The sequence below is a fragment of the Ursus maritimus genome, unplaced genomic scaffold (assembly GCF_017311325.1).
Source record: "Ursus maritimus isolate PB19 unplaced genomic scaffold, ASM1731132v1 scaffold_19, whole genome shotgun sequence".
NCBI classification, from domain to species: domain Eukaryota; kingdom Metazoa; phylum Chordata; class Mammalia; order Carnivora; family Ursidae; genus Ursus; species Ursus maritimus.
The window spans coordinates 48,039,825-48,111,913 of NW_024424341.1; the positions used below are offsets into that span (position 1 = coordinate 48,039,825).

The window sequence follows — 72,089 nt, forward strand, 5'->3', positions numbered from 1 at the left end:
TTGGAAAATATTTGATTGTATTAAAATACAATACAAACATGCAAAATGGAATTTGAAGACTTGGAACCTTAAGCATTTAATAACTGAAAAGCAGAAGTGGTGAATAGTGAGCTGGTAATAACATTGAAATGATTTTTTAAAAGGTTTATTTACTTATTTGAGAGAGAGAGGGAGAGACAGTGCGAGCAGGGGGGAGGAGCAGAGGGAGAAGGAGACAAGCAGATTCCCCTCTGAGTAGGGAGCCTGTCATGGGGCTGGATCCCAGGACCCTGAGACCACAACCTGAGCTGAAATCAAGAGTCGGTTGCTCAACTGACTGAGCCACCCAGGTGCCCCTGAAATGATTTTATTTTTTTTAAAGATTTTATTTATTTATTTGACAGAGAGAGACAGCCAGTGAGAGAGGGAACACAAGCAGGGGGAGTGGGAGAGGAAGAAGCAGGCTCCCAGCGGAGAAGCCTGATGTGGGGCTCGATCCCAGAACGCCGGGATCACACCCTGAGCCGAAGGCAGACGCTTAACGACTGCGCCACCCAGGCGTCCCCCCTGAAATGATTTTAAACCAGAGAAAATACAGCAAGAAACATTTGAACCTTAAAATTGTTTTTCTGATGAGATTATATTTTTAAATTAATTTCTTATTTTAAAATTAAATTAAAATATAAAGTCCTTGGGGCGCCTGGGTGGCACAACAGTTAAGCGTCTGCCTTTGGCTCAGGGCGTGATCCCGGCGTTATGGGATCGAGCCCCACATCAGGCTCCTCCGCTATGAGCCTGCTTCTTCCTCTCCCACTCCCCCTGCTGTGTTCCCTCTCTCGCTGGCTGTCTCTGTTGAATAAATAAATAAAATCTTTAAAAAATAAATAAATAAATAAATAAAATATAAAGTCCTTAATTTTTTGCTCTATGAAACGCTCTATTATGATGTTAACTTTTTCTTAAAGGACCTTTCCTAATTTCAGGAAAGAAAACTGTCTCACAGATCAATAGACCACAGATACTTTCAGTAGAGACACATTTACTGTCTCCATTAAGCTCGTCACACTCAAGTTACAGAAGGATAAATTTCAGCAATTCCCATTCAGTCACACTTTTTCTGCTGTGAATCGGGTAATTTAATTTGTTCCATCATATTCGTTATCACATGCACACGCCTTTACAGAAATCACAATATTGCTCCTGAAAATGTCCCCGTGACTCTCGCACACTGTATTGAATAGCAGACTAATTCTGAAATTACATCTTAAAATTCAGACTCCGAAAGCACTTGGATCAAACACCAAGAACCCCTTTAAATGAGGATTTTGTTAAATTACATTAGCAGTGGTCATGCATTGATTTAGTGCTCTCTCTCCACAAGCTCAGCCCTGCCTCAGGACTGTGTTCCCACACCTGCTCACCTACCCAGATTCCTGCTGCATCTCCTAACCTTAGAGACTCTGCTCTCGGACTAAACTAGGAGATACTCACAGACTCCTTCCTGCTGCCAGGACTATGAGTCGGGTGTAAAGTAGCAGCCAAATCATGTGTGGACGGGAGGAAGCCAGATCCTGAGATATGCGATTCTGTGACATCACCTCCCCAAAGAAACGTAATCATCATGTCACCTATAGTGACAGTGACAGTTCACACTTGGGGAGCTGAGAACAGTTCTGAAAAACTTTTTAATTACCAGGATCTCTTAGAAGTTTCTAATGAGCATATCCAAAGGGACCTTTGGAGTGTTTGAGAGACACTCTTCCTTTTCCATTATTCTCACATGGGAGGAAATGCTGAGGTTTGAAAGCCCAGTAGAGAAGGACATGTGCCTCATTGGATTCTGTGCTTCCCTGAGAATTTCTTTTACCCTAACCTAATTCTTTGTTAAACCTCAGACCCCTGAGTACCACCATCATTTAACTTATGGGCAGAGAGAAAGAATCATACAAATGACCCAAGAAGGATTTTCTATTTTTAAGATTTTTAGTAAATGCAATAAATTTTTTAAATTTTCAATAAATGCAAAAGAAAGAACATGATGTCAATAACTGAGATTTAAAAAATATTTGCCCTGTTTCCCCAACTTGAAACAAATTAACCAGAAAGCCTACATAAAATGAACACTTCCTAGGAAAATATATCTTACCAAAATTGCCTTCAGTAACATAGGGAGTCTAAACAGGCCAATATCCATAGAGAAAAGGAAGACATTTATAAGGAGTCCCTCACAAATAAAAGCACCAGAATCAGAGTAGCAAGCAGAGTCTTCCTTTTTTTTTTTTTTTAAGTAGGCTCCATGCCCAGTGTGGAGCCCAAATAGGGCTTGAACTCACAACCCTAAGATCAAGATGAAGAGCTGAGATCAAGTGTCAAATGCTTAACTGACTGAGGCACCCAGGTGTCCCCAAATTCTTCCATTCTTTTAAATAGCAGATAAGCCAACGCTACTTACTCGATTCAAGAGCATTACAGAAGAAGTAAAATGTCCAAATTATCTCTATATGTCAAATAAAATTCTGATACTAAAACATCCTAAAGTTTATACCGGAAAGAATACCACAGAAAGATCTCACATCTGCCTACAGATGATACCATCTAAAATAAATATTGCCAAAACCCCTGAAAAATAATATACAAATAACACCATGATGACCAAGATTTATGTCTGGAATTCAAGAATGATTCACTATTAGAAAATTCATTAATATTGTTCACCACAGTTATTAAGAGAAATCAAGAAATCTTTTTTTTTTAATTTTATTCATTTATTTAACAGACAGAGAGACAGCCAGCGAGCGAGGGAACACAAGCAGGGGGAGTGGGAGGGGAAGAAGCAGGCTCCCAGCGGAGCATGGAGCCCGATGTGGGGCTCGATCCCAGGAGCCTGGGACTACGCCTGGGACTACGCTTAACGACTAAGCCACCCAGGCGCCCCGAGAAATCAAGAAAACTTACTTGTAGTTACAAAAACGTTATTGGGGAGAATTCAACATGTATGGATAGTAAATTAAAGCACTCGAAATTGGGAATTGATGGATCTTTCCCGACTTGACAAAACAAAGTCTTCGTCTTGCTCACAGGGAAACACTGGAGATACTTTGCTAAGGCCAGAACCACACTAAACGAGCACAGGATCGCCTGTTCTAGTCATTTATCATTGTGTTGGAGGGCTAGCCAGAGCAATTTAAAATGGCACAGGAATGAGAAACAAAGATGTAAAACTATGTTTGCAGCTGATACAAGTAGACATCTGGAAACACAAAGGAATGGATAGAAAATCTATTACGGGGGCGCCTGGGTGGCACAGCGGTTGGGCGTCTGCCTTCGGCTCAGGGCGTGATCCCGGCATTATGGGATCGAGCCCCACATCAGGCTCCTCCGCTATGAGCCTGCTTCTTCCTCTCCCACTCCCCCTGCTTGTGTTCCCTCTCTCGCTGGCTGTCTCTATCTCTGTCGAATAAATAAAAATAAAATCTTAAAAAAAAATCTATTATGAAAAATAATTCAGTAAGCTAATAGGACATAATATTGTTATACAAAAACAACACCCTTTTTGTACATAGGCTATTATATTTTCAAGGAATCTCTATACCTAACATGGGGCTCCAGCTCACAACCCCAAGATCAAGAGTCGTACCATCTAGCGACTGAGCCTCCCAGGCACCCCTGTACATAGGCTATTGTACAAAAATAATCTACATACAACAAACAGTCATTTACAAGTTACAGTGGGAGGGCCTGCAATTCCAAAGGCTTAACATAAAATGAAATATGCTAGCCAGGAATAAATCTAACAAAAATGTATAAAGCCTAGACGAGGAAAACTATAAAACATTCCTGAAATATATGAAGGTAGAAATAAATGAATGTAAATTTACATCATGTTCTGGGGTAGAAAAGCTCAATATTGTAAAAAGGTCAATTTTCCTTAAGCTAATTTGTCAATTTAGTTTGATCCTGATATAGATACTATCAGTTTTTCAAACTAGCGATGTTACTGCAAAAACCTTATAGAAAGGGGGCGCCTGGGTGGCGCAGTCGTTAAGTGTCTGCCTTCGGCTCAGGGTGTGATCCCGGCGTTCTGGGATCAAGCCCCACATCAGGCTCCTCCGCCAGGAGCCTGCTTCTTCCTCTCCCACTCCCCCTGCTGTGCTCCCTCTCTAACTGGCTGTCTCTCTGTCAAATAAATAAATAAAATCTTTAAAAAAAAACAAAACAAACCTTATAGAACAATGAACAAATAAGAATAGCCACAAAAACTCTAGAAAAGAAACAAAATGAATATCGCTATCCTTATGAGATATGTTTATTTATGAACAGACTATTAGATCAGTGAAGTTAAAAATTCAGAAGTATGCAGGGGCACGCGGGTGGCTTAGTTGGTTGAGCCGTTTGCCTTAGAGTTCAGGTCATGATCCCAGGGTCCTGGGATCGAGCCCCACATGGGGCTCCCTGCTCAGCAAGGAGCCTGCTTCTCCCTCTCCTTCTGCAGCTCCCCCTGCTTGTGCTTTTCTGTTCTCCGTCAAAAAAACAAAATCTTAAAAAAAAAAAAAAGAAGTATGGCAAAGTACATAAAAAAAGTTAATAACCAGCAAAAAGTACAGTGGGGATATCATTAATGCTTGGCATTTGGGAAATGGGAATTCCTATCAAAATGACAATAAATGAGGGATGTCTGGCTGGCTCAATCAGAAGAGCATGTAACTCTTGATCTCCCGGTCATTAGTTTGAGACCCATGCTGGGTGTAGAGATTACTTAAAAAAATAAAATCTTTTTTAAAAATGACAATAAATAGGGGCACCTCGGTGGCTCAGTCGGGTAAGTGTCTGCCTTCAGCTCAGGTCATGATTCCAGGGTCCTGGGATCGAGCCCCGCATTGGGCTCCCTGGTCAGTGGAGAGCCTGCTTCTCCCTCTCCCTCTGCCCCTACTCCCGCATGTAGGCACTCGCGCGTGCGCTCTCTCTCTCTATCAAATAAATAGATAAATCTTTAAAGAAATGACAATAAACAGTCTTATTCTTCACATCCTATAGCAAGGTGAAGGTCAAACAAACAAAAGAGAAGTCAATACGGTAAAAAATAATTAAAACATGGTTGAATTTCTTCCTAAGACCTGCTTCTCAAGCAGCTGACTGTAGCCAATGTCTGGCTCGTTGCCCTTAAAGGAATCACTCACTGCCAGCTTTGGGGTTGAAAAATGTCCTCGTTGAGTTTTGATGCAAACTTGTTTTGTATTTCAGAATGGCCAGTGGTGTATCCATCGGCACCACCTGCTTCCTGAGTGTCTTCCAGAGCATCGCAATTGGCCCCAGGAACTCCAAGATAATAGAGCTTAAAATAAAAGCTTCCTGGTGCCTCTCTAACAAACAGCTGCTTGATCCTGAACATGCTGGTAAATGCCACTTTTCCTCGTCCTGTGACTGACAAATGAACAGAGAAAATGTCACAAAGAAATGTGACTGGGGATTCTGAATCAGATCACACAGTCACTACTTGCTGCACTTTTAATCTTCCCTCCTGTCGTTGGTTTGGGATTCGTGATTCGGGCCAGCATCTCCGTAGTTTTTAACCTCTTAAGATATAAGCAGTGGGTCCAGCACATTCACAGAAACATCTCCAGAATTTCCCTTGACATGAGGGCTACCCAAAGCATCCTTATCTTGGTAAGCACCTTTGTAACTTTTTTGCTCTCTCTTCTACCTTTTCATTTGATTTGGCTCTTTCTGAAAATACCTGTTGGTGGCTGCTGAACCCCTCTGCCCTGATCACTCCATGTTTTCCAACAATCAGCCCTTTTGTTCTCTGGAGCCATGATCTTATTGTGTCCAGGGTCTTCTCTGCATGCTGCAGAAGGAATACACAACTCCCTAAAATGATACAACAGCCAAAAACTATTATAAATTGTTTAAACGATGTGTAGTCATTTGTTCATTCACTCCTTGCAGAGATTTAAGCACTGAGTAAGCAGTCACCTAACGGTGAAAAGCAGATCCAGCCCACACCACCTTCAGAATTCCACAGGAAACAAGAGGAGCTAGTAACTTGCACATTTCATATGCAATTATTAAGTTTATATGATGGTACTGAAAATGTGAAAAACCAGTTTTACTCTTTGCTTGTATTGTTCACATAAAGAACACACATCCTTATCACATGTCTCTGGAAATACTTCCAAACTAATATTTCGTCAGTACTAGGAAAAGTTAAATATCTCTGAAAGAATACAGCTTTTACAAGCCTCCTTATCTGCACTTGATAGAAAGCATTCAAAAGCAGAAAAAAGATGTTAAAATACGTAGTCTTCAAGTTAAAAATACTCTTCCAAAATGACGGAGAATAAAGATTTTAGAAAACTGAAATTGCAACGATATTTAGTAATTAATGCCTTAAGCAAAATACAGGATGGCATCCCATAGGTCTCAAAGGCGTTTGGATTTGTAATTCATCTTGAGAGGTGTGGATTCTAATATCAAATGTAAAGAGAGAAATTAATTTACATCCACACAGGCAGAAATTTTGGTTCTTTTAAAGGAATGTGCCGGCCCTCCGCCCTCGCAGCCCAAGGCCTGGCCGGAAGCCCCAGGAGCGCAGCCCAGCGAATAGGGAGCAGAAGTGGTAATTACTTAAAAAAAGAGCTCTGGTGGGAAGTTAGTACAAAACAGCATGTTTCCCACAGAGGAGTTCTACATTTCTCATTCTAGCTTCCACCACCCACACCGACCACTCCGGCTTTTGCTCAATTAAATTAGGAGCTGTTCCTGTCAGCTCGGTCTCCCCACGAGGACCCCTGCCCCGCCCCAGGTCCCCGCGCTGCTCGGCCTCCCTAGGAGGCGCGTCTCCACCACTCGCCAGAGTTTGCACGGGCACCGTGCTCAACTCGTCAAATACCGCCGTTTCCAATAAAAGCGGCCACCTTCCCTAATGGTGTACCTAGCCTGGCTCCAAAAGACACCAGCGGAATTCGAAAGAATCCAAAAGCAGAACCCGAAACCGCCGGGAGGAAGAGACAAACAGACGGGAAAGGGGCGGGTCCCCGCGCAGCCCAGGCCCCGCCCCCCGCCCCGCAAGCGCACGCGCGCTTTCCTGCAGACCCGGAAGCGGATCACGCGGAGCAACGGGCGCGCTCGGGTGAGTGAGTCTCCTTTTTTCTGGTTCATGCCGCCGGCGCGCTCCTCAAGCCCCGCCTACACACCCAGTTTAGGGGGTCGCCTGGTAAGGTAAAAGTCTTGGACCCCCTCGTCCCTCTTGCTAGGAGGTCGTCCCTATCGCCTCTCGTGGCGTCGCCATAAGACGTTCCGAGTCCTGTCGCTCGGTGCGGGACCCGGGAGTCTGCGTTCGTTTCTGGTTAAAATCGCTCTGAGGCGGTACGGGCCCCAACCTTGCTGCCTTCGGTCCTTGTAGACACCGATCGCTCTGCCGATCGCTTTTCTGCTCAGAACCTTTCTCGGATTCCCGACTCTGCCCCCACCCTCACCAGCGCCGGTACAGTGGTCCCTCCGGAAGTGGATGCAGGCCCTTCGCTCCGCTCCAGGGAGGGCAGAGGGGCAACAGAGATGGCGGGGAAGAGGCAGGAATCTGCGGAGTTAGGGGGCCATCAGAAAGTTTGGGGAGAAAGAACGGCAGGGATTGAAACAGGTTGCAGTAGAGTGGGGTCCAAGTGTTGGAGGAGGAATAGCGAGGGAGGGAAACAGAAGGATGCGGAAACAGAGAGGGAAACACAGATGGACAAAAGGAGAGAAGAGAAACAAGGACATGGAGAGACATATACAGAGAACAAAACACGTAGTGGTCTCGGAGAAAGCACAGGACCCAAACCCAGGTGAGTATTGAATTGACTGGATGCAGAATATTGAGTTGTGAAGTACTGATTTGTGGCTCTGTAATTAAAATTTGTTGAATTGTTTCATCTATGCAGAAGAGAATGAGAGTTGTGAAACCAGATGTTTGAGGCATCTGCACTTTCTAATTATTGCGTCAGAAGATGATTCCATTTGCAAGCCCTATTCATCTAGAGCGCAGAGGCTTAGCTTAGTCAGTTCGGGTCATCCTTTTCCCTTCCAAGAAATGGAGGAAGACTTTGTCACCAGATGGTGTTTTTCAAAGTGGCCATTATTAACAGTACTGTTTCTCTTTCCCCCTTTTTTCTGTGATTGATGTCATTCTTTTCTGAATTTGATGTGTCTTCACACCTGTTTTAACTTTAATCTCAGAACCCATTGGATATCTTTAATTTCCATTTTCCTTTTTTTTTTTTTCAGATTATGAGTTTTATATGCTTTCCGCTTTACCGTGTAGTGCAATTATTGTTTGATGTCTGGTAAATAACTTTATAGTATTTCATTATGCATACGTTAAGGATGTTGATAATCTTTTAACATTCAAAATCTAGTTTAGCCGGTTAGTTTAATATTCAGCAGTTCCCTCCCTTGAAGTGATCTGATAAATTACTGAGCTCTGAGCAGAAGTCTCCAACTGAGTAGATGTTCCCCTCCAGTCCCCTTTGTCTTTTCTGTGCAGATGTTGGAAGGATGGGCTGGACTGATGTGGAACTTTATTCCAACAGAGCCCTTCTGTTTATGATGCAGAGATTGCTCAGAGCTCATCTCCACAGGTGACCCTTTTTCATGTTTTTCAGGACTAGTAACTATTTTCAATTTCATGTATTTTTATTATATTTTTTCTGGAAAAGAAGAATTAAATTAACTTGGGTTTGATTAAGCCCATTAAAGAGAAGCTTCTCTTGTTCGGGAACATGAAAGGTGATCTGGAATTAGGACAAGTCCTTTCTACTTAAACCTGTCTGGGCTACCATTTCAGAATTTACTTACACCCAGGTCTGCTCACTCAGTTCAGACATCTTAAGGGTTAACTTGGTAAAAATACTCCCCCTCTGAGACTCAGTGCACCCGCCTGTGAAATGGAGATGATAGACCAGGAATTCTGAATCTGAGCTAATAAGATCCCTGAAATGATTTTCAAAATTGGGTATGTGTTTGTCCTTAGAGGTTTCTGGTAGAGTGTGCCCAGTTAGAATTAGAGTTTAAAATGTGACCTAGTTCTCCAAAAATAATGAACAACACTAAGAGAGGCAGGAGCGTAGTCTCAGAGACAGAGGCATGGCCCTCTCAGGTCCTACCCTTCTTTCTATATCATAACTAAATTTTAAATTGGATTGTGTCATCTCTTGATATTAAACCCTTTTATGGCTTCCCATCAGCATCAGGACAGAAATATAAACACTCAGTATGGCTGCCAGGGAGGAGCTCTGGAGCTGAGGTGGCCCTTGAGAGTTGGTCCAAATTGATGGAACGGACAGGTTTCTGTATCCTGCATCAACCACTCATTGGATGCTGGCTGCCTAGGGAGGAACCAAGAAGTTGAATGTGGCAGTTCCTTTGGCCAAGTGCCAGGTGGACAAGGACAATGTAGTTGCAGTAGAATATGGGTTTCAGGGGCGCCTGGGTGGCACAGCGGTTAAGCGTCTGCCTTCGGCTCAGGGCGTGATCCCGGCGTTATGGGATCGAGTCCCACATCGGGCTCCTCTGCTATGAGCCTGCTTCTTCCTCTCCCACTCCCCCTGCTTGTGTTCCCTCTCTCACTGGCTGTCTCTATCTCTGTCGAATAAATAAATAAAATCTTAAAAAAAAAAAAAAAAAAAAAAGAATGTGGGTTTCAGCAGGAGGGGAGGGCTTTCTGAAGAAATGGGTGAAAAATGCACTTGTTGCCCTCCGTGTAGGAGTTATTGTCCCTGCCTCCCTCCTGTTGCAGTGAGCAGCAAAGGACTGTCTTTCCCCCATACTGAGGTTCTCCCAGTATGTATACTGTGGCAGAGGAAGGGGTTATGTTCATTCTGAGCATTAAACAACATACTTTTTGTCACACAGAATAACCTTATCTGAGAAAGAAGCCCAGAAGAAGAGGGAAAAAAGGAGGAATGGCTCTTTCCCAGGTAAAAGTCATATTTTTAGTTGACTGTTCTTCCTAAAATGTCACATTTTGGACTTGTTAATCTCTGTCTCTGAAGTGTCCTGCCTAAAATGTTTACTCACACTTTTTCCCAATCTCCTCTCATCTCCATATAGATTCCATCTCACTGTGACCCAGTGACGTGGAACTTGGGAAGAGGCTCCTTCTAGGTCGTCATCCTGTGAAGGATTTTCTTTGCAGGCATTGACTGGAGGTAGGGAGTAGGGTCTGTGGTGTCAGTGAGGTTGGACATTAAGGATTCTTCAGAGACCCCTTCTGGATGCCCTTTCAGCTCATACAGATCAAGGTTAAGGAGATTACATATGTAGGGAATGTATTAATATGCACAAATGCCTGAGACACTCTGGAGAAGGCGGCCGACGGGGTATTTGCTTCGTCTAATTTTATAAATGTCTTTTGACGTTAAACAAGGAAATCAGTATATTTCTGACACCAAAATATTAATACTTTGAAAGAGAATGGGAAGTTCAAAGTAGGAATAAGGAATAGAGAGGGTGTTTTGTTTTATTAACATAATTTTAAAATGTAGAATCAGCCCACTTGTCTAACAGTAAGTGTTCTTTAAATTATTCATTGCACACCCATCTCACAAGGACCCTGAGGTCCTTATGGAACTCTTGAGGTCTCAGGAACTGTTACACAGCAGATCTTTTAGATAAAAATGTTTATAAGTTAGCCAAGACATAGGAGCAGAACTTTCTGTCATTAAAGAGGCTGGGAGTAAATTTTGATTTTACTCATTATTGTTATATGTTGTTTGTTTGTATTAAATGTCTGTGGTAGATATTTCTGTGGTTCAGTTCCACACGGTGATGGAGTTTAGAAACTAAGAAGTAAAATATCCCCTTCCCATCACATCTTCCACCATCATGGATTGTCTTCATCAGGAACCAATATTCTCTTTAGTAACTATTATAAAAATCTTACAAAAGTGCATTTATATATTGTAATGTGATTTGAGGAAATATTCTAAAGTAAATGTTTAATCATATTTTATTCTGCAAATTTAAATATTTACATACCGTATGTCTTGGAGTTGTTTTCATGTTAGTAAACAGAGAGATAACTGCTTTTTTAGACCCTCACTGGAGCATTCTCTGAGTGAAGATACATAGGTCCTTTACAATTTCTTACTGTTACCAAGAATGCCTGCTTCTGAAGGGGCTGACTTCACTCCAGATATCTAAGGGTATCTCCAGATTGTATATCTTAAGCATGATTACCAAGTTAACCTGGTAATGATGGTGTTCCTGAGGAGGCCAGACATTCCACTTACTAAGTAAAGATTTTAAATCAACTGTCTTAAACATACTCAGCTAAAGGAAGCCATGGAAGAGAACTAACAAGTAGGAGAACAATGTTTCAACAAACAAAATAAAGAGATAGAAATTATGGTAATGGGATGGAATAGAAATTCTGGAGCTAAAAAGTACAATAACCAAAACTGAAAATTCACTAGAGGGGTCAGTAGCAGACTGACAAGAAGAATAAAGAATCAGTGAACTTAAAGTAGGTTAATTGAAATTATCCAGTGTGGGCAGAAGAAAGGGGAAAAAAGAAAATGAACGGAGACTAAGAAACCTTTGGGACACTATAGACACTATCAAGAATACTGGCATAGGGGCACGTGGGTGGCTCAGTTGGTTGAGCGGCTGACTCTTGATTGTGGCTCAGGTCATGATCTTGGGTTCCTGGGACTGAATCCTTCATTGGGCTCCACACTCAATGGGGAGTCTGCTTGACAATTCTCTCCCTCCCTCCTCTGCCCCACCCACACACCCTCTCTCTAAAATAAATAAATAAAACTTAAAAAAAAAAAAAGAATACTGATATACATATAATAGGAGTCTTAGAAGGAAAGGACAAAGAAAGGGCAGAAAGAATATGTGGGGAAAGAAGAGCTAAAAACCTCCCAAATTTATTGAAAACATTAACCTATACATCCAAGAAACTCGATGAACTTCAACTACAATAAACGCGTGGAGATCCCTGGCAAGCACATAATCAACTTTTATAAGACGGAAGGAATGTGGAAAGTAGCAAGACAGAAACAACTTCTCATGGATTCTCAATAAGTTTAACAGCCTATTCGTCATCAGAAACTGGAGGCCAGGAAGCAATCTCATGAGATATTTAAAGTCTGAAAGATTAAAAAAAAATTTACTGGAATTCATTATCAGGAAAACTATGCTTCAAAATAGATAGTGAAGTTAAGAGACTCCTAGATAAACGAAAGCTGAGGAAGTTCACACCAATAGCCTTAGCCTACATAAAATACCAGATGGAGTTCTTCAGACTGAAATGAATGGAAACCAGCAGTACCTCAGAGCCATGGGAACAAATAAAGAACACTAATAAAGGTAACTATATAGAGAAATATAAAAGCCAGTATGATTATATTTTTGTTTTCTAACTCAATTTTTTTCTATGTGACCTAAAAGACAAATGTAGAAAACAATAATAAAAATCTGCTTTTGAGTGTATTAAACACCTGTTCATACATGTTATGAAGAAGTAGTTTTTGACAATAAGAACATAAAGGGAGACTGTACAGGAGCAGTTGCATGCTATTAAAGCTAATATCACCTGAAATTCAAATATTTAGTTCAATATGCAAACTGTAATCCTCAGGGTAACTGTTCAAAAAATAAAAATATACAGAAAAATAACAAAGGCAGTCAAAATGGTATGCACACACAGACACACAAAGAAGGGAGGAATTACGAAACAAAATATAAGACCTACAGACAGCAAATAGCTAAATGGCAGAAGTAATTATTAGCAGTAATAACTTGAAATGTAAATTGGTTAAACTCTTCATTACGTAACAAAGGAGTTAATTTTTAAAATGATTTCACTCTATCTATAAAAGGCTCTCTTTAGATACACAAATAGGTCGAAAGTGAAAAGATACCATGCAAATGGTAATGAAACGTAGGTGGGTAGCTATACAAATAATAGATCAAACAGACTAAGTCGTTAAATTGTTAACCAAAGACGGTGAAGGACATTATATTTTGAAAAAAGTGTCAATCCATCAAGATAAAACAACTATGAACAATATGTACAAAACAGCAAAGCCCCCCATTTTTTTTTAATAAAGATTTTATTTATTTATTTGACAGAGAGAGAGGCAGCCAGCGAGAGAGGGAACACAGCAGGGGGAGTGGGAGAGGAAGAAGCAGGCTCCCAGCAGAGGAGCCTGATGTGGGGCTCGATCCCATAAGGCCGGGATCACGCCCTGAGCCGAAGGCAGACGCTTAACTGCTGCGCCACCCAGGCACCCCCCCAATTTTTTGAAGCAAAAATTGAGACAGTTCTTCTATAATAGCTGGAGACCTCAATACTCCCCTTTTAATACTGGCTAGAACAACCAGCCATAAAGCAGTAAGGAAATAAAGGATTGAGCAACACTAAATCAACTAGACTTAGACATATACAGAACACTGCAACAAAAACAATGCACTAAAAAATGAGGAATAGAAGGGAACTTCCTCAGTGTGAAAAAAAGGTTATTATTAAAATTCCACAGCTAACAGTATACTCATTGGTGAAAGACTGAAAACTTACACCCTAATACCTAGAACAAAATAAGGGTGCCCCGTTTTGTCACCACACTTTAACACTGTACTGGAAGTTCTCACCAGAAAAAATAGGAAAAATGTGTCAAAATTGGAAAAGAAATCAAACTAGGTCTCTTCACAGACTACATGATCTTATATTTAGAAATAAAGAATCCTCAAAAGAACTATTAGAGATAATAAGTTCATTGACGTTACAGAATACAATATCAACATTCAAAATTCAGTTGTATTTCTGTACACTAGCGATCAACAACTTGAAAGTAAGTAAACAGTTCCATTTACAAGAGCATCAAAGTGAATGGGAATAAGTTACCAAGAAATGGAAGATTTATACATAGAAAACTACGAAGTCGCAGCCTAAATAAATGTCAAGAGAGCCTGTGTTTGTGGAGCGGAAGACGTTAAGATGGCAGTACTCCCCAAAGTCATACAAAGAGTAATGCAATCCCCAGCAAAGTCTCAACAGCCTTTTTTTTGCACAAATGGGAAACCTGACTCTAAAATTCATTGATTTGGTAAGGACCCCAAATAACCAAAACAAATGTGAGGAAGAGCGAAGTTGGAGGACCTAGAATTCCCGACATCAAACCTTACTACAAATCTTGAGTAATCAAAACTATAATTCCAGCAGAGGCTAGAAATATAGACCAAAGCGACAGAACTGAGCATCCACAACTAGAGCCATACATCTGTAGTCAATTCCTTTTTTTTTTACAAGGGTGCCAAAAACAGTCCATGGGAAAAGAATGGTCTATTAAACAGTGCTGGCACAACTAGATACCCATGTGAGAGCGAATAAAATTGAAACTACCTTGTGCCATTTAAATACTTCAGAATTAATCAAAGACTGAACATAAGAGCTAAAACTATAAAACTCGTAGATGAAAACATAGAGGTAAATCTTCATGACCTTGGCGTTGGCAGTGGATTTAATATATGATACTGAAAGCAGAAGAGAGAAAGAAAATAAATTGGTCATCATCAAAATTAATAATGTTTGTGCACTGAAGGACATCATCACATAAGCAAAACATAATCTACCAAATGGGAGGAAATAATTTGCAAAACACGTATCTAGTAAGGGTCTAGAACCTAGAATATATGAAGAACTTCTACAACTCAACAGCCGAAGTAAAAAGAACCTAATTTAAAAAATGGTCAAAGGATTTTAATAGACATTTCTTCATAGAAGATAATGAAACAGGCACATGACGAGATTTTCAATGGGATTAGTCATTGGTAAAATGCAAAGTCAAAACCACAATGAGATACCATTTCACACCCACTAGGATGAGTATAGTAAAAAAAATGCTGGTAAAGATGTGGAGAAATTAGAACCATGACGCTATGTTAAAATGTTGTTGCTGCTGTGGAAAGCAGTGTGGCAAATTCTTGAAAAATTAAACCATGTGGCCCAGTAATTCCGCTCCTAGGTGTATAACCAAAAGAACTGAAAACAGGTATCCAAACACCTACTTGTACTTGAAAGTTCATAGCATTATTAATATTAGCCAAAGGTGATAACCAAATGCCCATCAATAGATGAGTGAATACAGTCTAGTCCTACGATGGAATACTATTCAGCCATAAAAAAGAGATGTACTGATACATACTACATCATGGTTGAACCCCAAACATTATTCCAGGTGAAAGAAGCCAGATGCAAAAAGTCACGTTTTGTACCATTCCATTTACATGAAAAATCCAAAATACGTAAATCCATAGAGACAAAGCATTAGTGTTGCCAGGGACTGGGGAAGAAGGGGGGAATAAGAAGCACCTACTTAACGGGGAAAGGATTTCCATTGGAAATGATAAAAATATTTTTGATCGAGACTGAGGTGATGTTTGTTCAACACTAAATGTACTAAATGCCACCGAATGGTGCTTTAAAATGGCTAATTTTATGTTACGTTGAGTTTCACTTAAGAAAATTAGAACTATAATTTGCTCAGAATTATCTTACACAGGTCAGTCAGAACACTCACTCCAGCCAAGTCAGCCTTTACGCATCTTTGCTGCTTTTATTTTGTGTCAAAATCAGAACACTGCACCTGTCTGCCTGGTGAATTGTGTTTTCATTTCAGGGACGGTTGACCTTCAGGGATGTGGCCATAGAATTCTCTCCGGAGGAGTGGGAGTGCCTGGACCCTGCCCAGAGGGCCTTGTACCAGGACGTGATGGTGGAGAACTACCGGAACCTGGTGTCCCTGGGTGAGGACAGTTTCCCTCCAGAAGTTGGTAATTACTTTTGTATGCCTTTGCGTTTTGTCTTGAGAGCCCCTGACTTGATTTGTATGAATTTCAGATCCCTGTTCTTAAGGGAGTGATTGAAGCTGTTTTGATTGAGAATGGAAAGGCTTCATAATGTGGCAAGTGGACTCTAGCTTCCCTTTTCTTTAGAAGTTCTACATTCATGCTTTGTTAGGTGGTTGCAGAACATTAGTAGTCAGAAAACCTTACGGTGAATTTTTAAAAACTACCTGATTCTGTGGGCTTACCCTTGTGGTTTTGATTCAGTAGTTCTTGGAAGAGAACTAGATATCTGCACATGTAAATAACCACTAAGCATTCAGAAGGAGGCAGTCAGTTGACTAATTTTTGAAATACTTTTCTACACCCACATATAATGAATGTCCTCTCTTCTTCACTGAACAAAGAGCTGGGAATGTGTTCTGGAAGAGCAAAGCATATCACGTTCTTTTTTTTCTTTATAATTTGAAGTCTCTTGAGCTGAATAGCATCTCCGTTTCGGAACAAGGGGAAGAGCCCTGGACTGTGGAAAGTGAAGGGGAAATAGGGGGAAATGCAGACAGGTGGGAATGTACTGGGATGTGAACACAAGAGCTCAGATGGGCAGAGTAAGCTGCTCCATTAAATATTGTTTGGGAAAGAGCTATGGGAAAATAAGTTTATTTCTTACGAGCTCTCAAAGGAAATCCTCCCCCCACCCCACACACATTTCTCAGTCTGTAATTCAGATGTGTAAATCAAATACGTAAAAGTTTTGACTCCCATTGTCATGACCTATAACACTCTTATCTGGCCCCTCTGACCATATTGGTGCCATGGTTTGAGCGGGACCAAGATGTCTGTCTCTAAGCAGTCTATCCCCTTGATTCCTCTTGGTTCCCATTCCATACAGATCAGAGCTGAGGCCTCTGTAGTGCTGACCCCAGAACCTATTCAATTTCCATTTCCATTTTATACCCTTGGGAGAACTTCTCAGGAGACAAACAAAACGGCTGCCATTCTGTTGTATCTGGGGCTCCATGAGACTTCATGGAGCTGTGTCAAGCCCTCTCTGCCTACTCAGGCCCCTCAACCGTTTCTTCAGTTCTCATTTTGCCATTCGTGTATAAAAAGAAATGGGGTGGGTCTTTCTGAGATTGTGGCCCAGCAGTAATATAAAGCCTAGATAGTGAGATTCTCTCTGATCACCACTGCCATGTGGGGGTTTACCCCAGTCATTCAGGCATTCACCCTGCAGTCTGGGTAGAGCACACAGCCCCTTTCAAGAACCCCAGAAAACTTGACCCTCTTACTTTACTCCCATATCTTATATTTTTCTCCCTCTTCTTCTTTCTACTTAGTCCTGAACATAGAAGACCCTGGTCTTCCTGGTTTCTTCTCCTCTAAGATTTTGCCTCTGAAACTTGCTTTTGAAATACAATTCCAAGGGTCTAAAGTTTCATTCTCTGTCCTGCTGTGATAACCCACCTTTAGGTGACAAACAGCTTCAAAGTGGACTCTCCCATGGAGGAGGTTTACCGGGTAACAAATTCTTGAAGAACATTGTTTGGTATGTTACAGTATCTTCCTGCTGCATAAAGAAGTGCTTCTTGAAGACACCAGGTAGAGTGGTCAGCATGTCGCAGGATGCCGAGATGGAAGGTATCAGGAGATCCTAAGTGGTACTTGCCTCTTGTTGTCCTAGTTTTTGTGCAGTTTAACAGGGCTTCCCTAGGGCAGTGACAGTGTTGATCAGACATAATATGATTGTCTCCTTTGAGCCAGCAATAAAATCGTTATTTCACCCTCCCTCCTAGCCCCTGCAAACATGGATCTCTTTACTGTCTCCATAGGTTTGCTTTTCCCGGAATGTCATAAAGTTGGAATCAGACAGGATACATAGCCTTTTCAGATTGTCATGCATTTAAGTTTCCTCCATGTCTTTTCCTGGCTTGACAGCTCATTTCTTTTTAGTGCTGAATGAATATTTCCATTGTCTGAATGGACCACAGTTTATTTCTCCATTCATCTACTGAAAGACACCTTGGTGGCTTTCAAGTTTGGGCAATTATAGATAAAGCTGCTAGAAACATTCATATGCAGGGTTTTTTTGTGTGTGTTATTTGGTTTTTGTAGCACTTTGTGGTTTGTTTTTTTAAGATTTTTATTTATTTGACAGAGAGAGTGACAATGAGACAGGGAACACAAGCAGGGGGAGTGGGAGAGGGAGAAGCACTCACGGGGAGCCCGATACAGGGCTCGATCCCAGGACCCTGGGACCATGACCTGAGTCGAAGGCAGATGCTTAACGACTGAGCCACCCACGCGCCCCATCACTTCGTGGTTTTTGTAGTAGTTCATTCCTTTTGATTGCCACATAATATTCCATGTATGAATACCACATTTTGTTTATCCGTTCATGCATCGATAGACATTTGGGTTGTTTCTACCTTACGGCTGTTATGAATAATGCTGCTATAAACATCTTTGTACAAGTTTTTGTGGGGACATACACTTTTCATTTCTCTTTAGCATATAGCTAGGAACGGAACTGCTGGGTCATATGGTAATTCTCTTTAATCTTTTGAGGAACTGCCAGACTGTTTTCCAAAACAACTGTACCATTTTACATTCCCACCAAGAATGTATGAGCATTCCAGTTTCTCTAAATCCTTATCAACACTTGTAATCTGTTTCCTTGCTTATAGCCAGCCTAGGGGTATGGATTTGTATCTCATTCTGGTTTTGACTTGCATTTCCCTAATGACTATTGCTGTTAGACATCTTTTTGTGTGCTTACCGGCCATTTTTCTGTGTTTTTTTTGAAATGTCTATTCAGATTCTTTGTCCATTTTAAAATTGGGTTGTCTTTTTGTTGTTGAGTTTATCTTTATATATTCTAGATCCAAGTCCCTTATTATATGTGATTAAATATTTTCTCCCATCCTGGGGGTTCTCTTTTGACTTTCTTGAAGGCTGTTTTAAAGGCTGCAGGAAATAATCTTTATTGAGATTTTGTTTGTAAACTATGTTTGTCAACTAGGATCCTATGAATAATCTTTATTGAGATTTTGTTTGTAAACTATGTTTGTCAACTAGAATCCTATATAGTATCTACAATAACAATCTGATAAATCGGGGCGCCTGGGTGGCACAGCGGTTGAGCGTCTGCCTTCAGCTCAGGGCGTGATCCCGGCGTTCCGGGATCGAGTCCCACATCAGGCTCTTCCGCTATGAGCCTGCTTCTTCCTTTCCCACTCCCCCTGCTTGTGTTCCCTCTCTCGCTGGCTGTCTCTATCTCTGTCAAATAAATAAATAAAATCTTTAAAAACAAAAAAACAAAAAAAAAAACAATCTGATACATGGATTTTCATGATTGGGAGGACTTGAGGTTAAATGCTAAAAAACTTCTCAGTCTTAATTTTCCAGGATGAAAGGCACTTAGGCACAGTGGTGAGCACTTTTGTTTCAACTCAGATCAATCCTACCTGCAGCCTCTGAGAACTGTGTTCACACAAATAGTCATGTGGGTTAAAATACTCAGGATGCTCCCTTTGGTGCCCCCCCCCACCCCCGCCAGCCACTGCTGCTCTTTACTGGCCATATTCTTCCTGTTGCAACATTTCTCTTCCTGTACAAAAGTCAATTTCAATATGTAAGATCATATTACCTGTTTTGACCAAGACAGAAATGTTTCACTACTGACGGCGTTGGTCTAGAGGACACAGAGTCACTTCATTGTACAAGGAAGCCACCTTCCATTAACCCTCTGAGAAGATGATAGTGTCTTAGTTGATCCTTTTCCTGGTACTAATAAAGCTAAAATCTCTCTTTCCTGGGCCATCCTGGCTTCTTAGGGTCGGGCCCCTGTGCATTAATTAGGAGGAAGTCATGATGTGGATAATTCCAAAAAGTTTCTAAAATTAGATGTAGTTTAAATACAGCACAGCTTACGGAGATCTCTAGTTAGCTTTTCTGTAGGAAAAACCTGTATCATTCCGCAGACGTTTACTGCATTCCTAGTATATGGAAAGCACCATATTGATATCTTTGTGGTTTTTTTAAGGACTCAAAAGGCAGCATCAAGTTTTTTGTTTTTTGTGGTTTTTTTTGAGAGAGAAAGCGAGCATGTGTGTGCAAGTGGGGGTGGGGGGTGGGAGGGATGAATCTTAAACAGGCTCTGCACCCAGCACAGGGCCTGCCATGGGGCTCAATCGATTGACCCTGAGGTCATGACCTGAGCCAAAACCAAGAGTCAGACACAACATACTGAGCCACCCAGGCACCCAGCAGCAAGTCATTTTTAATTTTTGTTTTTAAGTAATTGCTACACCTAACATGGGGCTTACACTCAGAACCCTAAGATAAAGAGTCACGTGCTCTGCCAACTGAGCCAGCCAAGCACCCATTTTTTTTTTTTTTTTTTAACTTTTTGATCCACTTCACCCATTTCTGCCACCATCCTGTCAGCCTCCTGCCTCTGGCAACCACCAGTATATTCTCTGTGTCTAAGAGGGTTTTTTTTTTATTTTGTTTTTTTAAGATTCCACATATAAGAGAGGTCATACTGTATTGGTCTTTTGGGCTGACTTATTCCACTTAGCATAATGGCCTCAAGGTCCAGACATGTTGTCAAAAATGGCAAGATTCCATTTTTTTTTTTTTTAGGCTGGATCATATTGTATTGTATATACACATATTTACCCATTCACCCATCAGTGGACACTTGGACTGTTTCCGTATCACGGCTCTTGTAAATAGTGCTGCAGTGAACATCAGAGTGCATTTATCTTTTTGAGTTAATGTTTTTGTTTTCTTCAGATAAATACTCAGAAGAGGAATTGGTGGATCATACAGTAGTTCTGTTTTTTGTTTTTTTAGGAACAATCATACTGTTTTCCATACTGGCTATACCAATTTCGACTCCCACCAACAGTGCACAAATTCTCCATCCCCTCACCAACACTTATTTCTTGTCTTTTTGATAACTGCCATTCTGACAGGTGTGAAGTAGTATCTCCTTGCAGTTTTGATTTGCATTTCCCTGATGATTAGCGACGCTGAGCTTCTTTTCATGGTCCTGTTGGCCATCTGTATGTCTTTATTGGAAAATGTCTATTCAGATCTTTTTTTTTTTTAAAGATTTTTATTTATTTATTTATTTATTTATTTATTAAAGATTTTATTTATTTATTCGACAGAGACAGCCAGCGAGAGAGGGAACACAAGCAGGGGGAGTGGGAGAGGAAGAAGCAGGCTCACAGCAGAAGAGCCTGATGTGGGACTCGATCCCGCAACACCGGGATCACGCCCTGAGCCGAAGGCAGACGATCAACCGCTGTGCCACCCAGGCGCCCCCTTATTTATTTTTTTTTACAGAGATAGAGACAGCCAGCGAGAGAGGGAACACAAGCAGGGGGAGTGGGAGAGGAAGAAGCAGGCTCCTAGCGGAGGAGCCCAATGTGGGGCTCGATCCCATAACCCCGGGATCACGCCCTGAGCCGAAAGCAGACGCTTAACTGCTGTGTCACCCAGGCGCCCCAGATCTTCTCATTTTTTAAACTGGACTATTTGGGGGCTTTCTGCTGTTATTTTAGATTATTAGCCCCTTATCAGATACATGATTTGCTAATATTTTGTCCCATTCAGTAGGTTGCCTTTTCATTTTGTTGATGGTTTCCTTTGCTGTGCATACATTTTTGGGTTTGATGTAAGTCCCACTTACTTTTGCTTTTGTTGATTTTACTTTTGGTGTCAAGAGAGAAAAAAAATCATCACCCAGACCTGTGTCAAGGAGCTTATTACCCCCCGTCTCTTCTTCTAGGAGTTTTATGGTTTTAGGTCTTAAGTTAGAGTCTTTAATCTGTTTTGAGTTACTTTGTGTATGGTGTCAGACAGTGGTCCAGTGCTGTTCTTTTGCATGTGGCTGTTCAGTTTTCCCAGTACCATTTATTTTATTTTTATTTATTTATTTATTTTTAAAGATTTTATTTATTTATTTGACAGAGACAGAAACAGCCAGCGAGAGAGGGAACACAAGCAGGGGGAGTGGGAGAGGAAGAAGCAGGCTCATAGCGGAGGAGCCTGATGTGGGGCTCGATCCCACAATGCCGGGATCACGCCCTGAGCCGAAGGCAGACGCTTAACCGCTGTGCCACCCAGGCGCCCCTTCCAGTACCATTTATTGAAGAGACTGTCCTCTCCCCATTGTATATTCATGACTCTTTTGTCGTAAGTTAGTTGACCATGTGTGTGGGTTTAGTTCTGGGTTCTCTTCTGTTGATCTCTGTGTCTGTTTTTATGCCAATACCATACTGTTTTAATTACCGCAGCTTTGTAATGAAGGAGTTTGAAATCAGGGAACATGATGCCTCTAACTTTGTTCTTCTTTCTCAAGATGCTTTGACTTTTTTTTGCTACAAATAATCCTATTGTTTAGATTCATCATGTACATGTTGGTATACTAATATTTAAATGTCTCATTTTATTTAAGGAAACAAAGGAAGTCTTTTAATACTCCCTGATTCCCTTATTACTACTGCTCATAATACTTGGATTTGCCAGAAAATTTCTTAAGCTCTTGAAATTACATATTTCAGTTAACCTATGAAGCCTGCTTTGTTCCTGTCCTCCTTTTCAACTGAATTCCATTAAAAATGTCACCTGGTCCTTGTTGACATACATGTCATTGCTGTCCTGTTTTTCTGTTATTGGCTGCTTTTGCTGCTAACCACATCTATGCATGTAGACCACTGCCATGGACCACAGTGACACTGCCAAAAATTGTTTCTGTGTTTAAAAGCTGCTGTTAACACTGTCCTTCCATATAAACAGGTTCAGGTAAGCACACATTTTTATAAAGATTAAGAATTAGGCAAGACAGAAATCTCAATTATGATTTCATATACAGTTATATCATAGCCAATATATAGATCAGCTCCCTAATCATGAAATATCAATTATCCAGAAATATGTATAGTATATAATGTATGTTTAGAAAATTTATCTTAAGATCAGAGAAAATATTAATATGGAAAAATTTATAAAAAGAAAACTTAAAAACATTATATATTACAGTAGTCTTCGTATATTACAATAGTGTTTGAAGACTGTGCTTGAGAAACTTCCTATGTTCATTATAAGTATTTTTTTTGTATAATTATGTAATTCAGTATAAAATATTTACCTTCTAACTCTTATTTGATAGGAAGCCTTTCTGCTGGATTTGCAATCAAGGAATTACCACCAATAGAGGACAATAATAAAGGAAAATTATACCACTTAGTGATATTGGAGAGAAATGAAAACCATGGCATCAAGGATTTGGATCTCAAGGAAGTCTGGGAAAATATGCATGAGTTTGAGAGTCAGTGGAGATACGATGCAAGAAATTACAAAGAAGTGCCTTTGACACATAACAAAAATCTCACTCATAGAAAAGATCAGCAACTTAATAAATCCTCAATTACTTTTCCTCAAAAGCAGAGTATTTCTGCAAGAAATAATACAGACCAGTATTTCATGCATGATGAGCCATTTGTAAGGCATTTGTTAAAACTGGAAAATAACGTAAGTGGTGCTGGAAACTGGTACATAAACTGTTTGGAAAGTAGAACTGGATTGAGTTTGCAGGCACACCTGGCTGACCTGTGGAGATTTCATACTGAGGAAAAAATGTATGAATGTAATCAAGTTGAGAAATCTGTCAACAATGGTTCCTCTGTTTCACCACTTCAGAGAATTCCTCCTAGTATCAAAAACATTTGGAATAAATACAGGAAGATTTTAAAATATCCTTTGTTACCTGCACAATACAGAAGAGCATATACTAGAGGAAAATCTTACAAATGTAATGACTGTGGGAAGGCTTTTAGCAAAAGCTCAAACCTCATGAGTCATGAGAGAATTCATTCAGGACAGAGACCTTACAAATGTAATGAGTGTGGCAAAGCCTTTACGGAGCGTTCACATCTTACTCAACATAAGAAAATCCATACTGGAGAGAAACCTTACAAATGTAATGAGTGTGGCAAGGCCTTTAACCAGTGTTCGAACCTCACTAGACATCAGAGAGTCCATACAGGAGAGAAACCATATAAGTGTAACATATGTGGCAAGGTCTGTAGTCAAAATTCAAACCTTGCAAATCATCAGAGAATGCATACTGGAGAGAAACCTTACAAATGTAATGAATGTGGGAAGGCTTTTATCCAACGTTCACACCTTTGGAGTCACGAGAGAATTCATACTGGTGAGAAACCTTACAAATGTAATGAATGCAGCAAAGCCTTTGCTGAATGTTCAAGCCTTACTCAACATAAGAAAATCCATACCGGAGAGAAACCTTACAAATGTAATGAGTGTGGCAAAGCTTTTAAGCAGTGCTCACACCTCCTTAGACATCAGAATACACATCCTGGAGAGAAACCACACAAATGTGATGTATGTGGCAAGGCTTTTATCCAAAGCTCTAGCCTTATAGAACATCAGAGAATTCATACAGGAGAAAAACCTTATAAATGTAATAAATGTGATAAGGCTTTTATCAGACGGTCACACCTTTGGGGTCATGAGAGAACTCATACTGGAGAGAAACCTTACAAATGCAGTGAGTGTGGCAAAGCTTTTGCTGAGCGTTCAAATCTTACTCAACATAGAAAAATCCATACTGGGGAGAAACCTTACAAATGTAATGAGTGTGGCAAAGCTTTTACCCAATTTGCAAACCTTACTAGGCATCAGAAAATACACACTGGAGAGAAACCACACAAATGTGATGTGTGTGACAAGGCTTTTATCCAAAGTTCAAGCCTTATGGAACATCAGAGAATTCACACAGGAGAAAAACCTTATAAATGTAATACATGTGATAAGGCTTTTATTAAACGTTCTCACCTTTGGGGTCATGAGAGAACTCATACTGGAGAGAAACCTTATAAATGTAATGAGTGTGGCAAAGCCTTTACGGAGCGTTCACATCTTACTCAGCATAAGAAAATCCACACTGGAGAGAAACCTTATAAATGTAATGAGTGTGGCAAAGCTTTTACCCAGTTTGCAAAACTAACGAGGCATCAGAAAATACATAGTGAAAAGAAACATCATAAATCTAGTATGTGTGCCAGTGGTTTAATTCAAAGTTCAAGCTTTGGGGATCATCAAAGAACTCATGGTAGAAAGAAACCTTACAAATAAAATGATTAAGCAAGTGGTCAAGCCTTATTCAACATCAGAGATTCCCTCATGGAGAGGAACCATATGAAATTAATGTATGTGGCAAAGCTTGTAACCGGGGGCTTACACCTCACTTGATAGCAGAATATAAACCTCTAAAAGAAATCACACAAATGTAATGTATGGCAAGGCTTCTCCAAAGTTTATACCTTGTGGGACGTAACAGTTCTTACTAGATAGAAACCTTGCGGATGTAATGAGTGTGATCAGCTTTGTAAAAGAGGCAAATGGGATTAAGAGGTATAAATTTCCAGTGAGTAAAAAAAAATACAACTTTGTGGTCATGAAAGAATTCATATGAGATGGACACCATACAGATGTGTCAAGGTCTTTACCTGAGGAAACACCAAAGAATTCATTCTGGACAAAAACTTACAAATGTAATGAAGGTGGTAATTTGTTTAGCCAGTTCTCTAAATGGACTACAATAAGAAAATTCATACTAGGGGGACGTAGGTCTGTTTTGAGGATTAACCAATCGTAGATGTTAAATTCCACAGAAAAGTTAAGTTATTTAAAACTAATGAGATGATGTGTGTCAATAGAACAAGGATATCTGTGGAAAGACCTACTATCTTCAGCTTATAATTTTTAAAAAATATTTTAAGTAATCTCAGCACCCCATGTGGAATTCAGATCCACAACCCCAAGATCAAGAGTTGCATGCTCTTCTGACTGAGCCAGCCAAAAGCTCCTATACATTTTTTTAAAATTATTTGAGGTTTCTTGAGGCTGCATTATTATTGATGACTTACAACCTGAAGTTTGGAATCCACTGATATTATACTTTAATTACCTGAATTTCAGGAGACCATAATGGTCTCAGAAGGGGTCAGTAAGGTAAAAGCACCGAGTTCATTAGGTGGGGCTTATACCAAGTAACCTGGAAAAACTAGGTAGGATACTAATTTTAAGATACAGTGTGGTGTAAGTTTGAGAGCATAGGGAGAGGCAGGGAATAGTGTAAAACTGTTACCTAAATTGCCATGTTTTCTGTGATCACAGCATCTTCTCTAGATTTGTTGGTATGATTGAGGGCCTTTGTTGAGGATGATTATAGGAAAGGATGATCATGAAACAGAGTAGGCCAGGACATAGAATGAGATTTTCATGTGAGTAGAAGAACAGGTTACTAGGGATGGCATATGTAGAAAAAAATTGAGGGGGAATGATGAGCTCTCCCTCTTTTGAAAGGTAGTTGTTGTATATCATAGATTAGTAAAAATTAATCTTATTTTTGGAAACCGAAGAAGAAGTTCTAGAGGACATTTTAATCAAAAGAACGAGAGTAGTATGCTTGTGAAGGATTCAAATTTGGCCACTGAAATTGCATTTTGATACCATTTGATTTAGGATGTTATAAATTCTCATATCTTAAGTAAAATAGAAACTTTTTTTTTTTTTTTTTGGCAACACTGAATGAATCATACGCCTTTTATTAGCCCAAGTGCATCCCACCTCCTCAGGGCATTTCATAATGAACACTAATACATCCTTGGGCTCCCTAGGTTGAATGTCATCCATAACAACTTTCCGCCATGTTAGATTCATACAACTTACAGTCTTGGAAATACATATTCATAATTTGAATTTGAAAGTTATGCAATTTCAAACTCTCACCCTCTGAAACTTGCCTCCCTGTTCATGAACATACACTATGATTATATTTCTACATGCCTTTCTTTTTTGCTGAAATGAGGCCCATGGGTTGTACCTTTACACGAAATGAAAATAAAAAAGTAGTAAGCATATGAAAAGTATTAGGAAATAAAAGAAAATTTCAGAAATAAGGATAAAGATAATCTCTTGGGCTGGAGTGCCCAGGAAAATAAATTGAAAAGATCAGTGTTCATTGAGTTTACTCTCAAGAACGAACACTGACACAGTGGGAATCTTTTGATAACTAGCAATCTCATATAGTTACCCTCTAAAACATTTTTTGCTAGTTTGCACTTGTGCTTACTCCACTGGAACAGGATGTCTGGATGTCATGAGTGAGGACTCCAAACAATAAAGTGTTATGAGAATGTTTATTACATAATGATGCTTTCTCGAGAGAGCAGGACAGACCGCAGGTCGTTCTAAAAGTGGCTAGAGAACGCAGGGAATGGTGACTGGTTTGTTATGATGGATCTTATGTGGGGCTGGGGTGATGGCACTTACAGTGTGAACGTTCAACTAATGCCAAGGGAAGGGGCACTCGGGCTTTATTATTAGCTTGCCCTGCCCAGATGGACAGAATAGTAAGAGATTATAATGAGGCTTAACAGGTACCATTTGTCCGACATCAAAAATGGAGTCAGACTCTTCAATGTAAAACTGAATGTTTACTCCTGACTTGGTAGGGGAAGACCACAATGTTCCTCATGCTAACACACTACTTTCCTTTTCCTGGTGCACATACAGACCCCGCTGCACAATATGATTGTTGGAAATGGTGAGATACTGTTTAGATAAATCACCTAAGGTATCTTTACACTTCTGATGTCACAATCATATTTCTATTAAGTTATAGTCGAATATTAAAATACATGTGGAAGTCATAGAATATGTCCCAGCTACAAGCCTTTTGTAAATCCCTCTTTAAGGTAGAATGGAATGAATGGAATCTCAAAATCAGTCCTTTCATTTCTCTACCAAGGTACTAGAATCAGAATATCGGTATTGAAACTTGGCAAATTATTTTATTTTAGGTTCAGATAAATAAAATTACAATAAAATTTCAAAGGAAATAAATCTTTAAGTTAGGAAACCCTGGACTAATAATTTTTGAATCCATTTGGAACACCTGTCAAGCTGGTCATGGGTTGCAGGGAACATACTCTCAGGATAAAGAACAAAGTCTGCTGAAAACTTCCCACAGTTATCCTTGACTACCTTGTCATTTAATATTAATAAGAGGTATTATTAATTTGGTCTGCAAAATGTTTTCTCTAACATCTTTTTCTTTTACCTTCTGTTGTTTAGGCGTGAATATGAAATTTGAAAAGTCCCTAATAACCTTATTAAAGTTGCATTATTAAAATTTCTAGCTAGTTGGAAAAAATTCCTGGGATTATCATGTCCACATAAGACAAAAATGTAATAACGAAAAGGGCTTTGCCCCTCACCCTTGGTCACACAGTGGCCATCCTGCTCTAAGGAGAGAGGGCTGAGTGCTAATGGAGGTAGAGCCAGCGGAGAACCGCCCAGGGAACCTGTCACATCCCACATCACAACTCTGGGCTTCCTGTTACTTGGGAATGATAAACCACCTACTTGTTTCAGCCTTCCAGGAGGACACTCACAAAGACAGTCCTATGTGACCAAAAAGATGAATATTTTGTACTGAGAGTAGAATGGAGCATTTGAGAGGGGTTCTTGAATTTAAAATTTTGTAGCTTAGAAAAGCTTCATTAAAACATCCCTTCAGGGGCATCTGGGTGGCTCAGTCGTTAAGCATCTGACTTTTTTTTTTTTTAAAGATTTTATTTATTTATTCGATAGAGATAGAGACAGCCAGCGAGAGAGGGAACACAAGCAGGGGGAGTGGGAGAGGAAGAAGCAGGCTCATAGCGGAGGAGCCTGATGTGGGGCTCGATCCCATAACGCCGGGATCACGCCCTGAGCCGAAGGCAGACGCTTAACCGCTGTGCCACCCAGGCGCCCCAAGCGTCTGACTTTTGATTCAGGCTCAGGTCATGATCTCAGGGTCACGAGATGAAGTCCACATTGGTCTCCATGCTTAGCAGGGAGTCCGCTCAAGATTCTCCCTCTCCCTCTCCCCCTCCTCCCCGTCAAACAAATCTTTAAAAAGCAAATCCCTTCACTGATGAGTTAGAGCTGTTTGACACATGTTGCCTAAAATTCACAATGCGAACAAGATATAGCGTGAGAATTTATGACGAAATGTTCAGAACACGAAGTTACAGGAATAAGGAATTTGGTGCCACAGATATAATTACATGTTTACTTGACCATTTGAAGCATTTGCACTGCAGTAACTTTCTACATTCACTCACTCTATCAGGAACTCTTCTGATCACTGATACTCACAGGAAACAAAATCCCCTGCCTTCAAGTAGCTTATATTCCGTAAGGGTAAGTCTAAAAGGATAAAATATGATGATGCTAAGTATGGTAAGTGTGTTCACATACAGTGATAGACTTACAGGGTTTCCTAATTTAAACAATGTTTTCAGGCAGCGCCCATACGATGAGGTGACATTTGAGCAGAATCACTGAAAGTGTATCATGTAAATACAAATGAGGAAGGGCAGGTGGGTAGAGGAAACAGAAGGAGAAAGTTGTCAGGATGGGAAAATATTTACTGCGACTGGTATGTGGCTTGGTGAAATGTCATATTAAGTTTCTACTGGAGACATTTAAAATTTGGGACTCCTTATAGTTACAATTTTTTAAATTTTAACAAAATTCCCCAGAGTACTTAAGATGATATGTAATAGATCCAAAATCATGATGACCTGTTTAGAGACTGCACAGACGTATTTCTTCATGGCAGCCTTACCACTGCCAAGAGAACACAGGGGTGGGGTGGGGTAATGAACTAATGGAAAGATAGTAAATACCATTTGTCAAAACTATCTGAGAGGTTTGATCCCAGGACTTGTTAAGATACACGCTCTTCCTGTTGTGTACACCCCTGTAGCCAGCCAGGGGTATATTGCTACTTCCACTTATGAACGTGTATCAAGTAAAACTGGTGGGTCTTTGTGCCCCAGTTATATCTTCAATGTCCATATCATAAATTTCTTTTACCATATAATAAAGTACTGTACTTTCAAATGAATAGTAACAAAACGCATATTTCGTATATTTTCCTCATGAGTACAAGACCTACTGACTCCCATTTATTCCTAGTTGTACTCTTCCAATTGAGACCAGTCTTTTGTCACCAGTGCCTAATATTTGACTACAGAATTGACTTTTCAGTTATGTTTCATATCCCAAATTTTATACTAATTCAGATGTGGTGAGAATGTGACTCTATGAACAAGGTTGGCAAACTTTTTATGTAAGGAACAGACAGTAAATATTTTATTCTTTGTAGCCCATGCTGTTTCTGTTCAGCTATTCCAGTATGTCCTTATTGGATCAAAGTACCTCTTACACTTCATCTAAAAACAGATGGCATATTTGGCTCATGTTCTGTAGGTTGCAAACCCCTGATCTACACAAGGGAGTTAAGAGCACCAGGATAAGTAGCTCTATGGGTAAATTAGAAGCAACTTCCTATTTTTAAATCTCTTTAAAATACAGTGGACTGTTTAAGAAACTAACGGTCTAGTGCATATGTAAAAGTAAACCTGTAATAACGATAGCATAGGGCAGGAGTGGAGAAATGGAAGTACACGTGGAAAGGAAGGGTCTGATGCTCTCCAAGAAGAAGTATCAAGTCACAAGAAGGTAGACGAAGTTGTGTAGTACGACCACTACAGCAAGCACTTAAACAATAGCTGTAGCTGACACCAGTAAACCAAAAAAGATTTCAAACAAAACCATTTGTAAAAGCTATTTCAAAGAAGAGAGAAAGGGGGAACAGGAGAAAGGAGATATGATGAAACCAACAGCAAGATAATTTAAGTCTATATAATATCAGTAAAAGGAAATGGTCTAAAGACCCCAGTGAAAAGCAAAAATTGTAAATTGTAATTTTTAAAGACCAACGACAATGTTTCCTACAAGAAATTCACTTCAAAAAGTAACGGACACAGTAAAATCATGGAAAAACGATAAACACTATTAGAATAGCTGGGGCACCTGGGTGGCTCAGCCATTAGGCGTCTGCCTTCAGGTCAGGTCATGATCCCAGAGTCCTAGGATCAAGCCCCACATCGGGCTCCCTGCTCAGCAGGAAGCCTGCTTCTCCCTCTCCCACTCCCCCTGCTTGTGTTCCCTCTCTTGCTGTGTCTCTCTCTGTCAAATAAAATCTTAAAAAGAAAAAAAAATAGAGTAGCTATATTAAGATCAAAGTTGATTAAAAAGCAAATAATATGACCAAGGATAATGAAATCTATTTCATAATCATAAAGGGATAAATTCACCAGAATGGCATGAGAATCCTAAACCATACACCCAGCAGCAGAACTTCAAACCCCCTGAAAAAACGGACAGGACCACAATGACAGACCAATCCACAGTCAAGAAATTTCCATGCCCCTTCTCTCCATAATAGAACAAGTAGAGAGAAAATAAGGACCTAGACAATTGTAACATGAATGTCAAGGAAACTGACCTAATTGACATTTACAGAACTGAGAGATAATAGAAAATAACGTATATTGGTCTCTGCCTCTGGTTCCTGCACAGAGCTCCTAAAACCCTTATCTTTTCCTGAGTGATAAGAGTACTAGGAGCATCTTTTGTTATAATGAGGCAACTCTGGGTGGGCTCCTGGGTGGGCCTGAAAGACCAAGCCATGATTAGAAGCTTGGGATCTTCAGCCCCATCCCCTTTTCTCCAGAGAGAGGAGAGGGGCTGGAAATGGAGTTAATGACTGGTCATGCATATGTGGGGAAGTCTCCTTAAAATCCTAATAGTTGGGGGTTTGGAGAGCTTCTAGCCTGGCGAACACAGCCACTCCAGGAGGGTGACGCACCCCAACTCCACGGGGACGAGCTTCTGCACTGAGGACCTTCCCAGACCTCATTCTATGTATCTCTTCATCTGACTGTTCATCCGTATCCTTTATCAAATTCAAAGGTGGTACAATTACTGGAGATAATGACTTTGGGAGGTTAAGATGGGTGAGGAGAAAAGAAAAGGTGATTGAAAGTACCAGTCAGCTTTCCAGAAGCTTTTCTGATAAATATAGATAGATAGATAGATAGATAGATAGATAGATAGATATAGATATATCTCCCTGCATTCTTATGGTCTTACAACAACAAACATCTATTTCTTCCTCATGTCACATCTATCATTATTCACCTTTTGCTTGGTTCTGTCATTTAAGTCTGGGATTCGGAGTAAAACCTCAGTGTATGTGGGACATACCATTCTTGCACAAGAGAGAAGAGAGTGTTAGAAGGAGCAAACAAAGCTTTTAAAGCTCATATTTACATTAAAATATGCCATTCTACTCACATCAAATTGACCAAGCTGGCTATAAATTGGGCAAGAAGTGTAATCCCCTCGGAGAAGAGTTACCTAAGTCAAAGAGCAGACATGCATACTCTCACAAGAGGGTGATAATTAACTGGAAATGATCTTACAATATATGATTGTATGGCTCCTACCAGAAATAATTTCCCCTTCTTTGTTTACACAAAATACACTTACCTTTGTCCCAAAAGAAAAAAAGTTCTACCCAAACATGACTTCAGTCACATGGGAGGGTGTCGTAATAGTCTCGTGAGATTCCTCTTGGTTGAGAACCTCATGTGGAGTCCTCGCTCATAACACATTACGGTGGAACAGAGAAAAACCTCAACAAACCCTCCCATTCAGAAAAGAAAAAGGAGGGACCCAGTAGTCTCTGGTCCACAGCAAACGGGTAGGAATGAGGAGTGATCCTTTCCTCAGCAAATGCTTTTATCCTGAGAATAGCTGTCCAGTCCTTCATCCTTTGTGTTTCACTGTTCTTGACTTCAGCTAATTACACCTGCCAGAGTATTAGAAACTCTGCCTTCCTTGTACAACATTTCCCCAGCTACTTCCTTCCCATCAAATTGCTGAGTCCCAAAGACTATTGGACACTGACGAGATCACAGCTCCCTTGTATTACAAACTTGGTGCTCTGTCAACAGGAGGATATTTTTATTTATTTATTTATTTTTAAAGATTTTATTTATTTATTCGACAGAGATAGAGACAGCCAGTGAGAGAGGGAACACAAGCAGGAGGAGTGGGAGAGGAAGAAGCAGGCTCATAGCGGAGGAGCCTGATGTGGGGCTTGATCCCAGAACGCCGGGATCACGCCCTGAGCCGAAGGCAGACGCTTAACCGCTGTGCCACCCAGGCGCCCCAGGAGGATATTTTTAAATAGCACTTTATGTGATACCCAACAGCTACATTTTCCATTAGCTACGACTACCATGTTTTGCAAGACATGCTGAACTCCAGATTTCTTTCAGGGTCTTTGAGCTTCTCAGGGCCCTCTAGCAGAGCCATACCTGTGCTTTCTACTCACTAAGCCATCTTGTCCAAAAGGAGCAATTCCACAGGAGACACTTTAATCAGCTGCAGGTTACTTCAAAGGACATTAGGCCATGTCCTTCGTTTAGACTTTGCCATGATTTTGTGTTTTAACTTGCCCTGAACCCTCAAAGTAGTTTTTTAAAGATTTATTTATTTGTGAGAGAAAGAGAGAGAAAACGAGTGGGAGGGGCAGAGGGAGAGGGAGAGAGACTCTCAAGTGGACTCCGTGCTGAGCACAGAGCCCGACGTGGGGCTCAGTCTCACAACGCCAAGATCATGACCTGAGCCGACACCAAAAGTCAGACGCCTAACTGACTGTGCCACCCGGCACCTGGACCTTCCACGTATTTTTTTTTTTTTCAAGATTTTTTATTTATTTATGTGACAGAGAGACAGCCAGCGAGAGAGGGAACACAAGCAGGGGGAGTGGGAGAGGAAGAAGCAGGCTCCCAGCCAAGGAGCCCGATGTGGGACTCGATCCCGGAACGCCGGGATCACGCCCTGAGCCGAAGGCAGACACTTAAAGACTGCGCTACCCAGGCGCCCCCTTCCACGTATTTCTTAATGGTAAGTTTCACCAATTGGAGATGAGGCAAAGTTACATCCTTAAATCCTGCTTGCAAATCAGCTTGTTCAGGTCTGATGCGAGGTCTTTATTGTAATACTGTGTTAAATGCAGTTGAGAACAAAGTGGCGTGTTACTATCTTTTGCTTTCCTGATCTTTCTATTGGTGGGGGTGACATACAGGCGTGATCACATTTGCCAAGGAAACATTTGCCAAGATCTGGAGACGTTTTTTCATGTCCTAATTGTGGTGGTTCTACTGGTATCTAGTGGGAAAGGCCAGTAGTGCCGCTAAATAGCCTCCGATGCACGGGACAGCTTCACACAGCAGAGGATTACCTGACCCGCACTGTCAACAGCATAGTACAGCTTATACCATGTAAACAGCAAAAGAACGCAGGAAGGTCTACACTAATACCAGATAGATTGCAGAGAGGATAAAAGTACTGAGTAAAAAGGGGGAGAGTACATCATGATAAAAGGGTCACTCAAACAAGGTGACTTAGCTATCTTGAGCGTATATGCACCAAAGAACAGCTGCAAAATACGTGAAGCAACAACGGATAGAAACAGACAGGAGAAATAGACACATTCGCAGTTACAGCCCGAGACTTCAGTGCAGGTCTCTCAATAATTGACAGAACGATGACAGAAAATCAGCAGGACACTGATGAATTTTACACCAGCGTCAAGTCACCGGATCTAATCAGCATTTTTCCAACACCACCCAAACACAGGAGAGAACACGTTTTGTTTTGTTTTGTTTTTTGAAGAACATATGCCAGGACAGATTATATTCTGGGCCATAAAATACCCCTCAACAAATCCAAAAGAATGGAATCATAGTGTGTTCACTGCCCGCGGTCGAATCCAACTACAAATCGAAAACAGAAAGCTACCAGGAACATCTCCGAACACTTGGAAACTAAACAACTTACCTTCAAATAATCCACAGGTCAACGAGGGAGACTCAAGGGAAATGCGCAGGCTGAAAGAAAATGAAAATACCACGTCATAATCTGTGAGGTATAACTAAAGCAGCACTGAGAGGGAAATTGATAGCACTCAATGTTTACGTTAGAAAAGAGGGAAAATATCCAAGAATAATCTAAATTGCAGTTAAGAAATCAGAGTGGACAAAAATAAACACAAACCAAGCAGAAGGAAGAAAATAATAAAGAGAAAAAAAAAGTAAGATTGAAAATAGGAAAACAATAGAAAAATAAAACGAAGAGCTGGTTCACTGAAAAAATCGATAAAATTACAATCCACTAGCAAAACCACCTAAGAAAATAAGAGAAAACACAAATTATTCATAACAAATTAAACAGGGACTATTTCTCTAGAATCTGCAGATATCAAAAGGATGGTAAGGGTCGAATACAAAACTCTACATGCATGAACTTGAAAACTTAGGTGAAATGGACTGATTCCTCTACATGTACGCCCTACCACAAATCACCCATGTGAAATCTATCATAGGAATACTTTGAATTGAAAAGTAAATTTGTAATCTTAAAATACCCTCCAAAAAAGAAACCTGCAGGCACAGATAGTGAGTGGTGAGAGTTTAGCTAATATTGGTGCCTTATCATCCATTTTATGTGGCCAGGTGGCCGCAGGGATCTTGAACTGACACTAGCTCCTCCCTAGATAAGAGCCCACAGAGTCACAGGCAAATGTTGGTTCCTGATATATTCTCCCCCACCTCCCAGGGCCTTCCCTTTGGAAGCCCTTTAGATACGACCCCCCACACACCCCCAAAAGCTTACCAAAACCCTGCTGTGTTTGGTTTGAATTGACCAATATGGCCTTAACCCAGAACCCCAAAGCATTCCATTGAGGGACACTAATAAATGCATGTACCCCAGGTCCTGCCCTAAGGTCTCTGCCTGGACCCTGCCTTAACCTCCTCACATGACCCCTACTGGTGTCCAGAATAGCTCCCCCAGATCTGTGAGTAATAAACTTCTCCACTTCGCTCTCCCTTATAGTCTTTTATTGAACCATGGCTCACCATCTGACATCTAGGGCTCTACTTAACAAATGTTAATACAACAAAGTCATGACAGCAACACTAGACAATTCTATCAAACCTACAAAGAATTAACAGAAATTCTACACAATTTCTTTCAGAAAATAGAAGGAGAGGCAATACTTTTCCCAACTGAATTTGTGAGGTTGGTATTAGCATAATATCCAAATACACAAAAAATTAACAGGGAAAAAGATAACTACCAACTAAATCCCAAATGAAGATGAGAAATTCTTAGCAAAATATTAGCAGTAGAAATCAACACCACCAGAAAGAATTGTACACCATGACCAAATGGGTTTATTTGAGGGACAGAAGGCAGTTTCAAATTCAAGTCAGTGTAATCCACAATGTTAACAGGCTGGAGAAGAAAAATCACAGGATCCTGTCAATTGATACAGAAAAAGCATTTGACAAAACTTAACACCCATGTACAGTATACACTTTCAGAAATCTAGGAACAGATGGACATTTCCTCAACTCAATAAAGAACTCCTACAAAAAACGTATAACAAACATCATACTTAATGGTGAAAGACTGGATGCTTTTCTCCCAGAGGCTGGGAACAGGGCAAGGATGTCCACTCTCACCACTGATATTTGATGTGTTATTAGACGTTCTAGCCAGTGAAGCAAGGGGAGAGGAGTAAACAAAAGTGACAAAGAGAAAAGGAAGATAAAACAGTGCAAGCATTTGCAGAAGACATCCTGGTTGTGGTAGACTGAATAACGCCCCCACCCCAAAGGATGGCCATGTCCTCATGCCCGTAACATGGGGTGTTACTGTAAATGTCATAAGGGAGTGTGCAGCTGTGCTCTGGCGAGGATCATGAGGTGGGAGATTATCCCGGATGATCTGGTAAGTGTGATAGAGTCCTGAGGGTCCTTATAAGAAGGATGCAGGTAGAGTTAGTCATGTAGAAGCTGGTGAAGGGATGGAAGCCAAGGGGCAGAGCTAAACAAGTTTTAAGATGCGAGGCTGCTGGCTTTTGAAGATGGAGGAAGGGGACCACGAGGGAGAGGATGTAAGCAGCCTCCGGATGTGGGAAGGTAAGGAAATAAATTCTGACCTGGAATATCCAGGAGGAGCACAGTGCTGTGTGGATCCGTGTGACACGTCTGGCCTCCAGAACTGTAAGAGAATCAACTTGTTAGTCTAAGTCATTCAGGGTGTGGTAATTTGTCACAGCATCACTAGGAACATTTTTGAAGTTGTATATGTAGAAAAACCAAACGACTGTACAAAAATTTCTAGAAATCTCTAGGAAGAGATTTCAGTTAACCATCTGGCCATTAAAGTTACTTCACTTAAGACCTGAAAGAACTCTTCATATTTTGTACCTACTTTGTACCTGTCACTGCCTTATGTTCATTTTCATGTCACAAAAGTCTCAAAACAACCCACTGGTTTCTGTATCCCTTGGTGTAAAATGGGGGAAAATGTAAACTAAACATATAATCTGGGTCACAGTGTGTGGAAGGAAAAATTGTATTTAAGAAAAAATTGGGGGGGGGGCTGGGTGGCTCATTCTGCCTTTGGCTCAGGTCAAGTTCTGGAATTGAGCCCCACATCGGGCTCCTTGCTCAGTGGGGAATCTTCTTTTCCTTCTCCCTCTGCCTGCTGTTCCTCCTGCTTGTGCTGTCAAATAAAATCTAAAAAAGAAAAAAAGGAAGGAAGGAAGGAAGGAAGGAAGGTTTTACTACAGTTGAAAATGGATCATGTAACATATTGCTTAAGACCCTAATTCGAAATTGACCTTTTAAAATCATTTGGAAAATTGCTTCTAGTAATATTTATTATCTAATAAACATTTCCAAACAACTTGTTTAAAATGTCAATACATCTTAAGGCAATTTATCTAAATAGTATTTTATAAGCATTTTCAACAACCATATCATACAATGGAACCTATGTGTAGAGGGAAGGGAATGTAATAAATTATTAGCATGAAGAAAATTTTGTCTTTCCCAACCAAGAAATCAGGAATTTCAAGAGTAAATATTCAGGTTTACTAAAGAGTATCCATTTCTTGATGGTTGACTACTGATACTTTTTTTTTTTTAAAGATTTTATTTATTTATTTGACAGAGAGAGCCAGCCAGCGAGAGAGGGAACACAAGCAGGGGGAGTGGGAGAGGAAGAAGCAGGCTCATAGCGGAGGAGCCTGATGTGGGGCTCGATCCCATAACGCCGGGATCACGCCCTGAGCCGAAGGCAGACGCTTAACCGCTGTGCCACCCAGGTGCCCCCCAACTACTGATACTTTTAAGGCTCACTACCACCTCTATTCTACCCATCTGGGCAAGATGATAAAAAAAGCCTACGTGCTCCCTCCTTTGATGCCAGCTGAAGTTCAAACCACAGCAGGTACCCTCCCCCCAACCCCACCCAGTAACCACCTTAACACACCAAACCAGTCCCCATTTCCTGTTCTCTCGAATCATTTTTGGACCAGCCTGGAAGTCTACGTGCCTGCCCTAGAAATCTTCATTAGGTAACACGTGTTCTCGTAATGCTTGTAGTGCATGGCATCACCAGTCTCAATATCCAAACCCAACTTTGGTTAGGGTTCCACCTGCTCCAGCGGATGGCCACAAGCGCAAATTAACAAAAAAGGTGGAGGGTGTATACATGAAATTTCTAGTTTATCTATCAGATGTTTCCATTATATACTGTTTGTCCTAAATTATTTCACGAGTGCTTCAAGCTCAAAATAGATTATTTTTGGCCATATTTCTGAAATTATTTTATTTCTGAATTTTTCATGTTTCCTACGTTCCTACTTTTGCTTTATTTAAGTCAAGGTGCATACCATGGTTGTATTTGGGCACAAGACACATGAAGAAATGTAATCACATGGCGCATATTCATGAATGGGGGGCAGACTTTAGGGGATGAGAGTCCTGAACTTGCACTGCTACGGCATTTTCATTACTGCCACATAAACATCCTGGGGCAGAGTATGTAGAGAATAACGCAAGTGCTAAGTATATAATCCCCAAACTGTTCTTTGATTCCATCATGGAGAGAAATTGTCAGAGATTCCTTCACCCTTGAGAGCCTAATGGTGCACGGTTAGTGTGTGTTACAAAGTACCCCACACAGGTGGGATAAACTGTGTTAGAAGAACATGACTCCTTCAGAGTTATGGGGAAATTATTTAAACTTTATTAATTACAACATGAGAGCTGTGATACATTTTGAAGAAAACAATAGCAAAATGTAATGGCAGGAGTTAACTATGAATTGTGCACATACTGTCCCAGTTCTTTCCATTCCATTGCCTTCTTAGATAACTGCTCTCTTCAATTTCCAAGAAAAGGGAAATCTGTCAATAATAATATATCAATTTGTCATTGACAGATTAGAACAGTTATTAACATCTTCCCCTGCGTTGCTTCTACCACATAATCAGTCCCTAGTGAACAAACTATCACTGTCCTCCCATGACAAGTCCAGTCCCTATAATTCATCTAGAGAAGGGGGCCCTGAATGTAACAAGCATGATGGCTTATATGGAGGTCTGCATCGTTCTCTGCCTCTCCCCAATGCGAATTCATACAATAGTGAATCTGACAACTCAGTGTCCTTGTTCCAGGGAACGAGGACATAAATAAGTCACACCCAAGAAGTAGGCTCCTTCATCTTGTGATTCCTCTTCAGAGACCATCAGGAAAGGCCTATAAGCGAAGCTTAAGATCAACAGATTTCAAACTTCAGGTTGAAACTCACAGTAATGTAGCCTTTTCAAGAAAACTCAAGTAAATAAATACCTCGTACACAGAAAATAATGAGCTACTTCCACACGTCCTTGTTCCCATGATACAGGAATCTCAACATTTTTGGACACATTTCTGCAGTAACATCTCAGGTTAATCGCAGAGAACTAAAGACAATTATTCCAGTTATATCCAGTTATTCCTGGATTCTCTGATGTGTGGTCTGTGGATTGGTCAAAAAATTTATCGGATTTATAAGAGTTCTGCCCAGTATCAAATCATTGGTGAATCCCGAGGGCACACTGTTCCTTAAAGGCACTTCCACATTCGGCATATTTGGTGTAGCTTCCCCTACATAAATTCTCTCATTACTCCAAAGGCATGAACATTGGATGAAAGCCTTACCACTTTCTTTACATTTGTAAGGTAGCTCTCCAACATATATTCTCTGATGTTCCAGTTTTGACGCTGGGGATAAAACCTTAGCATACACGTTACTTTGTGTGGTTTCTCTGAAAGATGTGTATTCTGATGTCATTGTGAGGCCCAGATAACAGCTCTGCCACATTTACATGGTCTCTCTTAACATGAACTCTGTTGTTGCAACATACTTGGAACTCAAGGTAAGGGCTTTGCCACAATCGTTGCATTTATAAGGTATTGCTCTAGCACGTTCCCCAATTTTTGATCTTTGGATAAAATCCTTGCCACATACATTAACTTTGTGTGGTTTCTCTAGTGGATATTTAATCATATCTGGTGTTTCTCTACCGGATATTTACTCATATCTAGTGAAGAGTACTAATTTAAAACTTTGCCACATCTGTTACACTTATAAATATGAACTATTTGGTGAACGCTGAGTTTAAGGCAATCCCTAAAAGCCTTGCCACGTTCAGTACATTTGTAAGGTTCTCTCCAGTATGGATTATCTGATGACTGGTGAGGTGTGACCCTCGAGTAAAGGCTTTGCCACACTCGTGGCATTTGTAAGGTTTCTCTCCAGAATGAATTCTTTGGTGAATCCTGAGGTCAGACCATTGTCTAAAAGCCTTCCCACATTCAATACATTTGTATGGCTTTTCTCCAGTATGAATTTTCTCATGAAGCCTAAGGTGTGAACCCCTGTTAAAAGCCTTGCCACACTCCCTACATTTGTAAGGTCTCTCACCTGTATGGATTACCTGATGTTTACTTAGGCTTGCACGGACACTGAAAGATTTGCCACACTCATTACATTTGTAAGGTCTCTCGCCTGTATGGATTCTCCGGTGATTTACAAGGTGTGAATTTTGACTGAACACCTTGCCACACTCATTACACTTGTAAGGTTTCTCTCCAGTATGGATTCTCTGATGACTTCCTAGGTGTGAATTTTGACTGAAAACTTTGCCACATACATCACATTTATATGGCTTCTCTCCTCTATGGATTATCTGATGTGTACTGAGGTGTGAGCCCTGAGTAAAGGCTTTGCCACACTCATTACATTTGAAAGGTTTCTCTCCAGCATGAATTCTTTGGTGAATCCTGATATCAGACCACTGCCGAAATGTCTTGCCACATTCAACACATGCATATGGTTTCTCTCCAGTATGATTTCTCCCATGATGCCTAAGGTGTGAACGCTTGGTAAAGGCCTTCCCACATTCACTACATTGGTAAGGTTTCTCTCCAGTATGGATTACCTGATGGTAAGTTAGGCTTGACCGCACACTAAAGGCTCTACCACATTCACTACATTTGTACGGTTTCTCCCCAGTATGGATTCTCCGATGACTTGCTAGGTGTGAATTTTGACTGAAGACCTTCCCACATATATCACATTTATATGGTTTCTCTCCTGTATGGATTATCTGATGTTTAGTGAGGTGTGAGCCCTGAGTAAAGGCTTTGCCACACTCGTGGCATTTGAAAGGTTTCTCTCCAGCATGAATTCTTTGGTGAATCCTGATGTCAGACCATTGTCTGAAGGCCTTGCCACATTCAATACATTTGTATGGTTTTTCTCCAGTATGAATTCTCTCATGATGCTTAAGGTGTGAACGCTTGATAAAAGCCTTGCCACATTCATTACATTTATAAGGTTTCTCTCCAGTATGGATCACCTGATGGCTTATTAGGCTTGAACGCACAATAAATGCTTTGCTGCACACATTACATTTGTATGGTTTCTCTCCAGTGTGACTTTTCTTATGGTCAGTCAGGCTTGAACTTTGGATAAAAGCTTTACCACACTCATTACACTTGTGTGGTTTCTCTCCACTATGAATTCTGTGATGTTTTACAAGCTTTGAACTTTGGCAAAAAGCCTTGCCACATTCATTACATTGGTAAGGTTTCTCTCCAGTATGGATCACCTGATGGTTTGTTAGGCTTGAGCGCACACTAAAGGCTTTGCCACACTCATTACATTTGTAAGGTTTCTCTCCAGTGTGTATTCTCCGGTGATTTGCCAGGTGTGAATTTTGACTAAAGGCTTTGCCACATTCATTACATTTGTAAGGTTTTTCTCCAGTATGGACTCTCTGATGACTTGCAAGGTTTGAATTTTGACTGAAGACTTTCCCGCATACATTACATTTATATGGTTTCTCTCCTGTATGGATTATCTGATGTCTAGTGAGGTGTGAGCCCTGATTAAAGGTTTTTCCACAGTCATGACATTTGTACGGTTTTTCCCTATGTGCTTTCTGCTCTTGCGTCAGTGTCACAGGGTGAATAAAATCACCCCCACATTTATTAGCAATGTTGGTTTGGACCGTAGGAGGAATTCTCTGAAGTGGTGAAACTGAGGAACCATTGTTGACGGACTTCTCAACTTGATTACATTCATAAGCTTTCCCTTCAGTCTGAAACATGTGTAGCTCACCCCCAAAACTTAATCCAAGTCTATTTACAGCATGCGTGTTTCCCGCATCACTTTTACCACGCTGATCTCTTTTATCAGTGAGACTGTGTTTATGGGTTACGGACATTTCTTTGTAATTTATTTCATCATCTCCCCACTGCCACTCAAAGTCATGCATGTTTTCCTGGATTTCCCTGAAGTAAAAATCTTTGATTTCATGGCCCTCATGCCTTTCCAACATCGCTGTCTGGAATACTTCTCTTGTATTACTGTTCTCCTTTGGTTGTAATTTCTTCATCACATGTGTAGGAGAGACATCTATAAGATATAAAGAGCCATAGGTATCCTATTAATTATAGTTCACAAATAAACGTTCCATGTTGAAAACATAGTATTACAACAGAAGTAATACTTATACTGAACACAGTTATAAAACTTCCCATGATCTTCAAAATTTTAGTAACATTAAAGGGATAGGATTTTTTTTTTTTTTTTTTACTAAAGAGGGCTCATCTGTAATACAAATTAATTTTAGGATAGCCTAGTTTCAAACACCCAATGACAAAAATACTCATGCTGTACAAAATTATGTTAGCTCTCAAAGAAAGGGTATTTTTCTTTCTTTTTTAATCCCAGGATAGTTAACGTACAGTGTTATATTAGTTTCAGGTTACAATATAGTGATTCAACAATTCCTACATCACCCCATGCTCATCACGACAAGTGCACTCCTTGATCCTCATCACCTACTTAACCCATCCCCCACCCAACTCCCCTCTGGTAACCATCAGTTTGTTCTCCATAGTTAAGAGTCTGTTTCTTGGTTGTCTCTTTCCCTCTTTTTTCCCCCTTTGCTTGTTTGCCTTGTTTCTTAAATTCCACAAATGAGTGAAATCATATGCTCTTTGTCTTTCTCTGACAGACGTATTTCACTTAGCATTATACTCTCCAGCTCCATCCATGTTGTTGCAAATGGCAAGATTTCATTTTTTATGGCTGAACAGTATTCCACTGTATACATATCTTCTTTATCCATTCATCTATCGATGGATACGCGGGCCACTGCCATAATTTGGCTATTGTAAATAATGCTGCTATCATCATAGGGGTGTTTGTATCCCTCTGAATTGGTGTTTTTGTAACTTTTGAGTAAATATCCAGTAGTGCAATTGCTGCATCTTAGTTCTATTTTTAACTTTTTGAGGAACCTCATACTCTTTTCCACAGTGGCTGCACCAGACTGCATTCTCACCAACAGTGCAAGGGGGTTCCTTTTTCTCCACATCTTCACCAACACTTGTAAGACAGGGTATTTTTTTCACCGTGATCCCAAAGCACATACCAATTGGCAGTAAATATGTCTCATAACAGAGAAAAAAGTACTACACAGAATTTTCTGTATACTTGTATATAAATAAGTGCTGAAGACCAGATAATCTATTACAATGGTAAGTAATCCAGAACAAGCTTATCTGATGAATAATATAAATAAATGGCAACCTAGCACTGCAAAACAAATACAGCATTGAGAAAATGAAGAATTTAATTTTTTTAAAGATTTTATTTATTTGAGAGAGAACACAGAGGGAGAGTGAAAGGGAGGAGACTCCCTGCTGAGCAGAGAGCCCAATGACGGGCTCGATCCTAGGACCCTGAGATCATGACCTGACCTGAAGGCAGACAATTAACTGACTGAGCCACCGAGGCACCCCAGAAAATGAAAACTTTAATAAAACAATGTTTACAAAATGAAATTTTACAAATACCTGTTATAAAATTCTCTGTACTCATGAAATATAGGCATTTTACAACATTAACAAGTGGTACATGTCAGTTATATTGAATAAACTATCTGTAAATCACAATAAAAATTAATAAATAAAATATTCTAGTAACCCTTGATAAAACCAGCAATAAATAATAAGTAACCAAATTATAGAAAATTGTACTCTGTGGAGCTCTAAACATTTCCCCTCAAAAGTAAAAGAAAGCAAGGCACCTGGGTAGCTCAGTTGGTTAAGTGTCTGACTCTTGGTTTTGGCTCAGGTCATGATCTCAGGTCATGGAATCGAGCCCTGTGCCAGGCTCCAAGCTCACTGCAGAGTCTGTTTTCAAATCTCTCCCTCTGCCCTTCCCCCCACTCACATGTTCTCTCCCTCTAAATAAATAAGATAAAATAAAAATAGAAGAAAGATTTCTATTCTAGAAGAGCACACAATAGGAAAACTGGGAAATATGTTGAGGTCACTGACTTCTAAAATATCAGGTCAGAAAAATACGTTACAAAGGAATTGGAGAAAGAAGTCAGAAGTCACAATTATGATTTCCTGCCTACAGTTATGTAACAGCCAAACAACAGAGCAATTCCCTATCTATGCAGTGCCCTCTAGTTATTCAGTTCATTAGCCCCAAATGTATATAGCTCAGAGTGTATTCTTTGAAAATTTACTAAGATCAGAGACAAAATTTTGAGAACTGCAAAATGAAAACATACAGAATATGATGCAAAGGGATATCTCATAACAAACATGACAAAGTCGGTATCTCTTATTAAACAAAAGTAACTTTTGAGTGTACCATAAAATATGCAATATTCCATACCATCAACAGGACTAATTTGTATTTTTTAAAAGATTTTATTATTTATTTTGAGAGAGAACGCATGTGCGAGAGAGCTGAGGGAGGGGCAATGGGAGAAGGAGAATCACAAGCAGACTCCCTGCTGAGCACAGAGCCCAACGTGGGGCTCAATATCACGAGTGTGAGATCATGACCTGAGCTGAAAGCAAGAGTCAGATGCTTAACCAGCTGCGCCACCAAAGTGACTCGTCTGAAGACTGAGTGATATACCAGCGAGGAGAAAAATTTCGTCCGAGAGCTCACAAGAAAGAAGCTTTTGTTTTCCCGTAGAACTCTCCCATTGCAGAGTTTCTCGAACACTATTAGTGGTGAGGCTTCCTCTCTGCCCTTCTGAGCTCTTCCCTGTGTTCCCACCTGTCACACATTCCCACCCGTTTGGTTTTATGCTATTTGCTCTTTGCCCTCCACAGTCTAGGACTCTTTCCCTTGCTCCAAAAAGGACATAATATTCAGATCAGCAACAGAAATTCCTGCTTATAAGAAGAAAAGAACATGAATGTGATGTGTTATGGCTTTCCACAATCCTAGCTCTTTGTTCAGCTGAGGAGAGAGGATATCACAGATGGATCTAGAACAAATGTATCACAAACTCCTCCACTGCTTGCTTCCTAAGAGCACAGGCAACAGTATAACACGCAGATTTATAGCTGTCTTCTAAAACTACTGAATCAAAAGCACAGGGGAAGAAAACAGGAAACTGGGTATTTTAAGTTTGCCATATGGTTTTATGCATTCTTAAACTCTAGAACAACCCCTGAAGAAAGAAGAGAGTAGAAGTCCAGATGCCACATTATGAGGCTTTTCATTTCTGAGTCAACAGGGCTTCAATCTCAGTCAAGCAGGACAGGGGCCCCCAGAAGACAGACAAGGGAAAATGCAAAGATACCCAAGGGTAGACCCCCACTTCTGGAGGAACGTTTTCCTCACCCAGGGAGACCAGGTTCCTGTAGTTCTCCAACATCACGTCCCTGTACAACTCCTGCTGAGCAGGGTCCAGGCACTCCCACTCCTCTTGAGAAAATTCTATGGCCACATCCCTGAAGGTCAACCGTCCCTGAAATGAAAACACACTTCACCAAAAGGCCATGGGAAAGTTCTTCACACAAAATGAGAAGAGAGAAGTGTATGTAACAATTTGGTAACGTGAGTGTTCAACAGATCCCTGTTAAGGTATTGTGAGCAACTTCTGTGTCTCTAATTTTAATTTCTTATGCATTCCCGTAAGGATTATGATGCCCTCCAAATAAGTGTGGATCTCTCATTTATGTGGACAATGCATGACATAAAGCAGACACATAAAAAGTCAATACTGCATTGTCTCTACAAAGTATTAGATAATATGTCCTACATGCTGAGTGATAGCTAGACGAGCGAGAACACGAGTGCTATCTTCAGATGACAAATTCATAGTGGATCTAAAAACTGTGATGAGGGTAACAACGGCAATAACTTGGAAGTCTGTTTGTTTTAAGACTTTATTTATTTGACAGAGAGAGTGCAAGCAGGGGGAGCAGCAGGCAGAGGGAAAGGGAGAAGCAGGCTCCCCACTGAGCAGGGAGTCCAATGCAGGGTTCGATACCAGGACCCTGGGATCATGAACTAAGCCAAAGGCAGACACTCAACTAACTGAGTCACTGAGGCAGCCCTAAATGTTACTATTCGTACTACTATTCTACTATTTAAATCATTAGCCTGACAGTATAGAAAGAACTGAAGGCCATGGAATATATTTAATTTCTACTGCCAAAAAATATGAAATTTACAAAATGACGTCTTTTACAAAAACCACGGACTTTCACATCCACGCACTTGTGCACACACGCGTAAACAACATGAATTAACCGAAATGAGAAGAGTTCTTTCTCAACATAATTTTGAATGATTTTTTTTATTCACATGTATTTCAGCATGTTTGGGAAAATGACAATTTATAAATTGTACTTAATTCAGTTTGTCAATATGACTGTATAGTAGGCTGGTAAAGAGATGGTACAAACATGAAAAAAATATAGAATACTTTAACTCCAGTCTCTATAAAATACCTGAATTCAAAAATATTTATATTTTAACCATTTAAATGTAGGTATGTAAGCATTAACAAAAGCCAAACGGTTTATTTATTCCACTAATAAAGCAATGGTTCAAGATTAGAAGAGTTACCAGTGTTATACACTAACTGAACAGATTAAGATTTTTAAAAAAATCGCAGTAATAGATACTTGAAAAAAATGACAAAAAGGAAACTGGGGAAAAAATTATCACTAAGCAAGAACATTTCACCAAATGTCATGACTCAAGTGAAAAACACTGCATGCATTTCCTCAGAAATTATGGTGGAGGAAAGAGGCTGGCCGGGGCTCCTGACATTCACCATCCTACAGCATGCCTGAGCAGGGACGAGAGGAAGAGGCTGAAGGAGGAAAAAACAGAGAGAGAGAGAGTCAAAGAGCTGGAACTGTTGAAATTCACAGATCTAAGGACAGAAATAGGCTAAAAATGAAAGCAGGACAAAGATATTCCAGGCAAGTGGGATCCTAGAGAGAGCAGGGGTCCCTATATTTTATCAGACAAAAGAGACTATGAGACAAAAACTGTCACAAGAGACAAAGGACATTATAATGATAAGAGGGTCAATTCACCAGGAAGATGGAATTATGAACACATAGGCATATAACACTAGAGCCCCCAAGTATATAAGGAAACAGTAACATATTTCAATACGCAGTTTCAGAAGATCTAGAAGGAAACAGAGGACCTGAACAGCACTATCACCAAATGCACCTACCAGACAGAGAGAACACTCCACCCAACAACAGCAAAACATGGTCTTCTAAAGCACACATGAAACATTCTCCATGACAGACCACATGTCATGCCACAAAACAAATATCAACAAATTTAGGAAGACTGAAACCATAAAAAGCATCTTCTCTAACCACAGTGAACTGAAACAAATACAAACAGCAAAACGGAAACAGAAAAATCCACCAAATGTGGAAATTAAAACAATTCATCCTTAAGCAATGAGTCGAGAAAGAAACCACAAGGAATTTTTAAAGCGTCAGATGAAAATGAAAATACCACACATCCCAATGTAGGGATATGGTGAAAGCAGCACTGAGAGGAGCGTCTACATGGTGAATATTTACATTAAACAAGAGGAAAGATCTCAAATCAGAAATCTAATCTTACACCTCAAGGAAGCAGAAAAAGAAGAATAAACCGAACCCAATTTAGCAGAAGGAAGAAAGATTACAGCAAAGAGGATAAAAAATATAAAAATCAACAAATCAAGAGTTGGGTTTTGAAAAGATTAACAAATTGACAAACCCTTAGCTAGACCAAGTTAAAAACAAACACACACACAGAGGCGTCTGGGGGGTGCAGTCAGTTAAGTGTCCGACTCTTGGTTTCGGCTCAGGTCCTGATCTCAGGGTTATGAGATCAAGCCCCACGTGGGGTTCCACACTCAGCGTGGAGTCTGCTTAAACAATCTCTCTGTCCCTCCTTGTACCCCTCCTCTCCATGCTCTCTTTCTAATAAATACATAAATCTTAAAAAAAAAAAAAGAAAGAAAGAAATGGAAGACGAGACATTACAACTAATGACACAGTCCTTTCGAATGTTTAGAAAGGACTCGAAGACGGTACTATGAACAATTCCATGCCAACAATGCATAACCCAGAAGACAAGGGTAAATTCATGGAAACACACAACCTACCAAGACCTAATCATGAAGAAGTAACAAACGGGAACAGAATTATACCTATAGAGGACATGCAGGCAGGAATCGAAAATCTCCAACAAAGAGCCTAGGACCAGATGGCTTCACTAAAGAATTCTACCAAACATTTACAGAAGAATTAACCCATCTCCTGCTAAAAATCACCCAAAGAATTGAAGATGGAACACTTGCAAACTCATTCTATGAAGTCTGCATGATTCTGATGCCAACCCCAGATAAAGACACAAGAGCAAAAGAAAACTACAGACCAATATCCCTGATGAATACCAAATCGAAAATCCTTAACAAAATACTAGCAAAACAAATTCAGTAGTACATTAAAACGGGTATCCATCATAACCAAGTGGAATTTATTCCTCCAAGGTAAGGATGATTCAACATGCAAAAATCAATCAATGCAATACACTAATAGAATGAAGGAAAAAAAAAAAGCCCTGATCAACTCAATTAATGCAGAAAAAGTCTTTGATAAAATTCAACAACCTTTCAGGATAAAAACACTCAACAAACCAGGAAGAGTAAACTACCCCAACATAATCAAAGCCATATATGAAAAGCACATCACTAACATACTCAATGGTGAGAGATGGAAAGCTTTTTCCCTAAGATAAAAAAGAAGGTAAGGCTTCACACTCTCAGCATTACTCTTTAACAGAGTACCGGAAACCCTAGCCACAGAAATTACCAAGAAAAAGAAATAAAACCCATCCAAATTCGAAAAGGTTGACTTCCTATTTTAAAACTGATGATGAATAAAACACTTTCCATTCCATTCCCAATCATTAAAATTTTGAGTTTTGGTTTTTGTTGTTGTTTTTTAAGATTTTATTTATTTAACAGAGATAGAGACAGCCAGCGAGAGAGGGAATACAAGCAGGGGGAGTGGGAGAGGAAGAAGCAGGCTCCTAGCAGAGAAGCCTGATGCGGGGCTCGATCCCAGAATGTTGGGACCACGCCCTGAGCGGAAGACAGACACTTAACAACTGCACCACCCAGGCGCCCCATTTGTTGTTGTTTTAATTTAAGTGATCTCTACACCCAGCGTGGGCTTGAATTTACAAGCCCGAGATAGAGAGCCACATGCTCTTCCCACCGAGCCAGCCAGGCACCTCTAATCACTAACATTTTGAAGGCAGTGATTTACTTGTTCAGCTTCAAATGTAGTATAATAACAGAACAGATTTCTCTGAATTGGTCTCTTTTTCTAGAAGTTACCAGGTATTTGGGGACATTAATACATGACTTCCATGTGCAGTTTCTTCTACCCTGGCGTACGAAGAGCTGACAGCGCATCCAGACGTGGCCCTAAACAATCCCCGCTGCCCAACTGCGCTGACGCCACAGGGCCCACACCCACCTCCAATCTACGCCCATGTGAAGCCCGTCATGATGCGCCCCATGGAGTCTCCTCATGGCTCCACGCCACTGGGTCACGATGAGAAGACATCTAAGTGGAGATGGGACTGAGGGAAGGCCTGAGTGTAAACGAGCATGTGTCAAGGGTACTTTTAGAGATCAGCAAGTCCAATAGGAAGGAGAAACAGAACATCAACCAAAAATATGAGTTTACCTGAGAAAAAGCCATTCTGGACTCCTCTTTCTCTTCTCTTCCTCCTTTTCTGAATCTGTTTCTCAGGCAACATGAGTCTGTCTGAGAAGTCAACCTTGAAAGTTGAAAATATGCGGTTTAATGCTTAGAATGATCATATCCCACCCTATGCCACAACCACACACACAGGGCAATGCTCCCCCCGCGGGAGAGATGGCCCTCGGCTGCCCACTGCCACAAGAGGGGCTCACGGACAATACACGCCTACGCAAACACCAGCAAGCGAGCTTTGCCACCCCTTTCTTCAGATAACACTCCCTTCCTGGTGAAGCCCTAACACCGCAGCAGTGGGGACCTCGGGGGCCCTGACCCTCCCCTTCAAATCATAGACCTGCCCTGCAAACCCCCTGCAGAGCAGAAACCCACTCCCCCTAAGCCCAGATCTCAGGCCTCAGACACAAAGGGCCCAGAGCCTTGGTGCTTAATGCCGAATACAGATCAGAAACACCGGGGGGCACTTCGAATATTATCGAGGCTGCTCCCCACCCCCCCAACTATCTGAAGGGGAATCTATGAGGGGGGCACCAAGGATATATCTGCAAAATGCCTGCGCAATCTCATAGGAAGCTGGGATTGAGCACCACCCAGAAGAGGCAAGATCAACGCACCTCCCACTGTTTTTTCTTTTCCAGCTTGACTGAAGTGTAACTGACAAAAATTATGTATATTTAGGTGTACAGTGTGATCATTCGAAGCAATTATCACAATCAACTCACGTCCATCACCTCACAATTACCATTGTGTGCACGTGTGTGGTGAGAACACTTAAGATTTATTCTCTAGGCAAACGTCAAGTATATAATACTTATGATTAACTATAGTCACTGTTCTTTACCCCAGGTACCCAAACTTACTCATTCTACAAATGGAAGGTTGGACCTCTGAGCAACACCTCCCCGACTTTCCCCACCTGCCAGCCCCTGGTAACCACCAATCGAGCCTACGGTTCCAGAAGTTGGGCGTGTTTAGGTTCCACGTGTCAGCAAGATCACACAGTATCTGCCTGTCTCTATGCGGCTTATTTCACTTAGCATGATGCTCTCCAGGTGCATCCAGGTTGTCGTAAATAGGATTGCCTTCATTTTTATGGACAAATAATACTTCACTGTATACATATGTTTCAAATTTTCTTTATCCGCTCCTCTGTCGGCATTTAGCTTGTTTCCATACCTTGGCTGTTGTGAATAATACACGCCATAATGCACAAAGGAGTGCAGATATCGCTTCAAGATACTGATTTCATTTCCTTTGGATACAGATCCAGAAGTGTGATTGCTGAATCAGACGGTAGTTCTACTTTAAATTTTTGGAGGAAACTCCATACTGTTTTCCAAAATGGCTACACCCGTTTACATTCCTGCCAACGGCGCACAAGGGTTCCCTGTTCTCCACTTGCTCACCAACACTTGTTGTCTCTTATCTTTTCCTGATAGCCATCCTAACAGATATGCCACCTCCCACCTGCTCTCCCCTTGGAGGCTGTTGTCACCAGGACCCAGACCTGGAAGGGGAAGGGGCAGAAGGGAACATGCAGGGCAGGCGGCAGAGATGGGGGGGAGCGGGCCAAGAGGTTCCCCTGAGAAGTGGTATCAGATTGAGGACTTGGGGGAGGGTATCTCCCACCTGCATCTGAGGGGCCAGACAGTTCCAGGCAGAGGGACAGGCCCTGGGAGGGCCCTGGGCAGGAGCAAGCCTGCACCCAGGAAAGCGGAAGAGGCCAGCATGGCTGCCTCAGGGTGAGGAGGGGACCAGCACGAGAGGAGGTCAGAGAGGCACCTGGGGAAGCAGATAGGGAAGGGCCTGGCCTTCCAACATTTGCCTCCCACATCTCTAAAGAATTTTAGAAACTGTGTATTCTTCCTGTCATTTTAAGTAAACACTTAATTCTCTCTTATCTTACTAACACTTGCGAATAATGTAATTTCTTACATATTTTATGTTCATGCCAAGACGTGTATCTAAGTCCCAGGAAGTACAAGATGGCCCTTAACCAAGATGTACAGGACCTTTAGAAAAGGTCAAGACCATATTTGGACAAATTAAGATGCAGACGCGTGTCAGACATCCTAGCAGAGATGGAGAGACACACGGACACGGGGTGCAGAGCTCAGCAGAGAAGGGAAAGAAAATCAGTCTTTCAAGGAAGAGGGAACGATCAACCGTGCCACATGCTGGTGACAGGAGCAGGAAGATGAGAACAGGAAACCAATCACTGGACAAAAGGGAGGTCCCTGGAGAGTCTCAGTAGCACAGTGGCTGTGAAAGCTTGACCGGATGGGGTCCGAGCGGTGACTGAAAGCAAGGTTTGAAGACAGAGTGTTTAGTGTACTGTGCTCTGAAATGAGCATAAAAAACGACACTTAATAAGGGGGAAACAGTTAACTGAGAATGTTTTGCTCTATAGATGGAAGAAGAGTGAATAAAAAGGGTCTGCGGTATGTGTGTCTCTGTGTCTAAGATACCACCACCCCTGCCTGCTGACCAAGTAACTTCCAAAGAGTAAGGCATATGATGAGGTGCAGGAAGGATGCCCAAAAGATCCCCAGAGGTCACCGTGTGCAGCGGAGGCCGGCGGCACCCCCCAATCCACCCCGTCAGGACCAAGGCATCATCCTGCCGCAGCCAGCTCTCCCTGCGGACGCAGCTCAGGCCCCGGTTCCACCAACAGCACGGGGCACCGTGTCTCTGCCTAAGCCCAGTCCCTTCGTGCCTCCTCAGTGTCATCAAGAGTTTCCCAATTAAACCCCAGCAGGCAAATCTCAGTCTCCGCATCTGCGTCCCAGGGAACCCGAGCTATGACAGTGGCACCCCAAACAGACCCATGCAGCCCCACGACTACCCATAAACCCACTTCCAGGTGCTCCTGCCAGCACTGAGACACCCCTTTCCAACAGCTCCACACATCCCTCGGCCCCACAACCACGCCTGGGACACGTGCACACGCCGTTCACTGGGCCATCTAGACGCTCACACTTGCTTCCATGTCGCTCCTGCAAACCCCTCAAGGAGGCTCACTTCCATTTCCCCCCATTTTCCTACCTCTCTCGCAGGCACGCACGAGCAAACTGGGCTCAGGCATCACAGCAGTGACGGACACAAGGGCCAACTGAAGGGCGCTGGGTTCACTATGGGGACTGAGAAGTTGGCCCTGCTGGGAACACTTGTGAGCAACCGGGGACAACATGGAGTCCAGTTTAAAAACAGTCGAGGATGGGCTGGAGTTCAGTGAGGATGTCAGAGACAGAGAAGCCCCTAGATCTCTCCTCCTCGCCCCACTCACGGCAGACCACAAGATCCTCTAGTTCTTCAGGGTGTCTATTTTATGCCCACTCAGGCTCCTGACCTTGTCCCCACCCTTCCTGAAGAGAAATGAGGATCCTTGACCCTGAGCACATCAACTGCTGGAAGGCAAAGCCCCTGCCCGAGATGCAGCTGCTCCCTGGCGATGCGCCCAGCACCAAAGACCTGGGGGCTGGCAGAGGGCAGTGACACCGTGGGTGACACATCTGGGAACCCAGGTCTGCAGGGCTTTCTAGGATTCAGTACATCCTTCGCTCTTATTTTGAGTAAAATAAGCAGCCATGGGAGGTTTAGATCAATTAGTGTTGAAACTTCCAGAAGAAATATGGGTACCATCCTCATGACTTGCCCTAGCTCCTTGGTCTTCTGAGGACTACTCAGCAAGCATCGGAATCACAAGCCCAAAGGAAGGTGCAGCACCCAGCCTGGGTCCCCCCAGTAGACGGAAAACACGAAAGGCTCCCAATAGTCAATGGAGAAGAGCTTCTCTCATCTGGGTGACTGACATGGAGACAATCCAGCCCGCATGACATGGCAGACTGACTGGGGAAGGGCACTTCAGATGACGTGCGGGCAGGAGAGGCTGGAGACACATCTCTGAGCCTACACCTGAAGGAGGAGAAAGGGCCAGAGCCGAGACGATTAAGAGACAGAAGGTAAGAGTAGGGTCCAGGTCCTGTGACGGAAATGGTTGGTGTCTGGGAACAGAGACGAGGTGAACGTGACTGGGGCAGAGTGAGCGTGTGAACTGTGTAAGTTCCCAGGATGAGGCTGGAGACCCTGCCAGAGGCCCTGATGATACAGCGCGGTGTAGCCCCGGTGAGGGTCTACTGTTTGTCGGGATGACAACGGGAGGCCAGCCGAGGGTTCAATGCCAGGGAGCAGTATCATCTGCCTACGGATTGACCCCTGCTGCAGGGAAAGACATCTGCTGATGGGCTAGGACTCGGAGCCTGTGTCTCTGCCTCCATCCTAGTGTTTTTGTGCTTCAGTTTTGGAGGCCTGGGACCCATTTAAAATTCTAATGACAACTGGGCACTCCATCCACAAAGAACTGCCACACACAGACCCAAAGTGACCAATCATTTCAGAAATCAGTATTGCTCAGACTCAGGTTCTGGTCTAGTGTCCCACCTGCATGTTACAAGTAGGCTCACTGAGGCCCAGAGTGGGAGACTGTTCTGACAAGGTCTGAGCTGAGCGAACAGAACCGGGTGTGGGTGAATTCTGAAATGGAGTCTGATGGACCAGAAGCAGTTTGTCCTTATCATCCTCCCCCTTAAGGCACCAGGACCTTCTTTCAGATGCCCCAGCAAAAGATAAGTTTCTTTGAAAGTCTGATCACGCTGATACCAAGCATTTAATTCCTCTTTTCCAGAAAATCACAGTGAAACATATAAAAATCAGAATTGCAAAAACATAACCATTGGTGCAGAACACACTGAAAGAGGGTCAGCTATAGAAATAAACTCTGAGCAAATTTTTTAAAATTTCGGTTTTGTTGGAGATTCTTTTGTTTGCTTGTGAGCAAATTTCTTCATTGTGAATAGATGAGCTCTTTTGGAAAAAAGTTTCAAGTCAATCCAGCCATCCTTCTATTTGCAGAGAAGCAGACAAAAGGGGCTTGAGGGGAACATCGACTTACTAGCTCACAGCCCAGTGTTTTAAGGGATCACAGAAGGGAAGAAGACGGAGCATTAGGCAGCTGGTTAAACTAGGTTTCAAATACTTAAAGACCACTGACAACCTTACCAGGTACTCATTGAAACAACCTAAGAATATGTAATATTATCAAAAAATTTTTCTAATATGTAAGACAGAGAAGAGGGGTGTCAGGGTGGCTCAGTCGGTTGGGCAGCTGACTCTTGATTTAGGCTCAGGTCATGATCTCAGGGTCATGGGATAGAGCCCCAGGTCAGGCTCTGTGCTCAGCACTTGTGCTCTCTCTCTCCCACTCTCCCTCTCACTGTAAAATAAATATATATTTTTTTTAAAAAGAGAGAGGAGGAAGCACGCAGGCTCAATCTAATCCAGAAACAAATGTAAAAGGCAAACAATTTGTAATTTTTAAAAATCTAAATAATTCTGGTGTCAAAGTAAAAAAAAAAAATTAAGAATGCATCATATTGACTCGGTGTTAAAATGAAAACTTAAAAAAATATACTGAGAAAAGAGTAACATGACTTGAGTATAGGAGGCCACCAAACCTTATTTCAGAAGTTAATAATTATTTATAGAAAAGTGGCAACTGAAAAATAAAACAAGACGAAATCAGAGAGGGAGACAAACCATAAAAGACTCTTAATCATAGGAAACTCAGGGCTGCTGGAGGGGAGGTGGGTGGGGAGATGGGGTAATTGGGTGATGGGACATTAAGGAGAGCACCTGATGTAATGAGCACTGTGTGTTATGTAAGACTCATAAATCACTGAACTCTCCCCTGAAACTAAAAACACCCTATATGTTAATTGATTTAATTTAAATTAAAATAAATAAAAAATAAATTAATAGAAAAAAAAGTGGTAACTGAACTTAGATTTATGTCAAGTCACAAGAATACCGAATCAAATCTAAGAGAGGTAGGGTGAAAAAAGTAAATCCATTACCAAAAAAACCACAGTAAATGTAACGTTCCTTTAAAGGCAGTGTGTAGTGACAGTCATTGCTCCCCACACTTCTCCCCTCCCCCACCCAGTCCCAACCCAGGCAAAGGGAAGACGGTGACCCACGACTGCCTAAGTCAAGTCACTGCCCCCTGGCTGAACAGCGTTTGCAAATGGAATTATCTTCTGATGCAAATAAATATAAAACCCAGAAGCCTTACAAACAGGAGTTTTGAAATTCTCATCCTCATCTATATAATTTAAACAAACTTCAAATGTATTACATTGTAAAGCCACAAATCAGTATTCCACAACTTAATTAACTCAGAATCACCTGGATTGAGATCCACTCTTTTCACTACCATGTGTCTTCCTCTCTCATTCTATCTACCTCTGCATTGATTTTTTTTTTTTTCTTTTCTGTATACCCCCTGGGTTTCTGCTCATTCTGTTCCCCTCTCCTGTCCTGCTGTCTGTCCTTCTCTGGATTCCTTCTCTCACACTTGTTCTGCCCCACTCTGCAACTTGTTTCCCCTCTAGTTTCTATTTCTCCCCAATCTTTCTGATTATCCCCAGTGTCCATGCACTTCTGCCTCTTTCTTCTCCCATCTGGGCTCCTTTCCTGCTCTCCCTTACACTCCTCGCTTCTTGCCCTGTTACACTCCCTTGGTCCACTCTGGCACCCCCAGATAGCCATACTTCCATACTGGGCTGTTTCTTCTTCCGCTCTCCTTGTCACCTGTTTTTTCTGTCTCAGCTACACGTTGCTTAGACGGCCAAGGCTTTAACTCCTTTGTCCTGTCCCCCCTCTATCTGAATCACCTCACCAATGCTGCCTCCGCTCCTACCCCTGAACAAGGGCCCCTCTCATATGCTGCTCTCCTTCACCTCCCCGGAGATCCCGCTTTCCTCTAACTTCTGTTTTTTTCCACCTGCTTTCTCAGCTTATTCTCTTACTGTCTCTTTGCAAGTCCCTCACCCATCCTCTACGTTGTCCTTCAGCCGTAGTCTCATTCTCCCAATCTCCCTCGACCACACATTCAGTAGGCGTGGGATGGAGTAAGACGCCCGCCTCCCACAAGAGCGCACTATCCAGGCGGGAGCAACTGGGGACAGAACACCGAGTGTCACTAGGGAGGCCCAGGTCAACCACCGCACTGCGAGGTCCGGGAAAGAGGGGACCAGGGAGTGGGGCCTGAGAAGCTGCTCAGAGGGGCGCTGTTCGAGAAGCGGGCTGAGCTCTCCAGAATCCCAGGACCCGGAAGAGGACATGCGGCCTCCCTCTCTCCTGAGAGGGCTGCAGGGGCTGCCACCTGGGCCGAGAAAGGAGGCGGTGGGGCGCCAACGACATAAATCCACCTCGCGGAAGGGGGCTCTACAGGGCGCGGGGCGGGCGGCGGGGTCCGAAGACTCCCCCAAGCAGGACACGGACCGGAAGCCGGCGTCTGCGTGGACCCCACACGGAAGTGCCGCTGGCAGGGACCAGCCTGGCTGCGATTTTAAACCGAAAGGGACGCGCGCCCGGCCTCCCACTGCGACGTCTGAATTTATTTGGGGTGCAGGGGCAGGTGCGGGGATTTTAAGGCCCGTGGCGGCCCCCACCCCCCGGCTACGGAGGACAGGGGACTGCGAAGAACAGGTTGAAACGAGAAAGACGGAAACTCACGCTCCCCAGCGGGACCTTTGCTCCGCGCTATCCGCTTCCGGGTCTACAGGAATCTGCACGCGCAGTTACAAGGCGGGGCAGCATGAGGGCGGGGCGCAGAGGGAGGCGGGGCCTACGCAAGAAACGCGGGGGCGGGGCCTGGGCGGGACGCAACTATGAAAGGGCGGGGCGCGGAGACGCGACTCCAGCACAGGGCAGGAGGAAGCGGACCTGGGCGGTCGCTCGGAGAGGCGAGGCTTGCGCAGGTACCTCGAGAGCACTGGGCGAGGAGGGGGCGGAGCCTGGGGGGGCGACCGTCAGAAGGCGTGGCCGGGGCGCGGAGCGGGAAGGCTTGCGCTCGTTCCTCGAGAGTGCAGGTGTCCCTCCGCCCGCTCCCAAGGTGTGTCTCTTCAGGACGTAAAAATGATTCTTTCCTGTCTTCAGGAGCAGCCTCGCTTCCTGCTTATTTCACTGTCTCTAACAATTTTACGGCAAAATCTCGTGAAGCTGAAGCATTTCGGGGGTCAGGGAACTGGGATCTCGGTCTGTGGGGACGTGGTGGGTCCAGGAACATCTTCTAGTTATAATAAATTTAAGAATTTAATTACGCAACTGGAGCTGTGTAGGGATTACAAATTAGAATGTGAAATACAAAGCTCTCCCTGCGGAGAAAGGGCAATGCTATACTGACACCCAATAAAACAGCGTTTCTTTTTCGATTCCCCGTTCACCCAGGAGGCGAAGCTCCACACTGAGTTCAGTTCTGAAGACTTTCACAGGGACGAGACCTGGGCTATAAGCCGTGAACGGCAAAGGCACATGACAATTTGGGTTACCAACCACTGCTTTAAAAACAACAGTAACTTGAAAAAAAAAAGTTTGGGTTTTCTGGGGTTTTGTTTTGTGGGTTGTTTTTTTTTTGAGAGAAAGTGCGAGAGGGGGTTGGGGCAGAGGGAGAGAATCTCAAGCAGGCTCACGCCCAGGGCAGAGCCCGAGGTGGGTCTAGATCTCAGGACCCCAGGTCATGACCTGAGCGGAAATCAAGAGTCAGATGCATAATGGACTGAGCCTCCCAGGCACCCCAACAACAGTAACTTCTAAAAAATTATTATAAATTGCCTGATATAATTTCTAATGTTTGTTATAATTATTCTATTACACACGAGATGAATTACCTTCAAATACCGGAGATTAACTTGTTTACATCAAAATATACTTAAATCAGTATCTAAATATAATTTCAAAATCACTATACATCCATTCTGAAAGTCATTATTGGTTTTTGTTTACAAATTGTAATATATTTTAGCTTTTCCTTCTGAATGTTTACAAAGCCTGTAAAATATGTAGTCTTTGAAAGACATTGGGACTTATTTTCACTTAATAATCAATTTTGCAGTATTTCTCAGGGCATTCAGTAGGGAGGTATATGCTCGTTAATATGAACCCTAAGGAAAGTAAAATTAGATTATCAACTAACTATCCAATAAATTTATTTCTACCCTGAATAATTTTTCTGGCAATATCTGTTAGTTAACATCTACTACAAGTATGTTTTCTGTCCTCCCTACATGTGGAAGATTTCATCCACAGAGAACTGGCAGTCAATCAAAATATAATATTTAGATAGGGAAATTAGCAGATTTAAAATATTTTCCTGTAAAACTGAGCAGAGTCTCCTGACATAGCACACATGAATAAAAGAAGATGTATCATGTCATTTTTAAAGGATGCACTGACTATGCCCCTTCCCCTCCCCATTAGAGGGGATGAGGCAGGAGCCATGTGACCTGGCTTCAGGCCCACTGTCACATGATCCCAGAGGCAATCCCATTAGCTTGAGGCCCTAGCTGGAGAGGGATCTTACTTGCCAAAACTGGTCTGTAAAGTCTGGAAGAAGTGACTTCTTCAAATGCGGTGATTTATAAAGAAATCCATGAGGGGAGCCTGGCTGGCTCAACCTGTAGGGCACACATCTCTTGATCTCGGGGGTCATGAGTTCAAGCCCCAGACTGGGTGTAGAGATTACTAAAAAGATGAACTTTTTTAAAAATATCAATCAATTAAATCAAACTCATAGAAACACTAGACAAGTGGTTCCCAGGGCTGGGGGTTTGGGGAAACATGGAGAGGTTGGTAAAAGGGTACAAGCTTTCAGTCCTAAGACCAATAAGGACTAAGGACACGGCAACTACATTCTATTGTATAACTGAAATCTATGAGAGAACTTAAATGTTCTCACACACACAACAGATAAAATATGTGAAGTGATAGCTGTGACAACTACAATACATTTTACAATGTATATGTATATCAAATCACCACAATGTGCACTTTAAATATCATACAATTTTATCTGACAACTATACTTTAATAAAAGTGGGTGGAAAAGGTAGCAAAAATTATACCAGCAGTTAAATGTGAATCATATACATGCATAAACTATACTGGTTCTTTTGATTAACTCTCCTGATAACTGTTCTCTCTTCGACTGTCAAAAATAAGACTAATTTTCATTAATCTTTGAAATAAACCAGCTATCCAAAGAACGTAGACACCGTGTCTCCCGTATTATTTCTACCACATAATCAGTAACCTATTACTATCCTCCCATATAAATCCCAATCTCTTAGTGTCTTGGCCTGCTTTATTTCATGGTCATTTGGTAGAACATTCCTTTGCTTTGGGGACATTCGTTTTGTCTGGTCCCTGGAATTCAGCTAGATAGCTACCAAGTCATTCTGAACATCAGTGAACTCAACCGGAGATCTAAGAAAAAAAATTGCTGCAATTCTACAAATAGAAAAGCAACCACTTTTTGCAAGATAGGAGGTACAGAGAAGTGAATCTGAGAGGATATATCGAAAGACAAGCCATGGGGGGAGGGAGCCTTCTGGGAAAGCGATACAACAGCAGCGTACAAAACCGGAACTTTTAGAAGTCTGCTCCCATGGGGAATGTCCCTGCCTGAAAGGCGCTTGGGTGGCGAAGCAGAGCAGAATCCTAGGTGAGACAGTGTGTTCTCAGGATCCCTGGGGTCACAGAAAGAACAGGGGTGCCTGAGTACAGCAGAGTTCCCAGGCATCAGAGCAGGAAAGTCGGCTACCACCAGCGAGTCTAGGAGTGGGCTTTCAGCTGGTACTGTCACACAACCGTGAACTGCAGCACGGTAGCGTGACCGCTTTCTGAGCAGGGGCCTAGCAAATGGCAGAACCGTGGCAAGACCCCCCTCCCTCTACCAGGAGGAGTGGCGTGGGTGCGCGCCCCAGGAGTCTGCAGGGTTTGGAGACTGGAAGTGGGGTCATGTGCCTGAGATAGAAACGCCTGGTCCCAGGCTGGGTGAGCACAGAGTGCAGATGGAGACTAAACAGACAAGAGTGATTGCTATTCCCTGAGAGTGAACTGAGGACTGCGGGGCATGGGGCAAGATACTGGGAGGCCACCATTTTCATTCTCATCCCCTAAAGTGGCACTGAAAGCCTTCAGGGAATAATAGCCACAGAGAACAGTCCGGAGCTGCTTACATTTAGCCCAGGCCCCTGGCAAGGGAGGTACAATTCTGCCTGGGCAAAGACACCCAAGAATCAGTGCAACAGTTCCCTTGGACGATAAGCAAGAACAGCCGGCTAATATCAAGTTTACCGATCGCACAGAACTGCAAAACTCCAGTGCTGGAGGAAAGTAGTATATAGAATTCATGGGTTTTTCTCATGATTCTTTAGTCTTTCAATTTTAATTATTTTTCTTTTTCACCAATTGCTTATTTTATCGACTCTATTTTTTTTTTAATTTTATTTATTTATTTGACAGAGAGAGACAGCCGGCGAGAGAGGGAACACAAGCAGGGGGAGTGGGAGAGGAAGAAGCAGGCTCCCAGCGGAGGAGCCTGATGTGGGGCTCGATCCCACAACACCGGGATCACGCCCTGAGCCAAAGGCAGACGCTTTAACGACTGCGCTACCCAGGCGCCCCTTTTAAGTCTTTTATAATTTTCATCTTTTCAGTTATATCCTATCCATTTCATTGTATTTAATTTTATTTTTGAATATATGTAAGTTTTTCTTTGGTTACAATTTTGAGATCTAGTTTTCTAACAAACAGACCAAAATACACACAGGATCTAGTGTATTGCTCTGTTCTATTCACCTGATTATAGTCTTTTTTTTTTTTTTTTTCCAGTTTCAGGTCTCTTCTGACTTGTTTAGTGTATATTTCTCTGGGATCGTTTTTGCTATTTTAGTATTTTATGCTCTAATTCATCTATTCTTCTGGACAGAACGACAAGACAGAAAAACTCACCTCAGAAAGAACATGAGGCAGTACTGACTGCCAGGGACCTAAGCATGATGGATATAAGTAAGATGTTGGAACTGGAGTTCAGAATAACAATTATAAAGATACTACTTGAGCTTGAAAAAAGCATAGAAGACACTACAGAATCCCCCTCTGGAGAAATAAAAGAACTAAAAATCTAATCAAGTCGAAATAAAGGCTATTAATAAGATGCAATAAAAAATGGAGGCTCTAACTGCTAAAATAAATGAGGCAGAAAAGAGAATTAGTGATAAAGAAGACAAAATGTTGGAGAATAAAGCAGCTTAGAAAAAGAGAGATAAACAACTGCTGGATCACAAGGGGAGAATCCGAGAGATAATTGCTACCATAAAGTAGAAACAACATTAGAATAAATGAGATCCCAGAAGAAGAGGAAAGGGGGAGGCAGAAGGTAAGTTTGAGCAAATTATAGCTGAGAACTTCCCTAAACTAGGGAAGGAAACCGGCATTCAAGTCCAGGAGACAGAGACAAGCCCCCCTCAAAATCAATAAAAATAGGTCTACACCTTGACATAATAGTGAAGCTTACAAATTTCAGAGACAAATAGAAAATCCTGAAAGCAGCTCGGGACAAGAGGTCCATAATGTACAAAGATAGAAACATTAGGAGCGCCTGGGTGGCTCAGTTGTTGAGTGTCTGCCTTCGGCTCAGGGCGTGATCCCAGCGTTCTGGGATTGAGCCCCGCATCAGGCTCCTTCGCTATGAGCCTGCTTCTTCCTCTCCCACTCCCCCTGCTTGTGTTCCCTCTCTCGCTGGCTGTCTCTATCTCTGTCAAATAAATAAATAAAATCTTAAAAAAAAAAAAAAAGAATTGAACACTTAAGCAACAGATACGGCATCTAAAGTGCATTCATAGAGGGTTCTCAAACTCAGAAAACTTGAAACAAGTTCAAGGATAATAACAAGGAACTGCACGATAGGTCACTATACACACACACACACACATGCGTGAACATAACACGTTACTATTCTTACTACTATTTTAATCATTGACGTAATAGTGTAAAAAAAATTTAAAGCCATGGAAATTATTTCAGATATAATTCCAACTGTTAAAAAAATATAAACCTTATTCCTGAAAGGATGAGGTGTCTTTTCTAAAAACCGTGGGCCTGCACAACCATGCAGTCATGCACACACAAGTCTACACACTTAACTGAAAGGGTCTCCCGGCTACGTTGTGGATGAATTTTTTCATCATTTTTGCTCATGTGTATTCAGTCTATTTGGGTCAATGAAAATATATAAATCGTACTTCATTTAGCCTGTCAACATTATTCTATGTTAGGCCTTAAAACAAGTGGTAAAACATGAAAAGATACATATAGACATTTTATTTTTTTTAAAGATTTATTTATTCATTTTAAGAGAGAACACGAACAGGGAGGAGAGGCAGAGGAAGAAGCAGACTCCCCCACTGAGCAGGGAGCCCGATGCGGGGCTCGATCCCAGGACCTGGAGATCATGACCTGAGCCGAAGGCAGATGCTTAACCATCCGAGCCACCCAGGCGCCCCACATGTAGACACTTCAACTCCAATCTCTATTACATACCTATGGTCACAAGTATAAATATAACTTTATGCTCCTAAATTTACACATTTCGGCATTAAAAAAGAACTAATTTGAGTTTATTAGTTTATTCCACTAATAAACTAATACTCTGCAAGAATTCAAGAGCAGAAAATTTACTACTGGCGTGCATTAATTTCACAGAATAAGAAAAAAAATATGGATTGCAGCCGTAGACACTTGAGAAATTACTAGAAGATTAACAATCGTGCAGAAAAGTTGAGGGAAAAAAAACCCATGTTTTTAAGCAAGACTATTTCATCAAATATCACGACCAAGAGTACATTCTGGATATATTTCCTCCAAATTAAGGCAGAGCAAAGGGGCCCGCCAGGCCTCCCACAATTCACCACCGCACAGGATCCCTGAGGAGGGACCAGTACAAGACAGAAGACAGAAAGAAAAAGAGTGGGGGAGGGGAGAGAGTTGAAGACCCGGGTGTGTTAAATTCATGGATGAAATGATTGCCACTCAGCACGAGGTGGTCGCTGAAGCCTGAGAAGAACTAAAGTAATATACTCAAATTAATAGTCCTCCTTTAATGGCACAGATTTCCCCTCATCGGTCTCCTTTTCAAGAATTTACCAAGTATTCATGTCCATGAACACGTGGCTTCCATGTGTAGCTTCTTTGATCCTAGTCTACAGAGAGCTGACCATGCATTCAGACGTGGCCCCTAACAGTCCCTGCTGCCCAACCCCACTGACACCACGGGACCCACACCCGTCTCCAATTCACACCTGGTGTGAAGCCCATCACGATGCCCCCAGGGGGCCTCCTCACAGGCTCCACATCATTGAGTCAGGAGGAGATGGAGTCTAAGTGGAAGGAGAGGGACATGGGAAGGCCTGGGGGAGTGTGGACAGACGCGGCTCGGGCAGGACACTTCAGAGTCAGAGAAGATCAGCGAGGCCACCAAGGGCACAGCAGGAATGAGACAGAAAATCAACCGAGAATATGACTGTACCTGACAAACGGCCATTCCTGACTCCTTCCTTTCCTCTTCCTCCTCTGCCAGGCTTCTCCCTCCTCAGACAAGATCGGCCTTAAGAAGTCAGTCCTAAGGGTCAAGAATCTGCAGTTTAATGCTTAGAATCAGTCTACGTCCTTCCTGTACCCCAAGGTAACACAGGAAGACCTCCGTGTGGAAACGACAGTCCTCTGCTGCCCACTGCCACAGGAGGGGGGCTCAGGGACACTGAACTCCTCCAGACACCACCAAGTGAGTGTTCCCACCCCTTTCTTTAGAACGGGCTCCCACCCGGGTGAAGCCCCCCCCCAACACACACACACTGCAGCAGTGGGGACCTGGGCTGGACCCCACACTCCCCTCCAGGTCACAGACCCGCCCTGATCATACCCCACACAGAGCAGGGTGCCCTCCCCTCTCCCCAGGTCAGGGGCTGCTGTCAGCCTCAAAAACGGAGGACCCAGAGCCTTGGGGCTCAATGCTGGATACACATCAGAAGCACCTGGGGCACTTTAACTGGTACTGGGGCTGGGCCCTGTCCCCCCTTGACCACCGGAAGGGGAGTCTCTGGGAGGGGCACAGGAGCTGTATCTGCAATCCAGTGTGAGGCTGGGGGGAGCACACTCCCAGGAGGCCAGCCCAGCACACCTCACACCTTCTGGCTCTGCTCTCTCTGGGGCCTTGTTGTCACCAGGACCCAGACCCAGAGCAGGAAGGGGCAGAAGGGAACATGCAGGACAGGCAGCAGAGATGGGGGGGGGAGTGGGCCAAGAGGCTCCCCTGAGAAGTGGTATCAGATCAAGGACTTGGGGGAGAGGATGTTTGCCACCTGCATCTGAGGGGCCAGACAGTTCCAGGCAGCGGGACAGGCAGGAGCCTGGGCAGGAGCAAGCCTGGGCCCAGGAAAGGGGAAGAGGCCAGCATGGCTGCCGCAGGGTGAGGAGGGCACCAGCAGGAGAGGAGGTCAGAGAGGCACCTGGGGAAGCAGATCAGGAAGGACGTGGACTTCTAACATTGGCCTCCCACATCTCTAAAGAATTTTAGAAACTGTGTATTCTTCCTGTCATTTTTTTTTTTTTTTATTTGAGAGAGAGAGAAGAGAGAGAGCACGTGTGCCGGTGGGCTAGAGGGAGAGGGAGAGAATCTTAAGGAGACTCCCCGCTCAGGGCTCAATCTCATGACCCTGAGATCATGACCTGAACCTAAGTCGAGAGTCAAACGCTCAACCAACTAAGCCACCCAGGCACCCCTTCTTCCTGTCATTTTAAGCAAACATCAAATTTTCATCTTACACACTAAAACATTTACAAATAATATAGTATCTTAAATTGAGAATCATGCCAAGATGTCCACCATACAGGCCGCTTTTAGGCAAACAGGCTTGAGCAGGGGAAAGCAGAAGAGCCCAAAGTGACCCCAACCCCCTGGCTGAATACAGACTGGGCCGATCAGTTGACCCACCTCAAAATATCCATAGGCTCCCACTAACCAATGGGCTAATTACAACTAGGCCCAGGTACCAAAAAAGGGAGAATCCCATACTTCACCATCGTCCCTTCATCTTCCCCTTTAAAAACAGCCCCGACCCACTGCCTCCCCGCAGACGGCCTCTCCTCTGCTGTCCTGCCCATCCCTCCCTTATGGGGAGTATTCGGGAAACTTCCCATCTTTGTTCTGCCTCAAGTGAATTTTCACCTCCTGTGCCAGTCACTTCCACCTGATTGCCGCCCCACATTTGGGGCCCCCATCTGATCAAGAGACACCCCATTTAGACAGCACACTCTAGGCTCCAGGAAGTACAGGGTCGCCCTTAACAAAGATGGGGAGGATATAGAGGGAGGGCCACTGGGGGAGGCTGAGTCAGTTCTGCACAAATTAAGATGCCCACGCCCGGCAGAGACGTCGAGGCAGCTGGACACGGGATGGAGTTCAGGGCAGAAGTCTGGTGGACAGGGGAGTCTGGGAGACACGCAGGTGGTGTTGAGCCAGGAGATGAGGTGATGAGAAAGGGCAGGGGTGTAGACAGAGAAGAGGTACAAGTACCAAGCTGCGGGGCGCCCACACTCAGAGACCAGGCTGTTCGGCAGACACCAGCAGAAAAGCCGAGAGGTGACTAGTGATCAGGAAAACCAACAAGCAGACAGAGTAGCAACACTTAGCAGGATGTCCTCCAACCAAGAACAAATGTGTCGAGGAAGAGGGAGCGGTCAAACAGGCCACCTGCATCTGACAGGAAAAGCAAGATGAAGGCAGGAAATTCAATCGTGGACTGAGAAATGGGGTCACTGGTGACTCTGAATCAGAAAGTCTCAGGGGCGCGGTGGCTGTTGAAGGCTTGACGGGATGGGGTTCACGGGACAGCTGGAGACAGGATCTGAAGACGGTACAAGCAAGCTTTCAGTGGCTGGTGTTCTGAAAGGGAGCACGGAAGAGCAGGGTGTACTAGAGGGGAAATTAGAAAGCCAGCAGGCCTCAGTCTGAACCAGACACAATTAACTTAAAAGGGGAAAAGTCTGAGGGGCGCCTGGGTGGCGCAGTTGTGAAGTGTCTGCCTTCGGCTCAGGGCGTGATCCCGGCGTTATGGGATCGAGCCCCACATCAGGCTCCTCCGGTATGAGCCTGCTTCTTCCTCTCCCACTCCCCCTGCTTGTGTTCCCTCTCTCGCTGGCTGTCTCTATGTCTGTCAAATAAATAAATAAAATCTTAAAAAAAAAGGGGGGGGAGTCTGGGCATGTTCTTAAAAATCTAATGAAGTCAAAAAAATTGAGACTATTTCATACTTAAACAAAAGAATAACGAACTGACTACAGGATCTGACCAAGCTTATTTCAGATGATTATTAATAATTACTCTCAAAGTAGGGGCGCCTGGGTGGCACAGCGGTTGGGCGTCTGCCTCCGGCTCAGGGCGTGATCCCGGCATTATGGGATCGAGCCCCACATCAGGCTCCTCCGCTGGAAGCCTGCTTCTTCCTCTCCCACTCCCCCTGCTTGTGTTCCCTCTCTCGCTGGCTGTCTCTATCTCTGTCGAATAAATAAATAAAATCTTTAAAAAAAAAAATAATTACTCTCAAAGTAGAAATTGAGTAAACTTAAGATTTATCCCAGTTTCAAAAATAATGAATTAAATGTAAAGAAATGAGGAAAAAAAAAAAAGTAAATCCGTTACTAAACCAACACTTACAATGTTCCTTTAAAAAGGAACCATGTGGGGGCCTCTGGGTGGCTAAGTTGGTTAAGAGTCTGCCTTCAGCTCTGGTCATGATCCCAGGGTCCTGGGATAGAGCCCCAGGTTGGTCTCCCTGCTCAGTGGGAAGCTTGCTTCTCCCTCTCCCTCTGCCCCTCCTCCCTGCTTGTGCACTCTCACTCTGACAAATAAATTTAAAAGTCTTAAAAAAAAAAAAAAAGGAACCGTGTAGTGACAGTCAATCGTGTCTGTCCCACCTCCCCCTCCCCTCTTCCTCCCCCAGTGCAGGCAAAGGGCAAAGGGAAGGGGGTGACCCCCAGCTGACTGAATCAAATCGCTGTCCCCTGGCTGAATAGGGATTGCAAGTGGAAGGTATCTTCTGATACAAAAAATCATAAAATGCTCAAGCCTTTGAGACAGGAGTTTTATAAGCCTCATCCTTATCTGTATAATTGAAACAAACCTCAATTCCTTGGGTTATAAAGCCACAAATCAATGTCATAGTTTAATCACCCATATCCGAACAACTTACCACTCACCTGGATCCAGGTACACCCTCCTCCTTCACTAGGTGTGTTTCCCTTATTCTGCGTATCTATCTCCCGATTTCTTTCTCTTACTCTGTCTCTTGACGGTCTTTGCTTCCCCAAACTTGACCAGACCCCTGAAACTTCTCCTAGGCCCATCTGTGCACTTCCTTATAAAATCAGCTTTGGTGGGGCGCCTGGGTGGTTCAGTTGGTTAAGCAACCAACTCTTGGTTTTGGCTCAGGTCATGATCTCAGGGTCCTGAGATCAAGCCCTGCCTTGGGCTCCACATTCATCGCGATTCTGCTTCTCCCTCTCCCTCTCCTCCTCCCCCTGCGCTCACTCTCTCTCTAGAATAAATAAATACAATCTTTTCAAAAATCAGCTTTGGCAAGAATCCTGTGAAGTTAGTTTAACCAGAACCTCCTACCCTCCTTAGCTGATTAGGATTCTCATCCCCCACCATTCTGAAGGTGATGTCTGATCACCATGGCCTATCAGCAGGAATCCTGTTAGGTCTGTTTAGCCAGAACCACACTTACCCCTGATGTTTCCTCCTGGCGATTTTCCATGCACTAACCCCCTCCCTGCTCCTTGCCTCTAAATTCCCACTTGCCCAGGAAGTATTCAGAGTTGAGCCCAATCTCTCTCCCCAACTGTAAATCCTACTGTAGCGGTCCCTACACCTATGGGGGGGATGGTCCTGAATAAATCCTGCCTTACCATCTTTAACAAGCATCATTAATTTTTTTTTTTCCTTTGACACTCTTTTCTTAGGGGGTATTGGGTCCTGTTTTCCCCTTGGGTTTCTGCTCACTGTTCCCCTCTCCTGTCCCGTTTCTGTCCTTCTCTGGATTCCTTCTCGTAATTACACCTGTCCCGCCCCACTCTGCAACTTGCTTCCCCTCTTGTTGCTTTCTCCCCAACCTTTCTGATCGTCCCTGATCTCCATGTATTTCTGCCCCTTTCCCCGTCTCTGCTCTCCCTATTACACTGGCGCTCCTTCTATTACAACATTTTGACCCCACCCTCCAGCACCCCCAGCTCACTCTACTACTTCCCTGCTGTTTCTTCCTCTCCTGTCCACGTCATCCACTGCTCCCTCTTTCTGTCCCAGCACCACGTGGCAGTCGGCCGAGGCTCCAACTCTTTCACCTTCTCTCCCTACCCGTCTCAAGTGCCTCTCCCTTTGTTGCTCCAGCTCCTACTTCTCACCTCTCGCACTGTTTTTGCTCCCTTTCATCTGCCTGGAGATCCCGCTTTTCTCTAAATTACTCCATCTCCTTTTCTTCCACTGCTACTTTTTCAGGTTATTCTCTCACGCTTCGTGTGTCTTTGTCAGTCCCGCACACATCCTCCACTTTGCCAGCTGTTCGTGGCTCTCCCTCACTTTTTTCCATTTTTCTAGAATTCTCTCACTGGGTCTGTCGCTCCTTCTCCTGATTCCTCTCAACCAGGAGACGCCCGCCTCCCACAAGAGCGCACTATCCAGGCGGGAGGAACTGGGGACAGAACACCGAGTGTCACAAGGCAGGCCCAGGTCACCCACGGCACTGCGGGGTCAGGGGAAGAGGGGACTAGAAAGGGGGGCCTGGTGAAGCTGCTCAGAGGGGCGCTGTTCTAGGAGCGGGATGAGCTCTCCAGAATCCCAGGACCCGGAAGACGCGCGACCTCCCTCTCTCCTGAGAGGGCTGCAGGGGCTGCCACCCGGGCCGAGAAAGGAGGCGGTGGGGCGCCAAGGGCATAAATCCACCTCGTGGAAGGGGGCTCTACAGGGCGCGACGTCCGAAGACGCCCCCAAGCAGGACACGGACGGGAAGCCGGCGTCTGCGTGGACCCCACACGGAAGTGCCGCTGGCAGGGACCAGCCCGGCTGCGATTTTACACCGAAAGGGACACGCGCCCGCCCTCCCACCGCGACGTCTGCATTTACCTGGGGTGCAGGGGCGGGTGCGGGGATTTTAAGGCCCGTAGCGACCCCCACGCCCCGGCTATGGAGGAGAGGGGACTTCGAAGAGCAGGTTTAAACGAGAAAGACGGAAACTCACGCTCCCCTGAGGAACGTTTTCTCACTCCTGGTCTACAGGAACCTGCACGCGCGCAGCGAGCGGCGAAGTGAGCGGCGAGGGGGCGGGGCGCAGCCTACGCTGGAAGAGTAAGGGGCGGGGCTATTCCGAGGGCGGAGCCTATGGCGAGGGCGGGGCTGGCCCAGGGGCGGGGCCTGGACTTCGAGTCCCGCCTCTCTGCTCGCAGGTCTGTTTTCCTGGTTTGGAACCCTGTGTCTTCTGTGGAGATGCGTTGCCTCCAGCTTATCTCAATTATGTTTCAAACAGTTTTAAGGTATGGCGGGTGCCTGGCTGGACCAGGTGATAGAGCATGCAACTCTTGGTCTCAGAGTTGTGAGTTCCAGCCCCAAGTAGGATGTAGAAATTACTTTAAAACAAAAATAAAATGCTTTCCTTTTCACAGTTGAATACGGCTCAACAATTATAAATTATAACAAGGCAATTTATAACAATTTTTTAAAAGTTACGAGGGTTTTTTTCGGTGTTTGGTTTTGTTTTTAAAGTTAGTGGTCCTTTAAAGCAGTGGTTGGTGACCCAAATTATCATATGCCTTAGCCCACCACACCTCATATCCCAGGTCTTGTCCTTGAAAGTCTTCAGAACTGAGCCCAGTGTGGAGTTTGGCCTCCTGGGTGAATGGGGAATCGAAAAAGAAATGCCATTTTGTTGGGTGTCAGTATAGCATTGCCTGTTCTCAAGTGAGAGAAAGTTTCTCCGTATCAGAGAAATAAGCTGATGAGAATAAGCTTTCCTTTATTAAAGTGAAGAAAGGCTTGTTATATCTTCTGTGACCTGGGAAGAAAAGCTGCATGTGAATTCTCATTCAGATTGGCCATGTAGAGAGTACGTATAGATGTGAATGAACTGGGTATGACCTTAAAACTCTGTGTGCGGACACCTACAGCAAGGTCTCCGTGTAATCCCACAGCGAAGGCCTAGTGAGGATGTAGTGCATCTAAACTGGTAAACACAAACCGAACTGAATTGTCCCAGACATAGTCTTTATTCCAATCAACAGCTGAGAAAATATAATTAAAAATAAAAACAAAAACAAATTTTCTCCCGACCCAGAAATCCTCTCCACAAAGGTGGTTGAGAAAAAGAAAAAAAAAAATTTATTACTGAATAAGCATTAAACCAGAAAGTGACGTGTGTTAGAGGCACACAGCTAAGAGATTGCAAAGACAGAAAGAAATCTTACCCTTTCACAGAACCCATGATATACCTGTCTTCCTAATGATGCTGAGGGCAAAGCACTCACTAGCTGACATCTCGCAAACCCTGCCTCTCAGGTGGGATACGTGTGACATTCCTCAGGCACTGCTCGCTGCCCTAAAACAAAGGGAAAAACAAACAGTTAACTGATAGAGACCGCAGGCATGCCCGGACTGGAGTCTCCATCAGTTTGCAAGTGTCTTAGTGATTTACAAGAAAAGAGCGATCTTCAGAGACGTATAGACTCAATTTCCTGCAGCGCTAACATCACCCTCCCCTCCAGAGGATAGAAAATCTTACATAACCCGTCACTCCTCGCAACCCCAGTGCGGCTCTTTCTGCCCACAGG

General features: G+C 42.7%; 2 protein-coding genes across 2 annotated transcripts; one reads left to right on the forward strand and one right to left on the reverse strand.

Moving 5' to 3' along the window:
• Positions 1-7,073: 7,073 nt before the first annotated feature.
• Positions 7,074-24,994, forward strand: ZNF677 (zinc finger protein 677). The gene is made up of 5 exons (XM_040632919.1): positions 7,074-7,799; positions 9,865-9,929; positions 15,639-15,792; positions 17,278-17,445; positions 22,991-24,994. The coding sequence occupies exons 2-5, from the start codon at positions 9,915-9,917 to the stop codon at positions 24,976-24,978; spliced, it is 2,325 nt and encodes a 774-aa protein (XP_040488853.1). The 5' UTR covers positions 7,074-7,799; positions 9,865-9,914; the 3' UTR covers positions 24,979-24,994.
• Positions 24,995-38,908: 13,914 nt separating this feature from the next.
• On the reverse strand, positions 38,909-50,312 carry LOC103657333 (zinc finger protein 665-like). Its single transcript, XM_008684780.2, has 3 exons — positions 50,283-50,312; positions 45,895-46,021; positions 38,909-42,645 (listed from the first exon to the last, which is right to left on the reverse strand). The coding sequence occupies exons 1-3, from the start codon at positions 50,295-50,297 to the stop codon at positions 40,322-40,324; spliced, it is 2,466 nt and encodes an 821-aa protein (XP_008683002.2). The 5' UTR covers positions 50,298-50,312; the 3' UTR covers positions 38,909-40,321.
• Positions 50,313-72,089: the final 21,777 nt, after the last annotated feature.

Bases quoted from the DNA above. Each gene is read 5' to 3' on its own strand.
- ZNF677 (XM_040632919.1), top strand. The intron at 15,793-17,277 runs GTAATTACTTTT...ACCCACCTTTAG, and splicing joins CAGTTTCCCTCCAGAAGTTG to GTGACAAACAGCTTCAAAGT. The intron at 17,446-22,990 runs GTATCAGGAGAT...CTTATTTGATAG, and splicing joins GCAGGATGCCGAGATGGAAG to GAAGCCTTTCTGCTGGATTT.
- LOC103657333 (XM_008684780.2), bottom strand. The intron at 42,646-45,894 runs GTGAGGAAAACG...TATATCTTATAG, and splicing joins CAGGAACCTGGTCTCCCTGG to ATGTCTCTCCTACACATGTG.